Source organism: Ambystoma mexicanum, chromosome 5p (assembly GCF_040938575.1).
Source record: "Ambystoma mexicanum isolate Mex_15411 chromosome 5p, UKY_AmexF1_1, whole genome shotgun sequence".
NCBI classification, from domain to species: Eukaryota; Metazoa; Chordata; class Amphibia; order Caudata; family Ambystomatidae; genus Ambystoma; species Ambystoma mexicanum.
In genome coordinates, this window is record NC_090930.1 from 1,118,717,670 (window position 1) to 1,118,789,758 (window position 72,089).

Genomic DNA, 72,089 nt, shown 5'->3' on the forward strand with positions numbered 1-72,089 from the left:
GACTGTTGCTTTTTTTCTTTACAATATACATTATGTTCTCCTTTTTGTGAAAAGAAACAAAACGTTTGCGGTCTGTGTGGCTGTGTGTGTTTATTTTCCTGGTTCTGTGTTGGGTAACATTATGACGTGGGTGATGACAGGGTACGTTTGGCTATGCTGCTCGCGAACATCATGAGAATAGGTGGACCATATAGTTTTGACCAGTGATGTCAGCTTTCGAGGCGGGTGATCTGAATGACTGCCATGAGGGCACTTGAACTTAGGGCAATGGATCAACGGCTAAGATTAGAACAAGATGGCTATACCCGACCCATCAGTTTCGCATGTGTAAATGTGAGAAAAATGAAGATGAGATACATTGGAATAGTTTTTACGATCGATCAATGTACGCTCAAAAATACATCCCGGATTGATTGGGCCAATAACATTTCTGAGTGTACTTCCCCTTTAAGAAGTATGTTAGCTTGGTGACTGATAGCATAGGTTAGGTGACACCGACCTAGCCTCCACTAAACAGCTACATATATATGTGATGTCGACCACAATTTTCAAATTTGAACTTAAAACCAAAATACAAACACATGAAAAAAATGGGACACATAAACAGAAAAAACATGAAAATTTACGATGGCCATTGTGTCCGTTCCTTATTAACACTCTTTTCAAAGAAATAAAGAGGCCAAAGATAAGACACTTCTAAACCTAAGGAGACTGTAGAAATAAGTACTAAAACTAGTACTGGAAAAGCATGGCAGCTTAGCTGCATTCATGACAAAGTCATTGATTGGCTTCCATATTAAGAAATATATTGGCTTAGTGACCGGTATCACAGGTAAGGCGACGCCACCCTAGCCTCCACTAAATGGCACCATATATTATCTGATGTCGACCACAATTTTCAGATTAAATAGCACATTTTCCAGGCTATTACAGATGGCCCGAAAATGGGGATGATTGGTTTTGCCACATCCCACAACTATGCAGTCTGTGTTGCTAGAGGAACACCATTCATCAATCTGTAACCTATAAAGAACTTCCAAGTCATGTGTTCTTATGCACACAGACTCCACTTTCTGGTGTAACTGTTGGGAGGCAGATGAATATGTCATCCATTGCTTCTGCCCCTCGCCGCACCCATACCGCAAGTGTTAGAGACGTTACTCACTGAGAACTGTTCTACCCTTATCCCCTGCAGGTACAGCAGGACTTGGGGACAGTGTGAACTGGAGATGGCAAAAGCATTAAAACAAACGTTGCAACAGTAACAGTGCATGCTTTAGACATGAAGCAAACATGCACTCCAGATGAAGAACACGTACAATAGGTAATTGATGCATTTAGACATGAAGAATATTAACATATAATCCACATGAAGAACACTAACATGACCAATGTATAAGGTGAATGCAACATGAGCGACACACGTATATAGCTCGCTAACAAAGAAACAAGAGTGTAATTGGGCCACCATCTTCTTTAATATTGAAGCCACAGCATGTTTTTGAATGAGCAAACGCTTCATGACCTCAGGAAAACTCAAAAGGCTGAATCCACAGAAATAAATATCCATACAAAGCTGGCAACTAGTGCCAATGTCAGAGTGAAATAAGGGAGGATTGGAACGGCAGACCGAAGGCACAAGATATCATTTCCCAAGATGCAAGCAGTACACTCCCAGATTAATTAAGGTTTTAGAAGAGTACAACCAGTCTTTGCTAGCTAGGTGCAGTAACACACTAAGCCAAAAGACTCCATGAAGAATAAATAACTCAAGAGTGTCCCTGGTGGGAACAGAAAAAATGACCAACGCATTCATATTAGTTAAAAGCTCAATAAATAGGAGGTAATAAAATGTTATACACAGTCTCTTAGCACATGAACCATAATTGGAGAACACTGACTATTCATGAAAAGCAAAAATAGATAAAACACCTGCAGAACTCCATAAAACACACACATAGTTGAGAGGTTCCATATAAGGCCAAGTACAAAGGGATGACCTGACAATGAGGGATGGTAACTTTTTAATTGAAGAAAGAACAGTCGATATGCATCTCTCCCCCTACTCTACATCTGGCTAATATATTGACGACTTGTCAAGTGTCAAGGTTGGTTAGCAGAGAGCCAACCTATCCAAATCCCTAGTGTCTCGTGAGCAGTCATGTGACCTGAAGATGAACGTCTGACATATAAGACATAGAATTAAGATGGTACCAATCCACCACACGGGGACGTCAAAATATATGAGCGAAGAGATTTAGCAAAATAATGGGCAAAGGTAAGAATGTATATATTTGTCGCACCATTGTTTGGATAGAAGGACATCTGCTTTGAATCAATCCACTTCCATGACTAGGTAGAGTGATGGGTACTACTTTTCTGTAAGGAACAGCTTCACCCTCACAGTGAACTGTCATCCCAGATCTGAAAGCAGTGTGCCAGACACTATCCTTTTGGTGTGGATTACAAATAGTGGGCAAGTCTACCTTCCCTGGTGAAGATGATTTGGAGCAAAGAAGCAGCTGGGCACTATATCCCTGTGACTGAGTTTGATTAGAGATCCTGGGGGAAACAATAGCCTCACAATAGGAAGAATACTCACAGTCTGATTTGTCCCATTGTGACACTCCTTATTTAGTGTATGCACAAGAGGGACATTCCCCTTACACTTTACTTGGGTTACAAAGGAAATACAAAGAAGTAAAATTTATTCAGTGAGTCACAGGCACAGAAAAAATGCATTTTGGTATGTGTGCTTATGCATGTGAGGGGTTGTGTCTTTGTAAGAGTGCATATCAAAGAGTGCAGTGTACATGTTCTGTGAGTGTGTCTGTGAGTGAGAGAGAAGTGTTTATTTTGTGATGTGTGTCTGCTTGGGCACGAATGTGTGTGCATGCTTGGGAGCGAGGCTGGAGGGGGTGGGGGAGTGCAATGGAGCAGCCAGTATGGATGTTTTCTACTGGCATTCTGAGTAAAGCCCACATGCTGTGCTGTTATGTGGGCATATTGCCCTATATTGGTGCAGCCAGTATGCACATGTTTTCTTACAGTGGCCTGGGATTAGTTTACTGCCATTATGGGCAAAGCCAACAGGATTATGTTCTTATGTGGGATACTGGCCCATATTTGCAGGGCTAGCATGGACATGTTTTCTCAAAGTATCATTATGGGCAAATCAAACACAAATATTTCTTTTGTGAGTCTGCTGGCATATATTCATGTGTCCAACATTGACATGTATGGGCACAGATAGCATGAAAAGGGGTTTTATACCGGCATATATTGTGGGAAAATGTATTAGAAAAGTATCCTCTGGACTGTTGGTGACTAGGCATCTATTGGATCTTTTAATGTGTTACCCTACAAAACCGATTACAAACTGTGTGACATTTTACCCACTTTTTTCACAGAAAGTGTGCTGTAAAATGCACCATTTCAAACCATTATTGAAAGAGATTTCTCACTGGAGCACAGCCCACCCTACACCCATTGGTTGGTTGGTTGGTTGGTTGGGGCTTCCTTGCTACTTTCGGTCAGGCCCGCATATTCATCTGAAATGTATATGCCCCTCCAATTAAAAAATTAATCGGCCGCCACTGGCAATTTTAGGCGAGAAGATTGAGCAGTGGTTTCCCCACATTAGTAGCTTTGGTGGGATTTAGACTTCTCATATTGAGCAGATACTTTGCATGTAGATAACTTTTCTGTTGTTGAAGTGTAACATTTACCTCCCCTAACCAAGCGGGTTCATGCCTTGGGGCTTAGTACATATATGTAGATCTCCAGGGAGCCTGTGCAACCTGTATGTAAATGTTGTAATTCTGGTGATAGTAGCACCTGCTGTGCTCCAAAAAATGTACTATTATGCTCCCTTGGCCACCTTAACAATGAATCACATGCTTACTACTTTAAAGTTGTTTACAACTTGTTATTGCAAATCGTCACACTTTTATTACAGCATTAGGGTTAAGTATTGAGTATGTACACAAAAAAAACTTCATCCTCCTCACTGCTGGCTACACCCCTTCCCTCTAACCGACGTACCAAAATTCAAAAGTCAGCAACCATGACTGGAAGGTGAGGCAACATCGCCTTCACTTTACCTAGGTATAATGTGGGTATAGCGTGGTAACACCAACGACAGCCAGTAGGCCAAGGGAATATGGGGCTGGATAGGCAGCTAGCTGATATGGGCTATTCTGGGTTCCAAAGATACAAAACAGGAACAATTTAGGATTTCCAATAAGGACCTCCCTCTGTTCCACCCAATAGTTTTTATGATCAGATGGCTGACATAATGCACTGTGTATGGGAGCCCCGTGGCACTATTTTACAAGAGGGTCCAGAGGAAACACCGAGTCCAGAGCCTAACCAAGGCTGGGGCCACAGTGACCAGTATCACAGTCTATGAGAGCAGCAGATACAGGGAGCGGGAGATGAGACTTCCAAATCCTGCATTGATCTCACTCAGGGCGCTGGGCTCTTCACTTCGGGACTTGAAAGGAAACTGTTTTTAGGGCACGTATGGTAGCAACATTTGGGATGAGGAAAGAGGAATATCACTGCTGCAGGGAGGAGAGTGGGTCTTTTGGTTGTAAAGCCATGATAACTGAAGCACTGGGAAGTCTGCAGCAGGAGAGTCCACGTAACGAGACCCAGACGCCATACAACCCCATAATTTGAGAAGCCACTAATGGGAAGGGGCAGACCCAGCAAATCAGGTTAGCAGGCAATACTTCTTTCTCATCTTTTTTAATGTAGCTTTGACCCAGAAGAACGTATTAATGATCTCTTGCTCATAGTCTCTATAATCTATAGGATCTGCCATCTTGGAAGAGTCGTTATGTGATGTTTTTTCCCTATTTTGCCTCAGTTCAACCAGAGTCCTTTTCTGATGCCATTATCTTCTAACCCTTGCTGCTATTCTATTTTCTCTCTTTTTTAGGCCCGGTATTAGTCAGGAAGAGCGGGCATCCTCCAGAGATCCCAATAAAGTGAGACATACTTCAGGAGCCTCGAGGTTTTGGTAAAGACTCACTCAGCTGCATATGTCAATCAGAAGGTTGCTGCCAGGTAAATTCCATCGCACTCTGAAAAAGTCTACCTGGATTTACACCCTTTGCCTCAAATTTCGATGTAATATTGCAGCTTCGAGGTTCTCCAAATCCATCAATGGGCAATCTGAACAAATAAGAAAAGTACTGTATTCGGAAAATGTGGCGAAACCGGTGTACCAAAGCACCTTTGCCAAGCGAATGCTCATGACCTTCTGGCAGAGTGCAACAAGAAGCTCAGTAAGGAGCTGAAAGATTGCATCCAATATTGGCCGGAGGAGAAGCAGAGCTAGCTTGTTTCGAGACTGAATAATGCCGAGCAGCTGGGGAGGCACCTGCTCGAATTGACCCTCAGGCATACATGCATAAGCCATCTTCAAAAAGATTGCAATGCCCATTGAAGTCTTTTAAAGTCAACAGGTCTAAATCGTGAATGCCTATATTTTGCAAACCTGAAAATTGACATCTCGACATAAAAAGTAGGCCAAAAAGTTGTCATGAAAAGAAATATTATTCTATAATAATAATAAACATTAGTGCAATGGTGTGGGATAGGGGTATGGTTGATGTTAAGGGATATGGATAGAGATTGCAAATGCTTAACTCCAGTAATAAAGTTATAGAGTAGCATTCATCATTTCCATAATATACATTTTAGAGTAACAATCATAAATCAGATAGTAAACCATCCATAACGAGAATGCTTTTAGGATAGTTGTCCAAACCTTTCACCACTAGACAGCAGCAGGTTGACCAGACAGATGACAGCACAGTTGAAATTAGAAATACCTGTAATAATTTGTTTATAATAATCAAAAAGATCTACCAAGAATGAGAAAGCTTGTTGTATTGTTTAAAATGATACATTTGATTTTGCATAACAGCAACAAGCAGTTTGAATATAGTAGCACAAAGGAATGCATGTACTCAATATTTGCATTATTATTCATGTTATTTCAAATAATACTACTATTGTTAATAATAATAATAATAATAATAATAATAATAATATAGTTAGCCTAGTTTTGTAATTAGGAGCTACTAAACAGCAAAGAATGTGGAATAGCTAAAGGATGTGGACGGTATGGAGGGTTGTAAAAGTGGAAAAGAGGAATGCCCCATTTAAAGTAAAATTCAAACAGTTGTATGTGGGGAGATTAAAAGGTGAAGGGATTCCATACATTGGAACATGGTAACATCAACTTCTATGGGTCAATATTAAAGGAATATCAACTCATGACCTATAAAGATGACATTTAGGCAGACAAAAAGTAATTCTCGATTTGGGTTTCCCCAATTCAGGATTCAAAATCTGGACATGGAACTTATCCTTTGCATTCATCAATAGATAAGAAGTTCACTGAAACGAAAGCTAGCACCCTACCAATGAAGACATTGGCCCTGTATATGAATCAAAATTGCAAGGGGGTTCAGTCTCTCAACCAACCCAAATAAGAAAGGAGAAAATGCCACATGTCCTCCCACAACCTTCTTCCCCCAGATCTCCAAGTTGAAACAGTGACAGCTTGTTCTTGGCTCACCAAACAACTGTTCTTATTTTTTTTACCTCTGCGAGGACCGGTCCTTCATTTCATCCAATCTATTAGTCCTGATACTAGTAGATAAAGGGTAGAGTATAACCCTCACAGCCAACCCTGCCTCCTCCTTCCTCACTATATCACAGGAGATAGCGGGAGAAGTACAGGAAGTCTTTCAACTTAGAGCAACGGAGGTCCCAGGGTTTCTTCCCAAGGTCCTTAACGGGGGCGGAAAAAGAACCTGGCGGATGCCCAAGTCTATCGCCAGCCCTGTTCCTCGTTTATGTCTTACCTTTTACCACGTAGCAACTGATAAAACCTCAATACCACTTGACGGCTTCCCGAAAAGACACCAGCGCTCAGTGACCGGTTTCGCCGAACTGTACCAACAGCACATCAAAGCTATCTTGTTCTTCTCCCTCTCAAACCCACGAACAAACCCTCCAGCCCCCTCCCATTGCAGACCCGCCAGAGAACCAAGAGACCATGCAAGTGGCGAAAATGCGCTGTACAAGAACCTTTAACATAACACTCGTCACTCTTTCAACATCGTACCATATGAATGGCAGCTGGTATTAGGAGTGCCCTATCTATTGTATGTATCTTATGCATGTTTTATCTTCCAGTCAATAAATATGCACAGCCCTTCACACAAATCTGATCTGCTCTACCTTTTGCTCCCCTACGAAAAGTTCTAGATCAAGGTCACTGTTGCAGATCCAATATTCATTACAACAAGCGGACTGGCTCTGCACAGCAGATTTGAAGGTGGCGTGTCATCAAATGTGCTAGCTGAGATTGTCGTTGGGACACAGTCAGGTACAGTAAAGGCTCCTACCATTTGGTCTCAGTAGAGCCCCCTGGTTCTTCACAAAGCTGATGCCAGTCAAAGCAACACATTTACATCAGACGGGGTACATATTTACACCCACTTGTTTGATTGTCTATTTAAGGCCACCTCTCCGACAGAGGCTGCCTCAGTGGTGAGCTGTGTTTTGGGCCTCTTTTGACATGTGGGCCTGTTGGACAACAAGAAGATGTTAATGCTTTCTGCTTCTCAGCCAGCTCCAAGCGTTCATTGGTATAGCAGGGACATGGTTCGGCTTGGTTTGTTCTAACTGCTGAGAGTGTTCAGGACATATAGGCAAGGTAACCCATTTCCTGTCCTGTCCTGGTTGGGTGCAACTGCTTCTTGGTCTGGGAGATACTTGAGCTCATAACGTATGTAATGTTTGGACAAATATATTTTGAAATGTATGTGCCAGTCCACTGGAACTTGTCCTCTCAACCACAGTCCTCTGGGATTCCAATTCCTGCCTTTCTACACGAGGCCAGAGTGTTGACCTTCACTGATCAAACCACTGATGTGTCTTCTATCAATCAGTGACACTGTACCAGATGGTAGGCGATTCATCTCCAAGCTTCGTGTAGCCAGGGTGGTGAACAGAAGGGCAGACTTGCTAAGCATGTATTCCCAATCGAACAAAGCATGAGTAGGAGTTGCATCAGATGATCTTTGCAAGACTGTGATGGCCTTAACTGGACCGATTTATGACAAATAGTCCTGTGTATGCTGTATCAATGGTGCTGAATCCTCAGTCTCTGGGAGATGCCCTGCTGTGTTTATCTCTTTAGAGAGGCTCAGCTTCACCTCACTGAGGAGGCCAAACAAGGTCGAAACACGTGTCTAGGGTTGCTGATGGTACTCTTGTTCAGTGGAGAATTGCCTAGCCTTTTGGTGCTAGACTGCCTTGTGGGCGGGACAAAGACTGATATGAAAATGCATATTTCTCCACTTGAAGGGTCCAGTGAGCTAAAACATGGTTGTAGACCTTCCAAAGTGGAAGAAATTCCATAGAACCAAGCATTTGACCCATGTTCGTTCTCAGTAGAGTGGCTCACACACTCTTTTTCTCTTTAGAGAACATGCAAGTGTACGCCTTTCCAGAGCATCTCTACTTCAGAAAGTCACCTTGACCTTTCTGAAGGCTCAAGATTCTGACAATTTCGATCTCCCCATTCTTGAGGGTCCATGTTCCGGCTCTGGGACAAGCCTCCTCTAGTGTTCCACCCCTCCCACAGCCCCCCTGCCCACCCTTCCTGAGATTTACAGGGATATTGGGCCCCTTAAACCAGCAAGAGGGGGATCAATTCATACTTGCCACCAATCTCTGAATTTGGTAGTCTGGGTCCTGATGGCCTAGGCCATCTGGGGTTGTCCCAAGGTAATGTAGACCTCTTTCAGGCAGCCAGGTTATCCACCACAAGAGCCGACAGTAAACGACTCTGTTTTTTTCCATTGAGCTTTATTTCCCCCAAAACAAAGTGTCAGCGGCCAAATATGTTCTAGCATGCCCATGCCACACCCGCTGCCGCTAACTAGAGTGCCAACATATTTGGGGTTTCAGTTACAACTCCGAAGAGCGTCTTATGGATGACGCATGCACTACCCATGGCAGGGTTGTGATTTGCAAATGCCAATCAAAATAACTAATTGTCACAAAATACTGGTGCGATCTTGAAATGAGACATCAACTGTTTAACTGCTTCTTTAAACCCACATCCTGTATAGGCGGGAAGCCAACCATTTTAAATGTCTATCCACAGAAATTAGTGTGGGGTCTTAATTTAAAGTGATGGACAAAAGGCAGACACAATCTTTACTGAACTGATGAACTTTCCTGTTACAAGAAAGCATCAACATCCTCTTTTGTATGTTGGCATGGGGTGGTGATACCGACTGAGGAGTGACTGTCCTGTTCTCTTCTCTGTGCCAGACACGCCCGGACCCACGAATGGCACTGACAACTATGCATCTCTGATCGCACTCATGTGCCAACATGTGTTTAAGACTCATCGTCTGGAACAAGCATGTGTATCAGCGCACCCCTTGCTAGCTGCGTACCCCACCTGCATTGGCATAGCAGCGCTAGAGCCGTGCGTGAAACGCACCAGAATTAATACCATATCTTTCAAGTTTACTCAATCCATGTGTGTGTAGGTTATCCGGTCTGTTTTTTCTTTGCCTTCTGGGATTTGTGGTCCTAAATTTTATATGGTGAAAGCACTACAAGTTACAATAGACAAGGAATAAAATCAGGACTGGATAACCTATACAAACATTAAATGGGGTAGCTTAAAAGAGGTTATTCGATTCGTTTTTTCTGTGCATTCTGGGACTTGTTGTCCTGAATTGTATATGATGAAAGCACAACTACAAGTTCCAGTGTACAATGAATACAATCAGGACTGGATGACATACTCATGCATGGGATGGGAAAACTGAATGCTCTATACCACTCACGCTGTTATGCAAGCACACACGTATGTGGTACATTCTAATACACTTAACTAGTTAGGTGCTGTGAGGGGTCAGAAATGCGAGGCAGACAACTTGTGTATGATTGTTCAAAATATGCCATTTTATTAAATTGTAAATGTTATCAAATGCCTCCCTACTCTGATGAGGATTTCCCTGCCTATCAAAACTAAAGGGGAACACTAACACAGGATGTCTGGCCCTCACACTTAAACATCAGATACACAAAGAAAATATATGACAATTCAATTAACATCTAGAATGATATTCACAGTATCTTTTGATAACCTCTTAGTAACCTGGATGAGCTCCCCTTCCTCAGGGTCCAAGGTAAATTCAGCTTCAATGTTCAGCAAAAACAAACAAGGAAATCCATATATGTAATACAGTCTCAATTCAGTCCTTGATGTCTTCAATGTCAAAGTAAGGTTTTGTTAGCCGAAGTTCCAATAACAGAAAAGCTTCTCCTCTTGCCGATATGACTTTCTACTTTACCAAAATAGCATCAATGTCATTCCCAGCCACAATACCTTGCCACAACTTCCAGTTGTCCAAGAAGAATTACCACAGTTCAAAGGAAAGACAACTTCTGTAAATGTTAATGAAACATAGTTGTTGGTGAATAGTTGCTATGTCTCTCTTTACAAGATTAGGAGTCACAGTAGGTATCTTTGTCAGGATGATTTCACAGCACTTCTACTTCCACTTCTATACGTGTTTACCATAAGGGCATACTCCCTTTGCCTCATAGTCTTTCACATTCATTGGTGCTACTGAAGTCTCAAATGTACTGACAAAAAAAAAAATACACCACCACGGCTTCATTACTTTGAGAATACAAACAGTTCTCCAGCATGGGGTCTGGCATGGATTCACATGCTCATGAATATTCCCCGTCTTCAGGCCGGGAATCCTCGGTATAGAAAAAGTCAGTATCAGTTTCGTTTCTGATCTGTCTTTCTCAGTAGTAACCAATCACTGGTCTCTGGGTCATACTGCCCCCAGCCAATGACTGCCCTCTCCCTAAGCCCCGCCCCTGGCAGCTATCCTCCGAGTTTTACCACACGTTCAAGTGTTGGGAGTCCTCGTGCTTAGCTCTCGAGCTTTTGCTGCGTTTTCGCGCTTTTTTCAGGAGATTTTCTCATTTTTTTGGTTAAATAGAGCCTGAAGCTCCACCGTTTCTACTTCTGATCAACGGGGATCAGTTTTGGAGTTTCTACACCCCTCAAGGGTGAAGATTTCGTCGAGTTACGCTTTTGGAGGATTCCAGAAGTTCCGAGGCCTACCCCGGACATGGCCCAGGAGAAAGGGAGCTCGACGCCCGGGAAGCTGTTCAGGACCTGCACTGGATGCCAGCTTCAGAACATTTTCAAGGAGGACGAGCATTCATTATGCCTCTACTGTCTCCATGAGGACAAGACGCACAAGGAAAAGGACTGCGCATTTTGTGGGAACATGTCGGAGCGGACCATGAAGGATCCCCACCTCCATCTCGCCAACTGGCTGGAAGGTAAGAGCCCGCCAGGCGAGAAGAAAAAAAAGAAGTCTGAGCAGTCTTCTAAGTCCTGTGAGGGTGCTCCGGCGACAGGAGCCCAACAAAAGGCTAAGCACCGCGAGTCCGCGGGCACCGGGAGCGCCAAACGGTTGGGCTCCTTGGCTGCCAGGCAGGGCGCATCCTCCCCGGCGCCATCGACCACGAGCCAACGCTCTGGCTCGGGTAAGAGGAAGTCCGAGAACCCGGCAAAGCTTCTGGAGAGGCCCCGGTCGATCTCGAAGATTCCGGCAGAGGGGGAGCGAGGCTCGGACCCTCCCCCCAAGGTGAAGGCCCCAGGCCTACAGAAGGTGACGTTGGCCTTAATTCACCCTGCTAAGAACTCGATTGAGGATGTCGCCGCGGCCCTGGCTCAGCCTGTGGAGGCTACACCAGTGGAGGCGCCCTCAGGTACCAGAGTCTCCCTGCCACCGCAGAGGGAGTCGTCTTTCAGGCCCATCGAGAAGACCCCCACGAAGTCCTCGTTGGACAGGGTGGGGGAGGGGTTGGTGGCCGTCGTGGATACGGACATGACCTCTGAAGAGGAGCTCATCCAAGTCGTGGAGGAGGCCCAGCCCATCGGGAGGGATCCCGACGAGGCCGACGACGAGGGCAACGGTAACGCAGATGAGGCTCCTCAAGAGCCCTCGCTCCTGTCGTTTCCCGCGCCGCAGGACACCTCGGCGGCCATTTTGTCAGCCATCCAGTCCTTATGCTCGGAGATAAGGACTAGGTTGCCCCTTCCCCCGACGGAGGTGCCTGAGCCAGACCCGACGGAGGAACGGGAGCCAGGACCTTCGGAGAGCCCACCACTTAAGAGGAGGAGGACGCATCCTAGGCCTCCTCTCCTGCCTCTGCGGCCTTCTCTGCCTTCCCCCCGGTCCACTACCCATGGGGATGATACAGGCATGGACACGACTACGACGGGTACGGATGACGACGGAGGCGATGACGGGACGTCTCCCCCCTCAACCCCTGCCCGGGCGTCCCCGCCCGACGAGATTGGATCCTTCCATGCAATGATTTCCAGGGCATCCGAGCTCTTCCAGCTCTGCCCCGAGGAAAAGAAGAAGGAGGGGTTCCTTTACCAACGGCGCGAGGCTAAAAGGAAGACGGTCCTCGCCGTACCGCTTCTTGATGACATCTGGGATGAGGGGCTCGCCCTCCTCAAGAACCCTGCCACGGCTCCTGCGAAGAGGGACCGGTACGAGAAGAAGTACCGGGTCCCAGACGCTGCCGCCTTGTGCCTTAGGGCCAACCTACCCCGGACTCGGTCGTTTCGGCGGCAGCCAAGAAGAAAGCGGGGGGGGGCATCGGCCTCGACTTCAACCTCCCCTCCGGACGACGGGGTAGGAAGCTGGATGCGATGGGACGATGGGTCATCTCATCTGCGGCGACGGATTTCCGCCAGGACGTTCAGACCAAGGTTTTGGACATGCCTTTCGATGGGAACAACCTTTTTGGCAAGGCGGTTGATGAATCCCTTCAGGCGATCAAGACGGACATGGAGACGGCCCGTGTACTGGGTGTGCTCCAACAGCGACGGCCATCCTTTCGGAGCTCCGGAGGCAGACAGGGTGCCTCCAAGGGAGCCGGCGGCAGCTCCTCTACGTACCGTCAAGCGACAAGGCCTTCATCGCAGGAGGCCTACAGGGGTCGCGGCAAGTCAGGTGGATCCCGCCGTCGTCGCCAAGGTGGTCAAGGAGGCAAAGCGGCCTCCAAGCAAGATTGAACCGACCGTCGGGTCGGGCCCCCGCTGAAGCACCCCGGTGGGAGGCCGGCTGACGAAGTTCGTCGGCGTGTGGAGTCCATCTCCGCCGACCGTTGGGTGATGGACGCCCTGGCCCTGGGGCACGCCCTCGAGTTCCAGAAGAGGTGCCCCCGCATTCCTCCCGTGGCCAGGAAGGAAAATCACGTCCCTCAACTGCTGTTGGAAGTAAGGGTGATGCTCAGGAAAGGTGCCATCGAGCTCGTCCCCAAGAGGCTTCGGGGCTCCGGAGTTTACTCAAGATACTTCCTCGTGAAGAAGAAGACAGGAGGATGGCGTCCCATCCTGGACCTGCGACGACTAAACAAATACATCAAGGCACAGAAGGTCCGGATGGTCACCCTCCAGCACGTGCTGGGACAGCTGGAGGAGGGTGATTTCCTGTCGTCGTTGGACTTGGAGGATGCTTACTTCCACAACCCTATTCTAAAGAGACACCGAAAGTTCCTCAGGTTCGTGGTCAAAGGGCGGCACTACCAGTTCAAGGCCCTCCTGTTCGGATTAAAATCGGCGCCCAGGGTGTTCACCAAGTGCCTAGCACCAGTGGCGGCGCGGCTGCGCCTGCAGGGGATCCACATCTACCCCTACCTGGACGACTGGCTCATACGGGCAAGGACAAGGGAGCTCGCCGTGGAACACACTGCGAAGACCGTCCAGCTGCTCACGGACCTGGGGTTCTCCATCAACTTTCAAAAATCCCACCTGGTCCCGTCGCAAGTCGCCCTGTTTCTGGGAGCACAGCTCGACACAGTGGCGCGGCGGGCCTCACCTTCGGAGGAAAGGATAAGGACCATCCTAGGAAAGGTGCAACGTCTGCTGGCCACGGACGTGGCCAGAGTGAGGTCTATCAAGTCCCTCCTCGGAATGATGTTCTCCTGCATTTATCTGGTGCCCCACTGCAGACTTCGGATGTGGCCCTTGCAAGAATTCCTCGACGCCCACTGGATCCAGACGACGGGCAGCTTCGAGGACAGGATCTCGCTCAACGAAGCGTTCCGTCAGGCGATACGATGGTGGGGTGTCCGCGCTCATCTGACAGCGGGAACAGGTTTTCTAACCCCGGCCCACCAGGTGACGGTGACGATGGATGCCTCCCTGGAAGGTTGGGGAGCGCACACCGGGGGTCCCCACGCGAGAGGCCTTTGGCTCCCGGAGGAGAAGACTCTCCACATCAACATCTTGGAGCGCCGCGCAGTGTTCTGGGCCCTCAGGTCCTTCCTTCCATCCCTCAAGGGCAAGGTGGTGAGGATCTTCACCGACAACACCACCACGATGTTTTACATTCAGAAGCAGGGCAGAACCAGATCCCCTGCCCTATCCAAGGAAGCCCAGGATCTGTGGCATTGGGCCGTCGCCCAAGGGATGTTTCTGGTACCCTTTCATCTGGCAGGGATAAAAAACACCATCGCCGACTCACTCAGCAGAGAGCTGCGCTCGTGCCACGAGTGGGAACTGCGCCATCAAGTGGACCGACTCTTCCGACGATGGGGCAAACCCCAGATCGATCTCTTCGCGACAGCGGCGAACTCCAAGTGCCGGAGGTTCGCCAGCAGGTTTCCCCAACCGAGGAGCATAGGCGATGCTTTCTCGTTCCCCTGGGATGGCCTGTTCCTTTATGCATTCCCGCCGTTGCCGTTGCTACTCCAGCTCGTCAACCAGCTCAAGAGGTCCCGGTGCAGGATGATCCTCGTCGCACTGGCGTGGCCGAGGCAGATCTGGTTCCCGGACCTTCTGGACTTGTCAGCGTCCACACCAGTCAAGCTGGCGATGGACGTGGATCTTCTCTCCAGAGAAGGAGGCGCCATTCTTCATCACGAACCAGAGTCGCTGAACTTGCAGGCCTGGCTCCTGCAGCACTAGAGTTTGGAGGATACGACATCCCGGCCGACTGCAGAGAGGTTCTTGCAAAGGCCAGGGCATCCTCAACTCTCAAGTGCTACGGACATAAATGGAAGAGGTTTTCTGTCTGGTGCCGTGCACAGAAGATCAACCCTCTGCGGATTACGGCCCCTCAAGTATTGCCGTACCTACTGTCTTTGGCCAAGGCTGGCCTATCTCACGCTTCCAACAAGGTACATCTGGCTGCCGTCTCACGTTACACCAGAACTAGGGGACGGGCGTCCTTGTGGTCTCATCGTCTGGTGAAGGAATTTATGAAAGGACTGTTCCGATCATTCCCGCCGGTGAAGGCCCCTGCCCCGGCGTGGGAGCTCAACGTGGTGCTAACTAGACTCATGGGGGCCCCATTCGAGCCTATGCATTCAGTGCCGTTGAAGTTTCTGTCGTGGAAAACAGCATTCCTCGTGGCCATCACCTCTGCACGACAAGTGGGAGAGATCCAGGCCCTGTCTTGCAAGCCTCCATACTTGACTTTTCACGACACGAGGGTGGTGCTGAGGACGCACCCCTCCTTCATGCCCAAGGTGCCATCGGACTTCCACCTCAACGAGCCCTTGGTGTTGCCAGTTTTCTTCCCGTCGCCTTCGTCGCCGGCTGAGAGAACTTTGCACTCGCTGGATGTAGCTAGAGCGCTGAAGTTCTACGTGGACCGCACAAAGAGTTTTCGGAAGACGTCACAGCTGTTTGTGAACTTTGGACCTGTGAATCAAGGGAAGGCTCTCTCGAAGACTTCCATTTCCAGATGGCTCTCCGGCTGCATCATGCACCGTCACCCGTTGGCAATCCGAACGTTACCAGGCCGTGCGAGGGCCCATTCGACCAGAGCGATCGCTGCTACTATGGCGTTCCTGTCTGGTGTGCCCCTGCTCGACATCTGCAGGGCTGCTACGTTGAGGTCGACGCACACCTTCACGAGATTCTACTGCATCGACCGGGATTCCAGGGAGGAGTCCAGAATTGGCCAGGCAGTGCAGCGCAACCTGTTCGCCTAAGGTGAGCCTGGTGAAGAGGTAAGAGTTGCTTAATGTTGAGTTGTTGTATTGCTTGATATTGAGCCTTTTGTCACCTCCCGTGGTTGTGCATGTGTATACTGCTATGTATTCTTATATTCATGAGCATGTGAATCCATGCCAGACCCCATACTGGAGAAGGAACAAGTTACTTACCTGTAACTGTTGTTCTCCAACGTGGGTCTGGCATGGATTCACATGCGAACCCTCCCGCCTACCCCTGTGCGGCTCTTCACTTGGTCATACTACCACTTCACGTGCTACTAAATCTGAGGATGGCTGCCAGGGGCGGGGCGTAGGGAGAGGGCAGTCATTGGCTGGGGGCAGTATGACCCAGAGACCAGTGGTTGGTTACTACTGAGAAAGACAGATCAGAAACGAAACTGATACTGATTTTTTCTATACCGAGGATTCCCGGCCTGACGACGGGGAATATTCATGAGCATGTGAATCCATGCCAGACCCACGCTGGAGAACAACAGTTACAGGTAAGTAACTTGTTCCATCTTGGTTATGACCAGATTCCCTTTTGGGTACTTCAACACCTTCAAGTAGACTAGGCACTCTTCCTCTGAATAGAGGGGCAGCCTCTTTGCCTTTCTTATCTGTCTGCAACCAACAATCTAGAATTGCCTTTTGGACACAGTTCTCTCTTCCTTTTATAGTCTTTGGCAATGTATGTTGTATCAACTTCAAAGAATGTATATAATTAGCAAGCTTCCATTACCCAACCTTGCCTTTATCCCTCTGCAGGGACATCATTTGGGGTCACCAGGGGTCACAACTAGTGCATTCCCCTGGGACTCTCTTGCGACCTCAACATGCAAAAAAGAAAACGGGAGCTCCTGGTGTGGCGGCCCACCCGTGCCGCGGGAGGCCCCGCCACACCAGGTCTGGTGGGTCCCCGGCCCAGTCCTCACCCATCAAGGTTAGGGCTGGGCCGGGGACACACTCACTAGGGGTTGGAGCTGAACGTAACATGTGGCACATGTCACATACTACGTTCAGCTCCAACCCCTTCGCCCTCTGCTTCCTTGCACCTCACATTCAGGAACCAGGAAGCTCTCACAAGCTTCCTGGTTCCTGTTTGTGAGCAGCACGGAGGAGCTGGGGGGGCCCGAAGGATGGACAGAAGCTGCAAGAAAAAGGTAAGAATGCTTTTTTGTTGTTGTAATATGATATGTATTTTGCATGTGTGAAGTGTGTGTCAGATGTATATATGTGAATGGTGGGTGAATGAGGTGTGATGTGATGTGTGTTTTGAATGTTTTGGGTGGGTGGGTGTGTGTCTGTGTAGAGAATTCAATGAGTGGATGTAATAGAAGGTGTGAGTGACTGGTGGGTGAATGACAAGGCATGTGATGTGTGTATTTTAATGTTCTGGGTGGGTGGGTGGGTGGATGGGTGTGTGCCTGAGTAGGGAATGCAATGAGTGGATGTAAGAGGTCTGAGTGAGTCACTGATGGGTGAGTATGAATGTGATGGTGTGTTTTTGAATGTTCTGCGTGGGTGGGTGTGTGCCTGTGTAGAAAAAGCAATGGGTGGAGGTAAGAAAAGGTGTATGAGTGAGTGACTTGTGGGTGAATGAGTATGAATGTGATGGTGTGTTTCTGAATGTGACCGGTGGGTGAAAGGGGATGCATATGCATGTAAGGCCCTGGGAGACTAGTGATCGCAGGAGCATTTTTGCCACATCCTTTATTGACTTTGCATGTTTCACTGCGCAGAGCCAAGTTAATGTGTGTCATTGCCTGGCTAGACTGTCATTTTTGTGCAGTCTATCTATTGCTTACTGTGGCATGACATTTATTACTCGGCATCTTTAAAAAAGCAAGCATGATAAGTAGTGTTACCTCGCTAGACTGATGTTTTGGTGAAGCGGCCTGTATATTTTTAACTGTAGCACAACCTTTTATTAACTGAGCATCTGTGATGAATCAAGCATGATACGTGTTCTAGACTGGCTTACATTGGAACCAGTTTGCACAGGTTTTCATATTGTGACATGTCACTTTTTTTTTTTTAAATTTGACTTTTATTATTTTAACATGGAATGTGAACGTACAGGTGGGTACACATTATGCATTGCGAGCTGCTTCATTAGAATATCCAAGTCCACCTTAACAACAGTTATCAACATTAATGCTCATTATTCCAGGAGAAAGCAAAAAGAAGAAAAAAAGAAACCAACAAGGGAATAAAGAAGGGGAAAGAAAAGCCCCACCCCCCACACCCCTCCCTACCCCCATCTCTCATGTCCACTTCCTTCGGGGCATTGACATTCTGAATCGTAGTGAGCTGCGTGACGCGCATCTTGAATCGTCCTAAGATCATTGATCTCCTGTGTGGTCTGTGACACGCAAGGGTTGTCTCCAAGGGGTCTTTCAGTTTTCCAGTGATCGGTAGCATGGGTCAGGAGCAGTTTCCTTGCTGCGTCGAGCTTTCCATGGTTGAACGCGAGATGTATTTCGTAGTGAAATCGAACCAGACTTCCTCTTGTCGCGCAGCTTTGTCATGTAATATTGCTGTTACTTTCTCCATAGTGTAAATATTTGTAGCGATCTGTATCCAGTCCCTCTTGTTAGGTAGGCGAGGGGCTTTCCATTTTATCACAAGGGCAGCTCTTGCCGCAAGTAAGAGGGGAGATATCAGACCTTTCACTCTTGTCATTTCGTCCTCTTCTTCTTCGAGGCCAAACAGGATCAGGAGGGGTGACAATTCCCTATCTATGCCTTCCAGCTGTTTGATCCATCCCAGGACCTCCTGCCAGTAAATGCGGACCTTGGGGCAGGCCCACCACATGTGCCAGTAATCGGCGTTCATCCCACAATGTCGCCAGCATCTCGGGCTGGAGGTCTGGAACATTTTGGACAGTCTTTGTGGGTCGTATTGCCATCTATGTAGTAATTTTATGGCATGCAATTTATACTGGGCCGCGATTGATATTTTGGATGGTGTCTCACATATTTTATTCCAGGCTTGCTGGTCAAACTCTCTGGCAAAGTCTCGTTCCCATCTTGCTTTGAGACGATGGTTGGGTGCGTCGTCTTTGGTAATTAAGGCTCTGTACATTCTCGCTATGAGGCATTTAGAGGTAGTAGTTGTGTCTAGGATCGTCTCAAAGGGCATTAGTTCTCTCTGCGTGGTATCCTTCCATTCCTTTCTGGATATGACATGACGCCTTTCAGACGTAGGTACAGGAAGACTGGTATCGGGTGGATTTGGAGGGCCTCCTCGAGTTCCGTTATCGAAATGAATTTCCCCTTTCTCCAAAGCTGACCGACCCTCTCGAGGCCGGCATCAAACCAGGATTGGTATCTGGCATGTTTTTCTTCTCTGATTCCAGGGGACCAAAGATGGCTCAGTGGCGAAGGCCACGTAGTGACTCCTGACAATCCTCTTCCCTTCCTCCATATGTTCCACAACGTGCCTAGTATCGGGTGATTGCGCAGCTTCTTCGATAGCTTCGATCTGGGGACCCATAACCACTCTGCCAGAGTCACATTGTATAGAACGATGTTGTCTAGGTGGACCCATTGGAGGTCTTTCTTATCCCGCAGATGTGGGATTAAAATTCTGAGCTGTGTGGCCTGATAATAGCGTTCTATGTCCGGTAGGCCAACCCCTCCTAGCTCTTTTAGTAGTATTAAGACATCATAGGGGATTCTGGGTTTCTTCCCACTCCACAAAAAGTGTAGGATGGCCTTTCTGACTTGCTTGAAGAATTGATCCGGAATTGTGATAGGCAGGACCTGAAAGGGGTAGAGAAACCGTGGGAGGGACACCATTTTGATCGCATTCAAGCGTCCCATCCAGGATATTGTTAGCGGTTTCCATTTCTTGAGATCTGTCTTGAAGGCCTCGAGGAGGTGGGGAAAGTTGGCTTCATAGAGGCCGTCGAGATGTCGCGTTAAGTTAATTCCCAGGTATCTCAGTGTCGGGCCTCCGATGATCAGCCCGAGATGCTCAAGGGCGCTCTGGTGTTCCGACGATGGTTCATGGAGTGGAAAAAGAGTAGATTTGGATTTGTTGATTTTAAATCCCGACAGTGCGCCGTACTCCTCTATCAGCTGGATCGCTCTCGGAACGGAAGACGTTGGGTTTGACAGGTGGAGCAGAATGTCGTCCGCATATAAGGCTAGCTTATATTCTTTACCATTCACCTGGATTCCCTCCACTGCAGGATCAGCTAGCAGCATCACGGCGAGAGGTTCTAGGGACAGTGCGAACAGTATCGCCGACAGGGGGCAACCTTGTCTTGTACCTCTGCTGAGGGGGAACCACCGGGAGAATTGGGCGTTCGCTGAGACCGATGCTCTTGGAGACTTGTAGATTGCTTTGATCCCTCGTCGGAGTGTGGGGCCTAGGCCTATCTTTTGCACTGTGGCCTCGAGGAAGTGCCATTCGACTCTATCGAATGCCTTCTCGGCATCAATTGAGAGTAGCGCTGGGTTGCTCAGCGAAGTTTGGGCCTCGTGGATTAAGTGAAGAGTTTTCCGGGTGGAATCCGCTCCTTGTCTGCCTAAAACGAAGCCTACTTGATCGTTGTGGATTATTGCAGGCATGTGTGACTCCAGTCTTGCAGCCAGGATTCTCGTATAAATTTTGGCGTCGATGTTTAATAGAGATATTGGGCGGTAGGAGGCACACAACTTTGGGTCCCTGCCCTCCTTGGGGATGACCGTTATCAGCGCCTCAGAGAAGGAGTCGGGTGCCACGCCGGAATATAGGATATTGTTAAATAGGGCAACCATGAATGGGAGAAGGGCATCTTTAAAAGTTTTATAGAACCCTGCCGTGTATCCATCGTTTCCGGGGGCTTTCCCCGTTGGGAGCCTTTTGATAGCTTCTTCAATTTCCTCTCCTGTTATGGGGGCTTCTAATGTGAGTGCAATATCAGTTGGGAGGGTGGGCAAGGGTGCCCGATCCAGATATTCATTTATGGCTTCCGTGTGCAAGGGGGCGCGCGCTGAATATAATTTTTCGTAAAAGTCGGCAAAAGCTTCAGGGACACTGGGAGAAAGTGGTTCACAGAGTTCTCTTCTGTTTGAATCGTGGGCACCCACCTCTCTTGGCGTTGGCCTTGTAGTCTTGCGGCAAGCAGGGCGCCCGCTTTGTCCCCATGTTCATAGTGTTTCTGCTTCAGATGCTGTAGCTTGCGCGCTATGTTTCCCGCCTCTAGTTGTCTTAATTCCTCTCTCTTATCGTTGGCCTCTTTAATCTTTTGTGGTCTATCTTGATCCGCCGTTTGTGCCATGAGGTCCAGTTGTGTGATTTCGTTCCGGATCCTATTTTCTATTAGTTGTCTTTCTCTTTTTTTGGCTGCTCCCTCTCTAATAAGTAGTCCTCTCCAGGTCGCCTTGCCTGCCTCCCAAACTGTGTTCATAGAAGTTTCCCCTGTGTTATTGATCTCAAAATATCGGGTAATGTCCTGCTCTAGTTGTTCTCGAAAGATGGGGTCCTTAAAGAGGGTTTCATTACAGCGCCATTTGGAACATCTTCGAGGCAGGGCCATTTGGTCGAGGGTGACCATGTCATGGTCCGACCAAGAGACAGGGTTTATGAAGGCTTCAGTCATCGCCGTGATGAGGTCTGCGGTTAGGTATACATAGTCTATTCTGGAGAAGGTTGCATGTGGCGCCGAGAAAAAGGTAAAGCCAGTTCGGTTGGGATTGGCATGTCTCCATGCGTCGGTGAGGTTGTAGGCGGTCATCATGTCTGCGGCTAGTGGGCGTCTAGCACCGGCGAGCGGGGGCGTAGAGGGACGGCCCGATTGTCTATCCTGTTCCGGGTCCATCCACATGTTCAGATCACCTCCGATAATTACGTCGCCTTCTGCTTCGCACATGATTTTAGGTATTATCCTCTGTAGGAATCTGTCTTGTCCTGTATTGGGGGCATATATTGCCACGAGGGTAACAACCGTGCCCTGTATGCTGCCCACCAGGGCTAGTGCTCTACCACTGACGTCCATCCATGACTTTAAGAGTTCAAATTGGATCTTTCTGTTGATTAATATGCCAACTCCTGCCTTCTTCAGCGGGCCGGAGCCCCAGTATTCCGATCCCAGCTTGGCATAGAGAACCTTCCTCTCTTCTCCCTTGCTATATCGAGTTTCTTGTAAGAAACGTATGTCCAATTCAGCCCTCCTGAACTCTCTCGTCACCAGCGATCTTTTGGTGGGGGAATTGAGACCCTTAACATTCAGCGTGCCAATTTTAAGCTTACCCTGCGCGTCATTTGATTCATCATGTCTGTATGACATCAGTGCGTCTGTGGAGTTCCTTCGCAGCGTCTTGGAGCCCATTGTAAGAACTTGCCGTATTGGAAGTAGTATTGTAGGTGCCTCTATCTAACAGAGGCTTTGTCTGAGGCTGTGCCATTCCCCATTTCCCTCCCCCCACCCGTCCCCGTTGGGTATTGAACTTCCTACCCATCACCCTCTGCTCTATCGCGTCGATCTTTAATTCTACGATGAGGGTTTGTGACTGTCCGTGGTGGCGTCCGAGTTGGACTGGATGTGAACAACCGGTCTACTGTCGGACCACCAGTGAGGGTCGTAACCTTACGACCCCATTAACTAATAGCATCAAGGTAACATTTTTGAGCCCCCACCCCCCTTCTCATGAGATTGTGTAACAAACAATGGTGTGTCAAACAACAGGAATTTTAACTTTGTGCTAATATGTTCTATGATACATGCGATTTCTGGAGTCATCCTTCCTCGGCATCTTCCTTTTGCTGAACTGGCAGTTCACCCCTCGTGTGGCGGAACCGCAGACTAAGGGGTGCCAAGATCCGTGATGTAAGTGGGTTCCATGCCAGGACCTTGAAAGCCTGATTCGCCAGGATTTGGAGCTTGAAGCCACTATGTCATTTGTTGTGTTCAGGTGTGTCATTGGGCCGCCTGTACTTTCTGGAGCCCTTTACTCGTTTCCTTCTCGGGCCCTGAAGTTCCCATCGTGCTCTGTCCTGCGCTGGTGTTCCCTGAGTCCCCTCGTCCGGGGCCTGTCCGAGGAGGTCGGCAATGCATTCTCGAATTTCTTCTTCAGAGTGGAGTAGGAACTTTCTGGTTCCATGTTCAAACGCGAGGGAGAAGGGGTATCCCCACCTGTACCTCGTGCCTTGTTCTTTTAGCCATCTCGTGAGAGGACCGCATGAGCGACGCAATGCCAGCGTCAGTGATGAAAGGTCCTGGAAAATAGTAATCTGGGCTCCCCCAAGGGTAAGAGTGCCTCCAGACCTGGCCTTAGCTAGTATCTTCGTTCTGTCCTGATATCTATGGAATCTGACAAGGACTGATCTCGGGCCTCCTGGGGGGCCGCCGGCTCTGTGGATTCTCTCGGTCTTGAGTTCATCAATGTCCTCGTCCGCGGTCAGGATTTTGACGATATCGTGTATAGTCTGCTTGAGGTCTTCTTCTGTCTCCCCTTCTCTCTCCGGGATTCCGAAAAACCGTAGGTTATTTCTTCTCTCTCTATTTTCTAAATCGTCTATCTTCAGGCGAATCTCACCCTCCTTCCTTTCTATGTTTCGTATTCTGAGCTCCATTTGGGCTTATAGAGTGTCAATAGAGGCTTGGTTATTCTCGACCCCTTCTAGTCTCTCCTCGATGTTATCTATCCTTTGGGTCATCTTATCCATTTTGCCGCCGAGGTTGGCGCCCATGTTTCGGATTTCGGCTAGGAGGGCGGCAATATCTCCCTTAGTGGCAGCTGCACCCGTTTCGATGGCTTCTACCGACATTGTTGATCCAGGGTCGGGAGCCTGAGATGGTGGGCTGTAGGCGTATTTGGCAAGCTTGCTTGTTATGTTCATGGAGCACTAGCCAACGAGGAGGCACACGCCCCTGGATCGGGGGCCTTACCCTCGGGACCAATGTGTTGAAAGGCACGTAGGGAGTGTCGGAGAGTACCGGGGTGGTTGTCCTCATGTCGGAGGTTCCTTTGGCGGGAGTGGGAGGAGGCACACGCCCTGTCTCCAGGGGCTCTACCCTCCGCACTGATCTATGTCCTTCGTCGGATCCAGCGTCTTTTCGGGGGGTGTTAGGTGTCGGTATCGGCCTGTAGCGGGGCACTGGTGGAGGTATGTGGGCCCGGGTCTCAGGGCGAGGATTTGAGGTGCGGATGCAGAGGGGGGTGAGCGCCACCATGTGTTGCACTGTTTCTCAATTGTAGGGCCTCTTGTCCTTGTTCCGTTCTGCTTGTAAATTGGGGCCTTGTCAGAAGAGGGCACACGCCCCAGGAGTGGGGGCCCAACCTTCCACCCCCCCTTTCGTGTGCTGGCGAGTTCGCTGCGTGGGGAGAGAACCCCAGCAACGGGGTCCTCCGTAGGTGTGTGTTATGGTCCTCCAAGAGCACTAGAGGTCGAGATGCTCACTTTCTTCTCCTCTCCCCTGCTGATGTGCGGGTCCCCTGCAGCTAGGCGGGGAGCGCGACCTCGTGGGAACCCGTGTTGCGGCCGGTGCGTAAGATGCTGGGACCGCGGCACCGTCACCAACTTAGGGCCCCTTCTGGTTGGCCTTTGTGCTCCGATTAGAGGGGGCGCCACGGGGGGCAGGCTCTTGGCAGGTCTCCCTTGGTTGTGGGAGGTTCGGATCTCCTGCTGGTGCGGGGGGGGGGTCCTGGCCGTGGGGTTGTTCTAATCTGGGGGGGCGGAGCGGGCCCCCACCGGGGCGATGCACTCCGAAGCCCCAAGACTGGGCGGGCACTCACCTCCGCGGGGCCGATCCCTTGCAATGTGGGGTCGGCCGTTCGAGGAGTCCGTTCCCTGGAAGCCCGGGGGGGGCCGGCTCTCCAAGTGTTCCGAGCGGTCGGCGGCCCACTGCTTTCCCCTCTGGAGCCCCGGTGCCGCGCTGTTCTTCCGCGATGAGAGCCGGGGGCGGAGTCCGGCGCCGTAGGCCGCGGCCTTCTCCCACGTCTGCGTCCCCACCGGTGGGGGGAGGTCGATTCCGCTGGGGTTTTCTCACGGACCGAAGGTCCGATTTCGGCCGGGTTTTCGCTCGAGGGGTGGGGGGGCGCTTCCAGTGGCTCAGGCTGTCGTTGTTGGGCACGGGGGGGCCAAAGTGGGGGCTCAACTCACTTATGGGGCCCGTGGGTTAGGAGCTCACACGGAAGCTGGCATCGTCCGTGCGCCCCCTGGTGGCCACCGACATGTCACTTTTAATGACCATACCAACGGGAGTATGCTCTTACATAGGAGTACTGGCATATATTGGCAGAGCCAGTTTTGTGCCCAGCAGCAGTAATGATACTATAAAAAACATCTTAAAGCAAACATGAGTATGGTTTTATATGGGATTACCAGCATATGTTGGTGGACCCAACATGGAAATGTATGGGCTCTGCCAGTTTACAAAATGTTTTTTATACTGGCATACATTGCAGGGACTGGCAGGCTAATGCACTGGGAAATGCCCTGTGCACTTTTGGTGACATGCACCTATTGTACTTCTTTTCATGATTTACCCTACTCCCTACAAAACCGATTGTTGACCTTTTACCCAAATTGTTGGCCTTTTACCCACATTTTCCCAGAAAGTGTGCTGTGTAATGCACCATTTTAACCCAATATTTAAAAACATTTTCTCTGGGGAGGGAGAAGAATCCCCCTCCCCCAAACCCATTTTCGTTAGTTCGGGCTCACTCACCACGCTCGGCCGAAATCAAATACTTGTGGCAAAATGTACACCCTCCAAAAACACAACTCACTAGCCACCACTGGTGGTGGGTATATTTGTGGACCAGGCACCGCTCCTTTCGGGGTGTGGCGTGCCCTGTGATTTGTTAAGGAGCTTGTGGGTGGGGGGCCCAGAGCATAGGTCGTAGGGGAACTGCCAAATTTTGTGCAACTCAAATGGGCACCACTTGGTCTGACAACGGGGTAGTGTGCAGTGTGCGCCTTGAAGTCTGCCAGTGAATCCCTGTGTGAGATGAAACTCGTGGGTGTTTTCAATTTAAAATAACTGCTGGTGCGGGGGGGGTCCTGGCCGTGGGGTTGTTCTAATCTGGGGGGGCGGAGCGGGCCCCCACCGGGGCGATGCACTCCGAAGCCCCAAGACTGGGCGGGCACTCACCTCCGCGGGGCCGATCCCTTGCAATGTGGGGTCGGCCGTTCGAGGAGTCCGCTCCCTGGAAGCCCGGGGGGGGCCGGCTCTCCAAGTGTTCCGAGCGGTCGGCGGCCCACTGCTTTCCCCTCTGGAGCCCCGGTGCCGCGCTGTTCTTCCGCGATGAGAGCCGGGGGCGGAGTCCGGCGCCGTAGGCCGCGGCCTTCTCCCACGTCTGCGTCCCCACCGGTGGGGCGAGGTCGATTCCGCTGGGGTTTTCTCACGGACCGAAGGTCCGATTTCGGCCGGGTTTTCGCTCGAGGGGTGGGAGGGCGCTTCCAGTGGCTCAGGCTGTCGTTGTTGGGCACGGGGGGGGCCAAAGTGGGGGCTCAACTCACTTATGGGGCCCGTGGGTTAGGAGCTCACACGGAAGCTGGCATTGTCCGTGCGCCCCCTGGTGGCCACCGACATGTCACTTTTAATGACCATACCAACGGGAGTATGCTCTTACATAGGAGTACTGGCATATATTGGCAGAGCCAGTTTTGTGCCCAGCAGCAGTAATGATACTATAAAAAACATCTTAAAGCAAACATGAGTATGGTTTTATATGGGATTACCAGCATATGTTGGTGGACCCAGCATGGAAATGTATGGGCTCTGCCAGTTTACAAAATGTTTTTTATACTGGCATACATTGCAGGGACTGGCAGGCTAATGCACTGGGAAATGCCCTGTGCACTTTTGGTGACATGCACCTATTGTACTTCTTTTCATGATTTACCCTACTCCCTACAAAACCGATTGTTGACCTTTTACCCAAATTGTTGGCCTTTTACCCACATTTTCCCAGAAAGTGTGCTGTGTAATGCACCATTTTAACCCAATATTTAAAAACATTTTCTCTGGGGAGGGAGAAGAATCCCCCTCCCCCAAACCCATTTTCGTTAGTTCGGGCTCACTCACCACGCTCGGCCGAAATCAAATACTTGTGGCAAAATGTACACCCTCCAAAAACACAACTCACTAGCCACCACTGGTGGTGGGTATATTTGTGGACCAGGCACCGCTCCTTTCGGGGTGTGGCGTGCCCTGTGATTTGTTAAGGAGCTTGTGGGTGGGGGGCCCAGAGCATAGGTCGTAGGGGAACTGCCAAATTTTGTGCAACTCAAATGGGCACCACTTGGTCTGACAACGGGGTAGTGTGCAGTGTGCGCCTTGAAGTCTGCCAGTGAATCCCTGGGTGAGATGAAACTCGTGGGTGTTTTCAATTTAAAATAACTGTGTGGAGCCATTGGTTTCTGTTTGCAGCAATGATATTACATTAAATTGTGTTTTTTTTTAAGTCCTCTGGCACCCAGTATTACGCTTCAATAATAAAAACTATTGGGGGGTCCTGGGTATTGAAAGAAAAGTTAAATGCAGAACTTGGCCACTGGGTAAAACGGCTGTCACCCTGCACCACCAAAGACATATAAGTAAGGTGGTACCACCTGCCAATCAGCTAAATCTGTCAAAAAAAGTTGTGTCGCAACTCATTCGAGTACCTAGGGTACCCCGACACCCTAACAAGGTTTAGGCAAAAGAAAGAGAATTACTCAATTAGTGCGCCAAAGTTTGTGATATTTGCATTGTTGGTTAGAAGTTTATTATCAATTTAGTGCCCGTCTTGTTTGACACGTGTTTCGGCCCACTGAGGCTTTTTTCAGGCCTGTGCTTCAGACCCACATGCACTAAACAACCTAACAGGGCGATCACACGAGCCAGCTTGAAGACTCCCAACATCAGGAACAAGTGAATAATTTAGTGATAAATTTATCATCAAAAGAAATAACAATGGATGAAATATCGGTACTAAATAAAGGCCTATGTTTTGCACCTTCCTCTTATTATGATCCAATTGATCTTCAAATAGACCTTTTTAGATTTACTCGTAAATTAAAACTAAACAAAAAATTTTGCGCACCTGACGCCCAGACCCGCCAGGTTGATGACATACCACCAAAGTCACCTTTAGGATTTGTGATATTGAGAACACGTTTCTTCTAAAATCATTAGAAGAAAATGAGGAATTTGACATAAGAAACATCTTTCAGGAACATTACATCAGACCACGCAATCTTGATACAGAGGAACTCAGACCTAAGTCTAGGTACATTCCTCCAATGCCAACAGACAATGTAATTGATACTTTACAAAGAGCAGTAGCTCATGATATCAATAGAACCAACAATAAGCGTAAAATAAGGTAATACAAATTGAACAATAACCTTTCAAATAAGGGACTGAAAGCACTCAAAACACTAACTCAAGATAGATCGATAGTAATCAAAGAGGCAGATAAAGGAGGGAATAATGTGATTATGAATCAATGTGATTATATGACAATGGCATTATCACACCTCAACACCCTGGGGTGTTACAAGGTTCTATCATCAGATCCTAGGAAGGAAGTAATAGAACCTTTACACAAACTAACCCTCAAATGGCACAGACAAGGTCTAATAACGGTCCAGGAGAGAACATTTTTGACCATTAAGGAACTTATTTTGCCTACAATGTATTTTTTTCCCAAAATACACAAACAGTACCTAAATAGCCCAGAGGCAAGACCTTTTTTGAGTGGAATAGGTTGGGCAATGGAGCCAATTTCACAATATCTGGATAAGAGCCTATGTCCTCTGGTATATAAACTGCCTTCTTACCTAAAAGACACTACAAGTGTCCTTAATTGTCACGACCCTCAGCCCTGATCCCCACTGGCAAGCCCAAAGGCTAGGTGGAATCAGGGCTCGGATCTTTAATAAGGCCAGACTTCCACTTTTCAAGCCCTCTTGGGGCCAGTCCTGGCGCCTTTGGCGCCAGGCTCATCAGTTGGGAGAGGCATCTGCTTAAGGGACTACTTTATTTAGGCTTTCAGCCAACATGAAGGCATCCACATAGCTGGGTTCCTAGAACCAAGCTATGCGGTCTAGTGTTTTGGATGTGGTGACCTAGGGACTACTTTACCTGGACTACTTTACAGTGGCTATTTAAACCACACCCGAACAAGACCACACGCTTCGCGTTACTTTGCTTCTAGCAACGTGACGCTCACCGTGTCCAGCTTTCTCGCGAACCTGACGAATTCCGGACCTGCAGAAAAACAAAGAAAACATTGTTAGCAGCAGAATCTTACCTGCAATCTTCATCCATCTCTGCTCACAGCTCCTGGGCATCTCTGTTGGAGGAGTTCGCCGCCCGGATTGAGGGGCTTGAGAAAAGGAGAAAGACATCATTAACGGAGGTCGTAGAGACATTACAACCATAAAAGCGCTTGAAGGCATACCTGGCTGGTTGCTTCTCGACCGGCACTGCTCTGGAAACCCCATCTACGCTGGGTACTCTCCGCAACCTACGAAAAGGGAAAAACACAGGTCAGTGAGGACAAGGCATCGCTGCGCTACGCAAAGCGCCTCCTCACCGCATCATAGCGCTATAGCGCGCCATCATCTCCCAGTGAGAACCAGCACATCCCGTTCTCCGAGTGGATACTCCACGCTCCTAGAGGAGATAAAAAGAGACATTAGAACAGACAAAGGCATGCAAGAATTACGACACCATTAATTGCAATAAGACCTACCTGAAAGTCACTGCAAGGGCTGCAGTCAGTGAAGTAACTGGACCGCCAGCGCCCATAAAAACCAAACGCGTCCCTGCCCAGAGAGCAGGACGGAGAGCCCACTGATTCCGGCAACCAGGTGAGAAGAGAACCTGGAGGGGCATGAAACACAAGGAGGTGGGGGATTAAACTGCTTACCTTGGTTGCCCAGTCCTGACATAGTCTACATTTTCCAGGCAGAATTCCCTTGACACCGAGACCACAGGGGAACCATCAGGAAGGGCATCAGCAACCAGCTGGCTGGGTGGCGTCCCCGTGGATACCAGGTGAGCATAACAGAACACGAAGCCTCACATAAATAATCCACCTGGGCGCCATGGAAACATCAGAAATTGACCAATTGGCCCAATTGTTGGGGGATCTTCGTGCTGAGGTTCATTCAGCCCGACAAGAGACTAATGCACTCCGGAGAGACTTAATAGTGACCAGGGAGCACACCATTGAAATCAGCAGACAATTCTTGCAATCGCAGGCAGGGCAGACTCCTCTGCCTGGGGGAAATCCACTGATGCAAACTCCTGTTCCACCATCTCATGCCCCCACACCCGTACAGATCACGGTGCCTGGAACAGTTCCCCTGGCACCACCAGAAAGGTTTTCAGGCGACCCACGGACGTATGCAGCATTTATAAATCAGTGTCGCCTTCATTTCCTTTGTTACCCAGGTGTATTTCCAAATGACCAAGCTCGGATAGCTTTCATCCTATCATACTTGAGTGGAAGTGCAGCGGATTGGTTGGTGCCGTTGGTGACCCATAATGATCCGTTGTTACAGGTCTATGGGGGGTTCCAGAGAGAAATGGAAAAACTGTTTGCTCGCCATACCCAGGAACAAGCAGTGGATAACAAACTTTTATCCCTCCGGCAGGGAAACCAAGACTTGTTAACATATATTGCAACCTTCAATAGACTGGTTGCTGAAGCCAGGTGCCCAGAGAACAAAAGAACCACGTTATTCCTTTGAGGCTTACGAGGCGAATTAAAGGACGTCTTGGCCCAGGTAGTTGATCCTCCCAGAGACTGTGCTGAATTCATAAATCTAGTCGTGGTGCTAGATCGCTTGCAGGACAGAAAAGCAGACCGGTCCAAAGCAGACTCACGAATAGTTTATGTTCGGCCTAAAGACAATGCACCACGGGGGTGGAGACAACGCCGTAGAGCCTATGCAGATCGGAGGATTACTACCCCCATTAAAAAAACAAGAGCGGGAAAAAAGAAGACAACCGCAACTTTGTATTGTGGAAAACCAGGACATTTCCTGAAAGACTGCCCAATTAAACAGAACAGTCGGGCCACAGAAAAGGATGAAGGTAAGGAATCGGAAAACTACCAAGCTCGGCAACCGAAGAGGTCAGTTTGTCGAGTGATGAGAAAGAGCCACTGACCTCACACTTTGCGATACCCGTGATCTTAATAAATCACCAACAATCGTCAAAGATGCATGCCGCAGAAGCGTACATCGACAGCGGAGCAGTTGGGAACTATATAGATCAAGAGTTGGCAGCAGAGATGGGGCTCCCTTTGTGTTCTAAATCTACCAGGGACAAGGTGACGACCGTGGATGGGACGGAAACCACCTCCGGGCCAGTAACCCAGTGCACAGCAGTAGTAACCTTGCGGTGCCAGGATGGGCATCGGGAGTGTATTTTGTTCGATCTAATAAAGGCACCTCAATTCCGGTTAATACTAGGGATGCCATGGTTGGTTGCTCACAACCCTTTGATAGACTGGCAGGCACGAAAATTAACCTTCTCCAGCAACTGCTCCATGACCTGCTACTCTCCTGACCCGAAACCCGACTCCTGTGTCTCCAAAACTTCCAGTATTAAAGCCTCTACTCTGGGAGTAACTAATACTTTGCCAGATGAATATCGTGACTTTCAGGATGTATTCCAAAAAGACCAGGCTAACACGTTTCCGCCTCATAGACCTTATGATTGTCAAATTGACTTAGTTCCTGGGGCACAAATCCCATGCGGCAGGATTCAAGCACTCACCGAGCCAGAAAACCTTCATGTGAAAACCTATTTGGACCAGTACCTCGCAAACGGATTCATCTGCCCATCTAAGTCCCCAGCAGCCAGTCCTTTGTTCTTCGTACCAAAAAAGGAAGGGGACTTGAGGACCTGTATTGATTACCGCGCAATAAACCAGATAACTGTGAAGAAACACTACCCCTTGCCTCTTATCCCGGAAATGCTAGACCAAGTCAAAGATGCCCAGATCTATACCAAATTAGACCTTCAGGGAGCATACCACCTGGTTCGGGTCAGAAGCGGAGATGAGTGGAAAACCGTTTTCCGTACCAAATATGGCTTGTTTGAATATCAAGCCATGCCTTTTGGCTTGTGTAACGCTCCTGCAGCGTTTCAATATTTCATGAATGATGTCCTGAGAGAACTGATTGACGTTTGTGCCTTAGTATACATAGATGACATCTTGATCTACTCAGCCTCAAAACAAGCTCATACCAGGCATGTTCGTTTAGTCCTCACCAAGCTCCGCCAACATTGTTTGTACGCAAAGCTGGAAAAATGATTTTTTCACGTCACCGAAGTAGAATTCCTTGGTTTCATCCTTTCTCCGAAAGGCATCACAATGGACGTGCATAAAGTGGACGCAATTTTAAAATGGCCATCACCAACATCTATGAAGGGAATACAGAGCATGCTAGGCTTTGCAAACTTTTACCGCTGGTTTGTTCCAGACTTCTCTCAGGTTGTGCACCCGATCACGGTATTGCTACGAAAAAGCAATAAAAAGTTTGCTTGAAATGAGGAAGCAGAAAGAGCCTTTCAGGAACTAAAACAAAGGTTCACCTCTGCTCCAATCCTGCGGCACCCGCATCCAGACCTCCCTTATGTCGTAGAGACTGATGCTTCCAGTATGGCGATGGGAGCGGTCCTGTCACAGAGGGACCCAGAAACCAGCCAGCTGCATCCTGTGGCCTTCTGGTCGAAAAGGTTTTCACCTCCGGAACTAAATTACGCTATCACGGACAAAGAATCCTAGCCATCAAGTCTGCTTTTAAGGCGTGGTGGCACTATCTTCTGGGAGCTAGACACACCATTACAGTGATCACTGACCACCGGAACCTGCAATATCTCAAAACAGCCAAAGCCCAGTCTTCACACCAGTTACGGTGGGCCCTCTTCTTCGCCGAATATGACTACGTAATCACCTTTCAACCTGGGGTCAAGAATGGGAAAGCTGACGCCTTATCTCTAATGGGCATCGGTGAAACAGTGTATACAACTCCAGACCCGGTACCCATCATACCTGAAGACAAACTCTTGGGCATCACAACAGCCTTATCACAAGCCGAATTACGGGACAAACTTTGTCAGTCAATGAACCCGGATGCTTTTCTTGCATGGAAAACTCAGGGCGAACAGTATTGCATCAAGGATCAGTTACCTTACTTTAGAGATTGGCTATATGCACCCGAGAAGGATTTGCAACAGCATATCATTTCAGGTTATCATGACTCCCTGATCGAAGGACACCCTGGAATCGCTAAAACTTTAGCCAAGGTAAAGAAGAACTTTTGGTGGCCTACCTGGCGTAAGGATATTGTCCAGTATGTTCAATCCTGCGGCGTCTGCGCACAAAATAAATCACAGAAACAGAAACCATCAGGTCTCCTACAACCACTGGACATCCCTCCCGCTCCATGGCACACTCTTTCCCTCGACTTCATCACGGATCTGCCACCAAGTCAAAGCTTTACCACCATTCTTGTAATCGTGGATTTGTTCTCAAAGATGGCACATTTTATTCCTCTTAAAGGCCTCCCGGAAGCATCCACTCTAGCAGGAGTATTTCTGGAAAACATTGTCAAGCTGCATGGCTTTCCATCAGTTCTGGTCTCCGATCGAGGCAGCCAATTTATATCCAATTTTTGGAGAAAATGTTGTGCGATGGCTCAGATTGACGTCCGGCTATCCACCAGTCACCACCCCCAGACAGATGGCCAAACTGAGAGGACCAACCAGACCCTCGAGCAGCATTTGCGGTGCATACTGCACCATGAATTAAGAGATTGGAAGGATTTACTGTGGATAGCCGAGTATGCATATAACAACTCCGTACATTCTAGCACAGGACAAACTCCCTTTTACACCTTGTATGGCAGACATCCACGTACGTCAGAACTGGACCTTCCTGCCAGCTTGGAAATGCCCGCAGTAAAGACTCTTCATACAACCATCACTCAAGCGTTCAGAAAGGCAAAGGAACATCTTATTCATGCTAAAGAAAAACAAAAGCACTTCGCCGATCAGCATCAGAAAAAGACTCCAGACTATCAAGTAGGAGACCAGGTTTGGTTAGCCGCCAAATACGTACCCATCAAAGGGACCTTCCAACCTCGATATTTGGGACCCTATACCATCAAGGCAATTATCAACCCAGCAGCTGTCAAGTTACATTTATCACCTAATCTACAAATCCATCCGGTATTCCATGTATCCCTCTTAAAGCCAACACAACCCGGTACACAAATCAAAACACCACCTCAACCTATGCTAATAGATGGAGAACCAGAATTCGAAGTCAAAGGCATCCTGGACTCTAAGTACCCTAGAGCCAAATTGTACTATCTCGTCGACTGGAAAGGATTTGGGCCTCAAGATAGGTCCTGGGAACCCAGTGAAAACATTCATGCACCATGTCTGATCAAGAAGTTTCATCAAAACTTTCCAACCAAACCTGGACCAGGCAGAAGACACCCCTTGGGAGGGGCCTTGGGGGGAGTGCTGTCACGACCCTCAGCCCTGATCCCCACTGGCAAGCCCACAGGCCAGGTGGAATCAGGGCTCAGATCTTTAATAAGGCCAGACTTCCACTTTTCAAGCCCTCTTGGGGCCAGTCTGGCACCTTTGGCACCAGGCTCATCAGTTGGGAGAGACATCTGCTTAAGGGACCACTTTATTTAGGCTTTCAGCCAACATGGAGGCATCCACATAGCTGGGTCCCTAGAACCAAGCTATGCGGTCTAGTGCTTTGGGTGTGGTGACCTGGGGACTACTTTACCTGGACTACTTTACAGTGGCTATTTAAACCACACCCGAACAAGACCACACGCTTTGCGTTACTTTGCTTCTAGCAACGTGACGCTCCCCGTGTCCAGCTTTCTCGCGAAACTGACGAATTCCGGACCTGCAGAAAAACAAAGAAAACATCGTTAGCAGCAGAATCTTGCCTGCAATCTTCATCCATCTCTGCTCACAGCTCCTGGGCATCTCTGTTGGAGGAGTTCGCCGCCCGGATCGAGGGACCTGAGAAAAGGAGAAAGACATCATTAACGGAGGTAGTAGAGACATTACATCCATAAAAGCGCTTAAAGACTTACCTGGCTGGTTGCTTCTCGACCGGCACTGCTCCGGAAAACCCCATCTGTGCTGGGTACTCTCCGTGACCTACGAAAAAGGTAAAACACAGGTCAGCAAAGCACCTCCTCACCGCATCATAGCATAGCGCTATAGCGCGCCATCATCTCCCGGTGAGAACCAGCACATCCCGTTCTCCGAGTGGACACTCCACGCTCCTAGAGGAGATAAAAAGAGACATTAGAACAGACAAAAGGCATGCAAGAATTACAACGCCATTAATTGCAATAAGACCTACCTGAAAGACAATACAAGGGCCGCAGTCAGTGAAGTAACTGGACTGCCAGCGCCCACAAAAACCAATGCGCCCCTGCCCAGAGAGCAGGACGGAGAGCCCACCGATTCCAGCAACCAGATGAGAAGAGAACCTGGAGGGGCTGGAAACATAAAGAGGTGGATTAAACTGCTTACCTTGGTCGCCCAGTCCTGACATAGTCTTCATTTTCCAGGCAGAATTCCCTTGACACCGAGACCACAGGGGAACCATCAGGAAGGGCATCAGTGACCAGCTGGCTGGGTGGCGTCGCTGTGGATACCAGGTGAGCATAACATTAATAGGATCAAATCAATAAACTGGGAACCACATTGCCCTTTGGCCACACTTGATGTCTGTGCATTATATACCTCTATCAAACACCCTCTGGCAATTAAGACATTGGAATACACGTTCAGAGAATGTTCAGCATCTTACTATCAGCATGTAGAAATGCTCAAAGAAATGTTGCAAGCTATACTGGATCATAACAAGTTTATCTTCAACGATACTTATTACAAACAAACTCAAGGGGTTGCCATGGGCAACAAATATGCACCAGCACTTGTTAACTTGTTTATGGGCCTTTTTGAGGACTTCATCATCTATACCGATTCAATCTATATGGAGAAAGCTGTTTTATGGTCAAGATATATAGATGACGTATTATTGATTTGGAATGGATCAACGATTGAATTAGAAGCATTTATTCAAAGGTTGACCACAATGATTTTGGAATCCGGTTTACTAGTAATTTGAGTAACCAAGAGATAGATTTTCTTGATCTAAAGATTTATGTATCTGGTGATCCTCTATCCACAAGAACATATTTTGTAAGCCCACAGAAGTAAACTCCACTATTTTAGCTACCAGTTGTCATAAAACATCAATGATATAAAACATACCAACAGGGGAGTTTATCAGAGCCAGACCCAATTGCACTGAATCAGCGAGCTTTGAAGAGGAATGCAACCTACTGGCAGACAGATTTCTAGTAAGGGGTATCTACCAACTACCATCCAGAAAGCGACTAATCGGGCAAGAAACACGCCTACAAGTGTAACTTTGGAACAGAGCTCCAAGCGAAAAAATATGGACACACATGGTTAGAGTCATAAGACAATATTGTGAGAATCATAATGAAAAAAGATACTCAGCAAGAACTGGCACTTAATACAATTTGACAGGGATATATTGAGGACAAGCCCAGAGTGATACTCACTAAAGATGCGACTTTGGAGAATAGATTGAGTCCATCTCATCTACCGAGTACAAGCAAGCAACTGTCATGGCTTCAATCATCATGCGGCACATGTACCATGTATTAATATGCTCATACGAACACAGATCAATTTGTAATTTTAAGAGGGAACAAAGTACAAATACACACATTTATAAACTGCAAATCTATATTTGTAGTATACACGATAATATGTGTCTGCAGCAAATACTACATAGGGAGCACCATTCAGGAGCTAAGGGTAAGGATTAGAGAACACTTCTCTACCATTGGAAGCCGGGATCCGAAATTACTACTGGCCCAACACATCGTAGCAGCTACACTAAGTGGGCTGTAAGAAAGACTTATGATTTATAGGACTACAGAAAGTGTCCCTGAACAAAAGGGGAGGTGATAAAGAATTAATGTTACATCGTATGGAAGCAAGGTTGATTTGCCAATTAAGAGCAACAGAATTTGGATCACACGATGGTTTCATTTTTTATAAAGTGTCTGTATTTAGATAATGTATTCCTTATGTTAAGTCAGGTCTTTAAATATGTGTAACGGTTATGGATATACAAGAATCAGTGTTATGTATGCACAAGTACAAGTAACATTTGTTATGTTTGTCTGATATCTGTGAACTCTGGAGCATCAATGTTTAAGATATGATTCTTAGTTAGATTTTGTGGGATGTATTGACCCACTTAGCTATGCTATGCGGCATCACCCTGCCAGATATGGGGAAAGAAACAGCAACAATGGCAGCAAAACCCTTGTGCGCGCCAAAAACCTACAAATACCTACAAAAACCGTGTGCTTCAGCACACAAAAAGAGGGATACACAACCTGCCACCCATGGTGCATGTGCAGTGGAATAAAGCACACCCTGCAGAAATGTGCCAGTGGGTCCCATGACCAGCAGAGTGCAGAGAGAGAAGCAGCACTTTGCAAGCGAAACCCAACAATGTGCCTACAAATGACATTTGCTTTGTTGCCAAAAACTCCAAAATGCCTATAACACAACACTTTTCAACATTCACAATCTTGCCTGGTGCTAAAATCCCTGTATCAAATGAAACATTGAGAAACATACAAAGTCTGAACACTGACAGCCTATGCCAAAATCTGGGTGCAGTACCCGGGGCTGCCTGAATGACAGCTGTCAGAGGAGTACTGAGGGAGCTTTAAAATGACCTAAAACTAAAAGGTATGTTGAATTAGCAAACAAACAGTATTGATGCCAAAAAGTAATACAGATTTTAGTTGTGTTTTCGATTCCACAGATTTTAAGGCCAAGAAAGAAATGTATTTGTATGTGATGCAACAAATGTGGGTTTTGCTGGGTTTAAAAGTTAATTAGCTTGGCTGAAGCTGCAAAAAATTGGAAAAGCAGGTTTTCTCCCAGAAGGAGGGCCTTCCTCTCAGCAGAAACTCACTGGGAGGTATTAATTGCAGTTTAGGACAAAATCTGGTCTACAGAGAGCAAAGGAACAATGACAAAGCTGCAGCCCAGGAAACTAGAAGTGTGAAAGGGGTCGTAAATGGCCTCTGGAAGGAACAGGCAAGGAGGGGGATGCCCTGGACTGGAGGGAGACTGTTACGCTCACCTGGTATGCACGGGGATGCCACCCAGCCCTGGTTGAATGGTTTGCACTCTCGAACCCTCTCCCGGTCCCTTGGTAAGGCCTCTGGTTAAAGATGGGTCTTAATATTGGAAAAGGTGGATTCTCCGTCCTGCTCCTCGTGGCAGGGGCACGTAGATGTGGAGGGTGAGCAGCGACCAAGTTACTTCACTGGTGCAAGCCCCCCTGGGGGAATCCAGGCCTGCTGCGACTCTGTAGGTTTGCTGCTTTACAGTCTTTATATGCAGTTCTTCTGTTCCTCTTAGTTCGAATAATAATGTCTTGATTCTTTCCTTTTAGGTATGGAAAGGCATTTTGGTGTTGTCATGCAGTTTGAAGATGAGCATGGGCCGGTAGGCGAAAGCGCGGTGTGCGCGATGCTGTCCGGTGAGTAATGCGTGGCACTGTTTCGCCTTTGATATTGCTAACCTGTGTCTTTTCTCTCCAAGCAGGTTCCGATGTTCCTCGCTGAGCGCGTAATGTTCCAGCAATGATACTGACCAGGAGATGACTACCCAGGTAAGAATTGTGTGGCTTTCTTCATTCGGGAGGAAACGTGAGTAAACGCTTACTAATTGCTGTCTTTCTTTCTCCTCTTTCCAGGTTATGATATTCCAGGATGCATGCAGTGCCGGATGATGGAGTTCGTACCTTCAGGTGAGTGGAACTGAACTCAGCGATGGATTGAAGACAGGATACTGTTCCAGGTAAGTTTCGTAGTGTTCTTTCTCTCTCTGCAGGTCCTTGGTTTCAGGTAAGCTGGCATCAAAGAACTGGACACAGTGAGTGTTACGCTGCTCACAGCAGAATAACGCAAAGCATGTTCTGCTGTTTGGGTGCGTTTTAAATAGTCTCAGGTGAAGTAGTCCAGGTAAAATAGTCCCAGGCCTGCCACACCCAAAGTAGTCCAGGTAAAGTAGCCCCAGGCCTGCCACGCCCAAAATACTAGACTGCATAGCTCAGTTCCTTGTAACTGAGCTATGTATGTGCCTCCATGTTGTCTGCCCCCCCCCGCAAGTTAAACAGTCCCAAGTAAATAGTCCCATTCTAATGTTGGTCTTCATGATGGTTATGAGCCTGGTGCCAAAGGCGCCAGGACTGACTCCAAGAGAGTCTTGGATGAGGTTTTAAGGCCTTTGACCTGGCCCTAACTGGAAGGCTGACTTGCCAGTGAGGGCCAGGGGCAAGGGTCAGACAGCACTTCCCCCTCCCCCAGGCCCCTCTCACGTTGCACTTCTGCCTGGTCCTGGTTTGGCTGGGTAATTCTGATGGAACTTTTTAATTAAGCAAGGTGAATGGATGTATTCACTAGGTTCCCATGATCTGTCTTGAGGGCCGCATCCCTTCCAATCAACTAAGTAGTATAGTTTGGATCTGGTGTATTTTGAGTCTAGGATATCCTTTACTTCAAACTCTGGTTCTCCGTCAACTAATACTGGTTTTGGTGGTGGTATAACCCGAGTACCGGGTTGTACCGGTTTCAGGAGTGATACGTGAAACACAGGATGAATCTGCATAGTGGGTGGTAGGGATAATTTAACTGCCACTGGATTTATTATGGATTCAATAGAATAAGGTCCCAGATATCGGGGACGAAAGGTCAGAGTCCCTTTTATGGGCACATATTTTGATGCGAACCAGGTCAGCAAATTTCTTTTGTCTGTTGTTGGCTTGGAGTAAATGTTCTGCTGCTTCTTTGAAGGCCTGGGAAATAGTCGTATGTAGGGTTTTAACCGCTGGCATTTCCAAAGGGCTTGGGAGATCCAAATCTGAAGTTTGTGGATGTCTACTATATATAGTGTAGAAAGGGGTTTGTCCAGTGCTGGTGTATAATGAATTATTATCGGCATATTCAGCTATCCATAACAAGTCCTTCCAATTTCTCTCCACTTGATGTAACATGCAACGTAAGTATTGCTCGAGGGTTTGGTTTGTTCTTTCTGTTTGGCTATCTGTTTGAGGATGGTGACTTGTGGATAGTTGAATGTCAATTTGGGCCATTGAACAGCATTTCCTCCAGAAGTTGGATACAAACCGACTACCTCGATCTGAGATCAAGACCGATGGAAAGCTATGTAGCCGTACGATTTCCTCCAGGAATACGTTTGCTAAATTGGATGCATTTGGAAGACTTTTAAAAGGAATAAAGTGTGCCATTTTAGAGAACAAGTCTACAACTACTAAGATGGTGTTGAATCCTTGAGGTAGATCTGTAATGAAATCAAGGGACAGCGTGTGCCATGGTGCGGGAGGAATTTCCAATGGTTGCAGAAGACCAGCTGGTTTCTGCTTTTGGGACTTGTTTTGTGCAAACGCACCGCAAGATTGGATACATTGTATGATGTCTTTATGCCATGTGGGCCACCAATAGTTTCGTTTTACTTTAGCTAGAGTTTTGGCAATTCCAGGATGACCTTCAATCAGGGAGTTGTGATAACCCGAAATAACCTGCTCTTGTAAATCTTTACTTGGCAAGTATAGACTGTTCCTAAAATATGGTAACTGGTCTTTAATGGTGTAATGTTCTCCTTGAGTACACCACTCTTGTGAGAAAGTGGGATCCATTAAGAGTTGGATCTTGTTTTGGAGTTCACCCTGTGTCAATGTTGTCGTAAGACCCAGGAGTTTGTCTTCTGGAATGATGGCTACTGGACCTGGAGTTAAGTATACCTTTTCATCAACACCCATGCGGGACAAGGCGTCAGCCTCTCCGTTTCGGACTCCTGGCTGGTAGCGAAGAAAAAGAGCCCGCCACAGTTGATGGGATGATTGAGCCTTTGCTGTTTTTAGGTATTGCAGGTTTCGATGATCAGTTATGACGGTGACAGTATTTGTATTTGTATTTTTATTTTATTTATTTATATAGCGCACCAGGCCCAAGGGCAACCGGGCGCATCACTTGGTTACAGGCATAATAATAGCAAGTAGAGACGTTATATATACAGACAAAATACATAAACATATGACAAAACTATACAGATATATACAAGTGATGCAGTGAGTATACAGGTGTGGGATAGGGAAGTTTAAGGCAGTGGGCAGTAGGTACTGACTCTAAGGTAGGGTCAGAGGTAGGTCGTGGGTGGACAGCCAGGCTTTGGCTTTGCGTTTGAAGAGTGTGAATGACGGTTCAGCTCTAAGGGGGTTAGGTAGCGAGTTCCATAGCTTGGCTGCTAAGACTGGGAAGCTACGCCCACCGGATCTTTGTAGATTGAAACATGGGATATCAAGGCAGTTAGCTTGGGCACTTCTGAGTGATCTGGAAGTGGTGTGTCGAGAAAATCTGCAGGCTAGGTAGCTGGGGGCCTGGTTGGCAAGGCTTTTGTGTGTAAGCTCCAATGCTTTAAGAGAAACTCTTTGGGAAACTGAAAGCCAATGGAGGTTCCATCTGGAGTCTGAAATGTGCATGTTCCTGGGGAGGTTGAGGGCAGCTCTGATTGCATTATTTTGGATGATTTGTAATTTTTTTTTAAAACAGTATGTCTAGCACCAAGGAGATAGGGCCTCATTACATGGACGGCGGTAAGGGTTTACCGGTACCGGTAAGGGCACCGGTACCGGTAAACCCTTACTGCCTTACTACGAGGTCCCTTTGCGGGTACGCACTTTAACGCCTGCTGTTTAGCAGACGTTAAAAACCAACCCGCAAAAGGGCAAGGGTGCTAATTACGGTACCGCAATTTGCGGCACCGTAATTACCGCCTTCCCCATTCCCATAGAGCCCTATGGGGCAAAAATGGGAATGGGGAAGGGCAATGGAGGAAGGGGGAATTACCGCCCCGCCAACCTTGGAATAGGGCGGTAACTCCCCTTTCCACCAAGGCGGTACCGGTATTTTACCGGCATGGACCAAGGTGCTAACAGCACCTTGGTCCTCCGCCTACCGTGTAATGAGGCCCATAGTGTTGTCATGTCTTGAAAGCTGATTTTATAGCCAAGAGTTCTTTGTCTGTGATAGCATAGTTGAGTTGGGGAGGTGAGAATTTTCGTGACCAGAAGGCCACGGGGTGTAACTGACCACTTCCTGGGTCCCTTTGTGAGAGAACAGCTCCCATAGCCATGCTAGAGGCATCTGTTTCAACTATATAAGGGAGCTCTGGGCAAGGATGCTGTAGAACTGGAGCAGAAGTGATTTTTTTCTTAAGTTCTTGAAAGGCCTTCTCTGATTCTTTGGTCCAATGGAACTTTTTATTGTTTTTTCTCAATAGTGATGTAATTGGATGCACTATTTGGGAAAAATCTGGGATGAATCGGCGGTAAAAGTTTGCAAAGCCCAACATACTCTGGATTCCTTTAAATGAAGTTGGTGACGGCCAGTTAAGAATGGAATCTACCTTGTGCCTATCCATTCTGATACCTTTTGGTGTGAGGATAAAACCGAGGAACTTCACTTCAGTGACATGAAAAGAGCATTTTTCAAGTTTAGCATACAGTTTATGTTGGCGGAGTTTATTAACGACGGACCGGACATGCCTGACATGTTCTTCTTTTGTAGCAGAATACACTAAGATTTAATCAATGTAAACCAGGGCGCAAACGTCGATTAACTCCCGCAAAACATCATTTATAAAGTACTGGAATGCAGCAGGAGTGTTGCAAAGTCCAAAAGGCATTACCTGGTATTCAGACAAGCTGTATTTGGTACGAAAGGCGGTTTTCCATTCGTCTCCTTTCTTCACTCGAACAAGATGGTACGCCCCCTTAAGGTCCAGTTTGGTATAGATTTGGGCATCTTTCACTTGATCCAATAATTCGGGAATAAGGGGCAGTGGAAAACGTTTTTTTACTGTGATCTGGTTTAATGTGCGATAGTCGATGCAAGTCCTCAAATCTCCTTCCTTCTTTGGTACGAAGAATAAGGGACTGGCTGCCGGTGATTTAGATGGGCAGATAAATCCATTTGCCAGGTACTGATCAAGATAAGATTTCAAATGGAGGTTTTCTGGTTCAGTAAGTGCATAGATTCAACCACAAGGAATTTGCGCACCAGGTATGAGGTCGATCTGACAATCGTAGGGCCTGTGCGGTGGTATTGGCTTGTTCTTTCTGGACCACGTCTTGAAAATCTTGGTATTCATTTGGTAGTGTACTAGTCACACCTAGTACAATCGCCGGCATACTGGGAGTAGCAGATGTACATAAGTCTGTTTTCCCCTTTTCTTGGTAATAACAGGTGCGAGCACAATCATCGGAAAAGGCCAAATTCTTGGCACGCCAATCTATTAGAGGGTTGTGAGCTACCAACTATGGCATCCCTAAGATTAGTCGAAACTGAGGAGCTTTGATGAGATTGAATGCAATAGATTCTCGGTGTCCATCCTGGCACAGTAGGGTTAGTGCTGCTGTACATCGGGTTACTGGTCCGGAAGCTATTTCTGTCCCATCAACAGGAGTAACTTTTTCAGTAGTCGACTTAAAGCATAAAGGAAGCCCCATCTCTGCTGCCAGATTTTGTTCTACATAATTCCCGACTGCTCCGCTGTCTATGTATGCTTCGACAGCATGCATCAGAGACGGTTGTTGGTGATTGATCAAAATTACTGGTAATGCAAAGTGTGAGGTCTGTGGCTCGTCCTTCTCGCTCGACAAGCGGACCTTTACGCTTCCCGGGCTTGGTAGTTTTCCAATGTACGTGGAACATTATCCTTTGACCGGACATACACAGCTCGAGTGTCTAACCTTATCCGGTCCACTTTTCAGTCTTGTAATATGTGATCTAATTGCACCACAAGGTTGATGAATTCTCTGCAGTCTTTAGGTGGGTTAACCACTTGAGCAAGCACATCCTTTAGTTCCCCTCGTAGACCCCGATGAAATAGTGTGGTCCATTTTTCCTCAGGCCACCCACCTTCAACGACTAGTCTGTTAAATGTTGCTATATATGTAAGCAAGTCTTCACTTCCTTGATGGAGTGACAAAAGTTTGTTGTCTAATGCTTGGCCTTGGGTATGACGAGCAAAGAGTTTTTCCATTTCCATCTGGAAACCCCCAAAGTCATGTAACAACGGGTTATCCTGACTTACCAATGGTACCGACCAATCCGCAGCACTGCCACTCAGATATGACAAGACAAAAGCAACCCGCGCTTGGTCGTTAGGAAAAGCCCTAGGTCTGCAAAGGAAATGAAGACGACACTGGTTCATGAATGTTGCGTACTCCTTGGGGTCCCCTGTAAATCGTTCAGGTGGAGCTAAAGGAACTGCCCCAGGAAGGGTTATTTGTACTGGATTGGTGGAAGAAGTTGGTACAGGTGCTGGCGGAATGTTACCAGGCAACGGGGGAGTTGCTAGGTCTGGAAAAGACCCGGGGCTAAGCTGATGTTGGAACTGTTGGGACTGGGGGCTAGCTAGTCTTTTGGCTGTAGCTCCTGAGATTCTATCAGGGGCTACAACCAAAAGATCCGGGGCTATAGCCCCCTGAGCCCCCCCCCCCCCAGCAACGCCCCTGTCAGGCAATGTGGTCTGTCCTGCCTGTGATTGGAGCAATTGTCTACTTATTTCGTCGGTACGATCCTTAGTAACAATCAAATCCCTCCTAAGAGCGTTCATTTTTTGCCTGGCTGAATGTACTTCAGCGCGTAATAGTCCCAACAACTGAACTAACTGGTCAGTCTCTGAAGTCTACATGAAGCCCAGGTGGATAATATTATTGAGGGTTTGCATTTTGTTACGCTCACCTGGTATCCACGGGGATGCCACCCAGCCCTGGTTGGGATGATTTGCACTCTCAAACCCTCTCCCAGTCCCTTGGTAAGGCCTCCGGTTAAAGATGGGTCTGCAATATAGGAGAGCTGGATTCAATACCAGATTGTCTTTATGTTTTCCCACCTCCCTTCGCCTCAACTCCTTCCTCCCCCTTGGGCCCTCTCCTCACCTTAATATTGTAAAAGGTGGATTCTCCGTCCTGCTCCTCGTGGCAGGGGCATGGTGATGTGGGGGGCGAGCAGTGACCAAGTTACTTCACTAGTGCAAGCCCCCCCTGTGGGAATCCAGGCCTGCTGCGACTCCGTAGGTTTGCTGCTTTACAGTCTTTATATGCAGTTCTTATGTTCCTCTTAGTTCGAATAATAATGTCTTGCTTCTTTCCTTTTAGTTATGGAAAGGTATTTTGGTGTTGTCCTGCAGTTTGAAGATGAGCATGGGCCGGTAGGCGAAAGTGCAGTGTGTGCGATGCTGTCCGGTGAGTAATGCGCCGTGCTGTTTCGCCTTTGATATTGCTAACCTGTGTCTTTTCTCTCCTTGCAGGTTGCGATGTTCCTCGCCGAGCAGCATAATGTTCCAGCAATGATACTGACCAGGAGATGACTACCCAGGCAAGATTTGTGTGGCTTTCTTCATTCGGGAGGAAACGTGAGTAAACGCTTACCAATGCTGTCTTTCTTTCTCTTCTTTCCAGGTTATGGTATTCCAGGATGCATGCGGTGCCGGATGATGGAGTTCGTACTTTCAGGTGAGTGGAAATGAAGTCAGCGATGGATTGAAGACAGGATACTGTTCCAGGTAAGTTTCGTAAGGTCCTTGGTTTCAGGTAAAAACAAAGAGGTGATGGCTGGAAGGTTTAGAATGAATCTTAACCACTGGCAATGCTCTGGGCAACCCCCCAGACCACCGTTCTTCGCCTGCCAAGCCATTACAGAAGGGGAAAGACCATATGCAAATCAGGCTTGGCCCCACCCCAAAAGGGGCAGTCCAGCCCGAACTGCTAGGCCACATCCTTTCTGCACGAGACCACAAGCATCCCCAAACATGTTTCGCCCCTGGTTGGGGCTCATCAGTGAGGAGTAGCTTGGGTCTCTAGGCCAAGCAGGCACGGGACCCACGTCTGGGCATACCCGTCCCACTAGGTGTGACAAAGCAAAAACAAAGAGGTAATGGCTGGAAGGTTTAGAATGAATCTTAACCACTGGCAATGCTCTGGGCAACCCTCCAGACCACTGTTCCTTGCCTGCCAAGCCATTACAGAAGGGGAAAGACCATATGCAAATCAGGCTTGGCACCACCCCAAAAGGGGCAGTCCAGCCCGAACTGCTAAGCCACATCCCTTCTGCACAAGACCACAAGCATCCCCAAACATGTTTCGCCCTTGTTGGGGCTCATCAGTGAGGAGTAGCTTGGATCTCTAGGCCCAGCAGGCATCAAAGAACTGGACACGGTGAGCGTTACGCTGCCCACAGCAGAATAACGTAAAGCATGTTCTGCTGTTTGGGTGCTGTTTAAATAGTCTCAGGTAAAGTAGTCCAGGTAAAATAGTCCCAGGCCTGCCACACCCAAAAGTCTAGACCGCATAGCTCAGTTCCTTGTAACTGAGCTATGTGTGTGCCTCCATGTTGGCTGAACCACCCCAAATTAAATAGTCCCAAGTAAATAGCCCCATTCTAATGTTGGTCTTCATGATGGTTATGAGCCTGGCGCCTAAGGCGCCAGGACTGACTCCAAGAGAGTCTTGAATGAGGTTTTAAGGCCTTTGACCTGGCCCTAACTGGAATGCTGACTTGCCAGTGAGGGCCAGGGGCAAGGTTCATGACAGCTGCATTTGTTTTGCTCATTACTTACTCCTTGTGTATTAAAGATATTATTCAGTATTCTGTCACCCCATTGGTGATAATTGTTTATCTATTAAAACATATTGTGATTACATTTTAAATACATAAATAAATATTTACCTTTGCAAACCAACCTGATTCCTGGTTCAGTGTGACCTGGGGGGTTGGGGAGGCGTTCCAGGAGAAGGGTGTGATATGAGTGGTATATCATTCAGATTATTGAATTTATAGACAAACAAAATAAGGATTTCAGTTGTGCACTACATGTTGGGCTTTGACTTGGGTGTGTGCCAGATTGAAATCACTTACAATTTGAAAATGGATTTCATTATAAATTGTACTTCACCAAAAGGAAGGAACACAAACAACGATCTGTATCAAACAGTTGGTGTACCCTCAGATAGCGGAATCTCAAAACAGCCACTTAGCAAATATGGGCTGCATTCTGTGTTCTATGTATTCAATAACAAACAGTGTTACAAAAAATATCATTTTTAATATATTATTCTCTTTCAAGCACATGTAATATAAACATTTAAAAAAAACATATACACATCACATAGTCATATACATGTTAAAATCATTCCACCTAACAGTATCGAAAGTTGCCAAATACTCAATCAACAAAAACAACAAAGGCAACTTAATTATTCTTATTCTCCATTGTGTAAACAAGCCCAACTTATATAAGTTTCTGTCCTCTGTGTTACAGGTAACTGGACATTCATCAGGGGCAGAAGTAGTCCTGTGCTTCAGGCAGATCTCTCCTATTCATACACCAGATTCCTATGTCTGAGGGTACAAAACAAGAACGTATTACTACACGGGCATTATGGGTCTGATTAATCAACGTAGCCAATCCCTAATCACCAATAGGGTGGAAGGTATACAGTATCTCATATACCTGAACCAGTAGTCAGAAGACGTAAGTGTCTTCGACCTTGATAGCAAAACCAATTCTTGCTCTTCACTAATTCAGCTGATAGGATTCAAATAGAGTACCTAGAACCAATTACAAAGACTGTCCTTTAGTCAATAAAATTCAGGAGTCATGCCATTTCATCTCGACAAAGGGCTTTAGCGTGCCCATAAGGAAACACACACCATATCGTGAAAACAGCTCACCCTAGGATGTAAAATGCTGTTCTTCTCCTCAACGTGACTCTATCACATTAGAAGCTTCAAAAATGCGTCCCTTTCAAATTACAATCTTTGTAATTGGTTCTAGGTACTCTATTTGAATCCTATCCGCTGAATTAGTGAAGAGCAAGAATTGGTTTTGCTATCAAGGTCGAAGATACTTACCTCTTCTGACTACTGGTTCAGGTATATGAGATACTGTATAGCTTCAACCCTATTGGTGATTAGGGATTGGCTAGGTTGATTAATCAGACCCATAATGCCCGTGTAGTAATACGTTCTTGTTTTGTACCCTCAGACATAGGAATCTGGTGTATGAATAGGAGAGATCTGCCTGAAGCACAGGACTACTTCTGCCCCTGATGAATGTCCAGTTACCAGTAGCACAGAGGACAGAAACCTATATGAATTGGGCTTGTTTACACAATGGAGAATAAGAATAATTAAGTTGCCATTGTTGTTTTTGTTGAACGAGTATTTAGCAACTTTCGATATTGTTAGGTGGAATGATTTTAACATGTATATGACTATGTGATGTGTATATGTTTTTTTAAAATGTTTGTATTACTTGTGCTTGAAAGAGAATAATATATTAAAAATGATATTTTTTTTGTAACACTGTTATTGAATACACAGAACACAGAATGCACCCCATATTTGCTAAGTGGTTGTTTTGAGATTGCGCTATCTGAGGGTACACCAACTGTTTGATACAGATCGTTGTTTGTGTTCCTTCCTTTTGTTGAAGTACATATTATATATCCTCACTTAGTAGGAGGGAATATCACCTGAGTGTGGGGCCATCCCTGTAGAATATTATCCTTCATTATAAATTGAGCAGGTTATTACCAACTTGGCTAGTGCTATTTAGCATGTATGAAAGAAACAGTAAAAACAGTAGAAAATAACCAGTCTCTAACCAATAGACTATTTATAAACCTCACTGGCATAGTGGAAGCCCTCATTTTATCTTTGATATAGGAGTTGTAGGTAACATTTCTGTTATATTGCTCACTGCAGTAACAATCAGTCAGGCAGTTTCTAAACAAAGTAAGTATGGGGCAGGTGCTTCACGTGAGAGGCCGTCCAGTTATTTGTGGATGAGTGCATTTTGCAAACTAAAACACCATATGATACATAAACAAGCCCATTAGCCCTCAATCATGGCTCAGGCATACAACCATAATGTGGGCACTCTAAAACAAGCGTTATTAGATTAAAATATGGCCACCGCATATACTAAGTATAATGCAGTTTAACATGGGACAGACGTGATTAGCCCAAAATATGGCTGCAACATTTACAAATAATAACGTGGTTACGTGAGACATCACAGCACGTATGCGTAATGACATCACATGTGTCCTCATGAGAATTGTAAAAGCTGGCGTTTTGGGATCAGAATAATTGGAGGAACAGCGTTTTTGCAACCTGAAGCTGGGAAACCACGCAGGTAAATCACAATTTAAGTCTAGAGCTGTAGATTAAATACATAATTGCTGGGGGTTCAGCGAAAATTGAAGGGGAAGTATACATTCTTCTTTTGTTCTGATGGATTTCTTGTAGGTGCCTGGGATCTATCCCTTATATAACAAAATATGTAGAGTGCTAACTTTAGCAGCGAGTTGATGAATGTTTTAGAATTTCAATCAATTGGTGAGTAACTGCAGACTATCACTTAACGTCTGGCCACATAAATGTAAGCACATCAATCACTACAGTGTGTAAGGGTAAACTATTGGGGCACAATTGATGACTATAAGCTACAAAAAGTAGCGGTCACACTGAGCATGGTGTGCATATACATATACAGGGAAACTGAGAGCAATTGTCCAGAATGCACTATTTTTGAGCATGCAAACCATTTTAGTATTTAAGGGTGATTCACTGGGAGAAACTAGGGAATCTAGATACAGCCTGAGGGGCGATCACATCATCAAGTTTGTTTAGCATGAGAAAATGGCAAAGTATGTGCGATCTCTGGTAGGTGTTATGTAACACAAATCACACTTTATAATATAAGAGGCACAGTTTTGGGACTTTTGCATTTGGATGTAGAAAGCACATATTCTTGCAAAGTAATTAATTTAACTGTTGATGCCATTTCTCTCCCTCCCTAACCAATCCGACCCAATACCACTCCATGATTTTCTGCCTTTATGTATGACTTATATATTTTGTTGTAATTGCTCAAATGCAATTTTGATTATGTGATCTTTCTACTATTTAATTTGACTGGTGACTTAAATAGTGATTTTTTTGACAAACCAGGTTTTTAAAAAAAAGGCCTCAGTGGGACGAATCACGTGTCAAACAAGACATGAACTCAATTGATAATAAACTACAAACCAACAATGCAAATATCAAAAACTGTGGCACAATAATTGAGTACTTCTTTTTCTTTATATTGAAAGAACCTTTCCCAGGTATTATACTCCAGCAAAGATACAATTATCAGGTGCAGTCCCCTGTGTGCAAGCAGACCAGTCTAACAGGTTTCTTCTACCATAGTGGTAGCTGACTCATAGATACATTTATAACCAGGGAATTTTGTTGATACTAAATCCTGGTCAATGATTTAATCTTCAGGCCTTGCTTGTGCAGCATTTTCATCCTGGGTAAACAGCAGCACACACCTCCATAGGCCAGTGCTTTTTTGGCTTTGACACATCAACACCATAGATAACACATACTTCTGTGTCCATTGATCTATAGATGTTTCATACATTAGCTGTTGCCTGCGTTACAGATTTCGGTTACCCTATTACCAATACTGCATTATGTATCTTTTGCATACAGACCCCACATCGAATCTGGAAAATTACATCCCCAAATGTATTATTGTGGACAAATCATGCCTCCATCTGTGTCTCAGTTCTTTTATCTGGCTGGAATGAGAGCAGCTGGAAACACAGGTGCTAGTCGCATCTGAAAAATCTCAAGGTCATTTGTCATCACTTCCTGTGATGCCACTTGGAGGCGGGGTCACATTAAATCACTTCCTGTGATCTCATCAGGGGTCAAGGGTCATGTGGTGTCACTTCTGCTAGCCCTGGCATTTTGGTGAAATGGCATCCCTGTCCCTCTGCCCACTGTTAGACAGAATTATCACCCAGAAGCATTGTTGCCCCTCTCTTGGCTTCAGGTAATGCCTACAGACTTGTATCTAAGGCAATGTGGAACTTCTATTGGGCTCACAATATTGATTAAACCGTTTTCTGGATATGGGAAAGGCTGGTTTTAGTCTCATTTGGGGAATACCAGGTTCACTCTTGGCTTGGGCAATGTTTGCTCTCTCCAACTTCAAATAACAAGGTTTCAACACTTGATTTCTCTTTATGGGTAATTGTTGTCTGCGTTAATAGAGATTCACAGGTCCCTCTTCTGCTGAGAATCGTAATCAGGCACACGCAACCACTTCTTCATGGGTTTTGCAAAGTATAAAGTTTAACCATTTCTTTCCGTAGCATTTGCTCTTTATTCAAGTGAAAGAGCGAATATCTGATCACAAACGAGTACTACCTTTGAAGTGTCCCATTGTTAAAGACTCAACAAACATCTTTGCCTCACTTCTGTTCTTCACCAAGTGATTATTAAGCTGGATACTGTTGCCGGCAGTGCTTGTGCAAGGAATCAAAAGGCCTGGTTTAACTCACTGGCTTCTGTGTTCCTTTTTCCACATGTTGCACAACTTCCACGACTTCTGGCTTCACTTCGGACCAACACCCTTCCTCTCTGAAGATTTCTGTGGCCCAGCCACTCTATTAAGGAGCCCCTCTCGCTCCTGAGACCCATGGATTCCCACCAGCTCCTAACCACGGTCTCCGACATGCTTCCTGCTGTGCAATCTCTGCAATTAGGCTCACATGGGGAAAGACAGCCTTCTTGCACGCCTTCATCTGCACACCTGAGTTTGGGGGAACAGGACTCTCACAGGACAAGCCGGTGAAATCTGCTGCATCATAGTCCTGGCATCCAACTTCTGCCTGGATTGCCAACACTGTGTCTTCTTACTTATGCTACTGCTGCATACACTCTAGCTCCTTCCAATTGTCTGCACCTCAGGTGGTCTTTTAAGCATCTCAGCTTCTCTCAGGTGTGGGCCATCAGGCTAAATTGTCTGACTACTAATACAGCATGACTCTTCAGCCCTCTCCCTCATCCCAGTACTTTTGGGACTATGGGACTTGTAGTTCTCAACAACACAGTTAGTTCTTTTTAGTAATTTATAGGTTTTAATGATAGATTTATTTCCCTTAAAGCTATTTAAGGATAAACCATTAGATTACATTGTTACAGAGGAAGAAAGTTTATTTAAGGCAATATTTCTAAATTCCTCATCTTTGACCAGTGCCTGCTAGCCCTCATTTACTTCCTTCTCCCATCTGATTCTTTCCCGCCCACTCTCTCTGCCACCCACAGCTCCGCCTGGTGTACCACGGTCCTGTATTCCTCATCGAAAAACCTTCATAAGGTGGAGACCTTCTTCATCTAGCCAAATTTAACGCTTGCTCAGCAAACAAACACTCAGCCGACATCTGCCTCCTTCTTGAAGACATTGACTTCGACATCCTCATTCTCACTGAGACATGTTCAATGCCAACTCAGTCACTCCCTTTGACTCCCTTTGCTTCAATGGCTGCAAGATAATTTCCAAGCCCCACCCTAACGGTGCTGGTGGTGGGGTTGCCTTGATTTTCCCTGAGTGGGTCCCTTCCTCCCTCATACCCATCCACCCTTACTCTTCCTTTGAGAGCCAGGTTTCCAAGTTGGTCATCTATCCCTCCTCTCACTGACCATTGCCACTATCTACAGGCCACCTGGCTCTACCACCCTATTACTCTCTGAATGAGCCAATTTCTGCTCCTCTCTTCTCTCGACCACCTCTAAACTCTTTCTCTTGGGTGATTTAAACATCCATCTTGACTCCTCGGTCACGGCATCCACTCTCTACCATGACCTCTGCACTTCGCTATCCCTCTCCATTCACCCTTCTGGTCCAACCCACTCAGCTGGACACACTCTTGAGGCCTTCATCCACTTTGATCTGTCACTGTCCTCTCCACTGATCACCCCTCTCTCCTGGTCAGACCATTCTCTCCTCTCCTCTCACCTGGGTCCCCTCGGCCACCTGACCACATCTCCTCCAGCCCTGCCAAACATGTTCACGAACATCGGTCTGATGAAATGAGTGTCCGCTGCTGGCTTCGCATCCACCTTCACCCCTCTCCCCCCACTGCAGACTCTACCGCTGACTCTACTATTAGCAACCTCCATTTGGCCATTACTAACACTCTGGACATTCTTGCCCCAGTCATGAGAATCCGCCTGAAACCTGCCTCTGAGCATAACACCTGGTACGACTCTCAACTTGCAGCCCTGAAACGCAAGTGCTGAGCTGCGGAATGAAGTGCCAGTGCTTTGGCTCACCCTCTGACAAACAGGCCTGTCGCCTGCTCCAAAGGCAATACAGACTTTCCATATGCGCCAAGAAAAGAGCCCACATCCAGACACGGGTCTCTGGTGTATCCAACAACACAGCTAAAATCTTCAGGGAACTAGCCAACCATTCCACAGTCTCCTCCTCACCCCACCCCTCCCAGGCTGTCTGCAATGCATTAGCCACACACTTTACCAGTAAAACTCAGGACATACTTGCCTCCCCCCTCTACTCCCTTGCCCCCTATCGCCTCCCACCCTCCTTTTTCCTCTCTCTCCTCCTCCCTGTCACACCTGACAAGGTCACCAGAGTTGTCCGCTCCATGAAGGTCTCCTCCAAACAGGGTCCCCTTGCTTCTCCAGAACCATTAAGGACAACATTGGCTCTCTTGCCCCTGTTGATTTATGCAACCATTCTTTTGCCACTTGATCTTCCCCTCCTCCATCAAGCACTCCCTGGTTCGCCCCCTCCTGAAGATACCTTCAGCAGACCCCACGTGTTCAAGCAACTACCACCCTATTTCTATCACCCCCTTCCTCAGAAAACTGGCCGTCCCCCAACTTACTTCACCCACTGAACTTGTTGGCGGTCTCCACTATGATCAATCTGGATTCTGAGCTTCCAGACACATGAAAACTGCTCCTCTGGACACCTGTGAAGTACTGCTTGCATCTCTGGATTCTAACTTTCCAGCTGTCCCCATTGTACTTGATCTCTCTGGCTTTGATATGGTTAACCACTCCATCCTCATAAAATGGCTACATGATACCCTGGTTATCTCAGAGCAGGCACTGGACTGGCTGCCATCCTTCCTAAATGACTGTCCATCGCAGGTTATTCTGTACACCTTCTCCTCCCGTCCCTCTTTCTCCACCTGTAGTGTCTCCCAGTGCTCCAGCCTCTCCCCAGCTTGTTACCTTGCTCTCCACTGGCACTACTCATTTCCACCTTCTCCTCTAACTTCCAGTGCTACTCAGATGACACACAACTCTTCTTCAAACCTCCCGCTGAACCTCTTACTTCTTCCATCACCCTGGACTGCCTACCTGCCATCCAGTCCTGGTGCACTTCCAACGATCACACTTCCAACTATCTCTGCCTCAATGCCAGCAAAACTGAGATTCTTCCTATTGGGACCCCTGCTGACTTTTTCTTCCCCTCACTCTGGCCATCTTCTATGAGCTCTCCCCCTTCTCCTTCATCTGAAGCCAGAAACCTTGGAGTCATCTGCATCCCCTCTCTCTCCTTCCTCCCTCCCTCACATTCAGGACATTGCCAAGAAGTCCCACTTTCAATGCTTCCTTCTCAAAGGAATTCTCCTTTTCTCACTTTTCACCTGAAACTCAATGTTACCAGAGCCCTGGTTCTCTCTAGGCTAGACTACTGCAATAGCCTTCTCTTGAATCTACCCTCTTACTCCCTCCGACCCCTTTAGCTAATCCAGAATAGGGCAGCAAGGTTTATCCTTGGCCTCAGGGCCAGGCACAGTATCTCTCCTGCCATAAAAACTCTTTGTTGGCTCCCGGTTGCTGCAAGGATCAAATTCAAATCCCTCTGCATCATCCATAAGGCGATCTGCAACTTGCTCTTACTGAATACTCTCCCTCTGGACCTCTACGTTCCTCTGGTACAAACTCTCTGTGTGTCAAGCACTTCGCTAGACAGAAGGCAGGAGGCCGATCTCTTTCCTCAGCTGGCTCCCTCTTATGGAACAGCCCCCCCCCTTCCTCTTGAGCTGGATCTCCTCAAATTCTGGAAAGCTCAAGACTTTCCTTTTCACCTACTCCTTCCCTTCCTCCCTCCTGTGCTAACCCCACAGTTGCTTAGATTGGTGACCAGGGCCCTAATGTGTCCTTCGGGGCCCTGGCCTCCCACACCCAATCGCCTTCAGCCTCTGCCCACCCACAGCACTTGCCTGACACCCACGGGCTTATACCACTGTAGGCCTGCACTTATCTATTTATTGCAGCTAATCGCTCCCTAGCACTTCCCTCACTGAACACTTCCATTTGCTGCTCACTTAGGTGCACGGACACTCCAGCACTTACCCCCCAACTCACTCTTCCCCCTCTCCTCCTTGCACTTGTACGCTCTGAATGCTCACAAGGCCTAGTAGGTCTGTTTCGATCCTCCAGTGTGTTCATTGTTTTCAATCCCATGTTCAATCCCTGTTGCCCTGTGGGCGCTTTGAAGCACAATTTAATTGAATAAGCACCTAACAAATGCACAATAAATAAATACCTCTGGGAGTAAGGAAGATTTTTATCCTGAAATAGCTTGAATGGTCTTTCTGTTGTTAAGGCTTTATTACACAAACAATATGGTCAAGCCTAACTTACTTTTAACAATATGGGGATCCAGGCTTATCAACAAACACATACACAAAAGATTCCCCAGCCTTGTAGTCTCATGATTTCACCAACAGCCCACAAACAGCCAGGACAATTAAGAACATCTATTTGTAGTTAATGTATTCATTTATTCATGTAAGGGTAGAAAGCACCATTCCCAAAAAAGACACAAGCATTGTGAAATCACAAATTCAACCTACACAACATAATCTAACAAAGACTTCTCGTCGTAAGAACATGTGTCCCTTTACCAGGACAACAGACCAAAACACAAACCTCACCAGTATCAATCTCACCTGCAACAATCATGTCACATACACTCCTTTCATACCCATACATCTAAAAGTAACTGTAAACCAAACATCCAATAAGACTCATGGGTTCATGAAATCCCCATGTGTGCAATTATATGCAAAGCATCATTAGTTTTGTTCCAGCAACCTGTGCTTACTGACAATAATAAGGTAATGTGCAGGTCTTGCTGGTTTGGTGATTAGATCTCTTTAATACATAAAAAGTCTGAAGTTTGAAAGCGTTGACTGTCTGTCGACTCGAGTTTCAGGCTGTGAGCGGATTCCAACAAAAAAGAGGACCAGCCATCTTCAGGGCAATGCAGATGGAGTGGATAGGGTTCATGTCTCCATGAATTCAACATAACTTCCTACTGTACAAAACTGCCGAAATCTATTTTACGAGGCAATACGCTGTCCATTCTTTAGCAGTGTAAATTTGTTTTCACATTTTTCCTGTACATCGACTGTGGCGAAAATAGGCGTGGGTACTCCAGGGAGCAGAGATGTTAGTGGAATGCTGGTGCTACTGCTTCCGTGGCTGTACCTTTTTAATCCAGCTAGGCCAAACCTGTGAATCCTGTTCCACTCGCGTACTCTTTGCATGCCAGCTGCAGCTATCAGCGCAATACAGCTCAACCTCAGAATTTATGGCATGTGCGACCAGAGCCACGGATCTTCTATGTGGTTCAGATACATCATAATGACAATAAGCCATTACCTGCTTTTGCATTTCTAAAAGGTTCTCTCTTTTAAAGGACAAATACTGTGTCTCATCCCACGGGATCTCTTCACCACTGTGGGCCCTGTACCCTCCCAAGTGATCCTCCCGCAGTATACCACCCCCAATGTCAGGATTAGGAAGCATCTGCCTTTCCTTGGCCACCTGGGAGGAGACTTTAGGCAGGTGTTTAGTGAGGGATCTGCAGGATTCGTCACAGTGCCCTCTGTACAACAACTGCCTAGCTGCTACCCACACCACATGCCCAGGCCTCCTTGCTGCTGCAGTGCAGACGATTATTACAGTAACAGAGCAGCGCCCAAGGCATGCAGACTGACTGAAGAAGTGTGCAGCACTCCTCACCTTGCAGCTCATTGTTATTCTTGAAAACAGACAACTAGCAGTGTGATGCTGGCATGCCTCACGAAGTTAATGAATGCAGTGAGCTGTGCCAGGATTCTGAGGCATGTGGCCTGTACATACTATCATTCCTTGTTGTGCGACAACTGGCTGAGTGTGAAAACAATACAGTTTCCAAAAACACCACATCATAATCAAACTGAGTCTGACAAAATATGTCCTGTGGCTCAGATAGAAGTCACAGGGATCAGCCCTGGCAAACACCTCCACAAATCGACTGCATTTACCCCCCCCCCTTTTCTTCTCAATGGGTGACATATTGTTTTTCATATCTGCCCTGGCTAATTCAGGGGTGCAGAGAAAGTCATCTGGTTCACACTTAGCAGCTTTGGGGGCTTACTAGCACTTGAAATGCAAATTATTTTCTCAATCTGCTACTGGGATGAAAAGGCTTTTTAAAGGTTATTCCATTTTTCTCCACCAGTTAGGAATCCTCAAGCCTCTTGGTATTTAAATATTGTTCTCTCTGTTCTGGCTCATAAGCCTTTTATTACGCCACTGGCATACATTGAAAAGGGGTTCTTTCTATAAAGTATGGCCTTGTTGGTGGCTCATGCTTAGGACTGTAGGGTTATTGAAATCTAAGCCTGTTTGGCTGTCAAACCAATCATTCTTATTCGTAAAGATAAGGATGTGCTTAGAGAGTACTTAGATCACATTCTGCCCTTTTGACCAAAGCTCTTTAACATTTTCAAGTGAATCTTGAAATACATCTTTCACTTTCTTTCCAAGTCTGTCCTCTGAAGCAGAGAGAACTCTTTTGTTTAGAACCTAAAATCTCATCAGCTCTGCAAAGGGCCAAAGAAATGTGCTCTTCTGGCAGACGTATTGTCACCAAAAGAGGGGACACTTGGGGTGTGGGGGGCAGGAGGGGGATATGCGGCTAAGACATTTACCACTACTTGGATAGTCATGTGCATCTCAGAGTGATGCTTGCTTCTGGCTCTGCCAGCCTCCAAAGGCATCGACCCACATGCAGTCAAAGTCAAAAGACCCTCAGCGGCTCTTCAGATGCAGGATGCGCCAGATGGGACCCGTAAGGCGGATTACATGGAACACTCCAATGACTGTTTGTAGACATTCATTTGAGCATACTAGTTCCAGGGCTGATGCCAAATGTGGCCAAGCAGTTGTCAAAATATTTTTTGGGCTCAAATCGGTGTAGTTACCATAACCCAGGTTTTGTATGCCTAATAATTCCCTATGAATATGAAGAACATGTGATGGAATGTAGGATGATGATCAAACCACACCATAGCGACCACCGTACTCCTAGTGCATAGTCCACTTTCCTTCGTGCGATCTTTCCCACCGTCCCTGCTGCACTTATCTGTCTGTCAGGTCTGGCATAGGTGTAGGTGTAGGAAAAGGGCTGGTGGTCGATGCCGGAGGGATGAGTCCATGGGGACAAAGCAGGGTATGGATGCTTGGGCCAAACACTCAGATGATGTTAAGCATTTCCCCAAGGACCAAATACTTAGATCACTTAGAAGTAGTCTGTTTTGTTTCTTTGTACATCTTAGTGTCCTTTCTATTGTGGATGGGTAACACACAACCAGCCCTACAGTTAAAGGGTGTGCCAGCCACTTATATTCCATAAAAATTGGCAAATACTCCCCAAAAATAAAAATAGGCAGTAGAAATACTCCCAACAAAAAATGGGGAACTGGCACATAAGGTGTATGTCCCCCTGCTTTTACCCACACAGCTCCATGGATATGTTTGGACCAGTTGTACACGTAGAGCCGCAGGAAGAAACTGTTATCACTGCCTGATCTGAATAGGTAAAAATGCATCTTTCAATGTGCATAAATAACTAGACGCAAAGAAGTATTTATTAAGAACGCATTCTGCTTTACAGTTAACATCTCTTTTACTCAAATATAAAATACTCCCATTAGAAATGCGACTTGGTTTTTTTCCTCCCTACAAAATCATTTTACTCCCAACTTTAAAAAATAGAGAGTAAAATACTACCACTGCAAAATCTTATCTGGAAACAACTCATGTCAAGTGAGAGACAACATGTTTCCCTTCAAAGGGAGCTTCTTCAGGGCATGTGCATCACATTAGGTGAACAAATTATCAATTGACTTACTGTTATACATGTTGCTTAATATTTCATAAAAAAAAAGAAGTCAAACTCCAAACCTTGTAGTCGGGGCACTGCGATGTCAATAATCGCCACAGCACAGCTCAACATTAGGTGTCGTCAGTAGGATCTGAGAAAGGCATGTAAATGTTCAACATGAACTGCAATGACTTGTAGCTCATATGCAGAGTAAGGGCTTTGACATTGCATAAAGGACATGTCTAATTCTGCTTGTTGTTAACAGTTCAGAGTGTTGGCGCTTCCATTCTATGCATCCTCTGCTAAATAAATTCCACTCATCTAGAGTCTACAAATGATCCACAGGGAGAATGGGTTTAGGCGCGGAAATCTGGGCAGGCCCGATTTCTCATGATTAATCTGACTGGTTCTTCAGTCCTACTGGGCATGTACCCATAGGAGAGATCATCACGTTGGCCGACATGAAGAAGCGATGCAGCCATTACAGTGGATGACTATGGATTCCGCTTGCTCTTTGCACATGCAGACGAACAGCTATACTTTACTGGTCCTTACAGGCCCTGGAAAAATAGCACCAACCTCGAGCAGTCTATTGTTTATGCCCAGGCCCGAGTAATTGTGTAAATGGTTTCTGTAGACCGCAGGATGCTGGTTAGTAACAACTGGTTCTTTCCTCCAATCGCTGCGGAAAGAAAGACAAGCACTGGTTTGGTGTTTTTAGAGCAAACAATATGAATGGACAGAAAATGAAATGAACAGGAAATTGAGAACTCAGCCCCGACATTTTAAAAGAGATGGTTACTAGTGACATTGTGACAAACATTTCTTGTTATGGTTATGGATCGTCGTTTGAAGGTGCCCAACATCCAAAATGATAATCTGGACGTTTGTGAAGAGGAATGCCTCCCTTTCGTCAACAGGTGGCAGCAGACACTGTGTTTTGCAATCCCCGTTTTCAGTTCTTCATAATATCAGAAGTAAAACCATCCTCCATCATACTTACAAGTTTAAATACAGGAGCTTTTGGCCCGCATATTTGGGCTGTTTCAGAAAAGTACCAGAATAAACAAAACATTTGCAATATGCATACTTTATACTTACACCTATGCGTAAATTAATCAAAACGACACCTGCTCAGATTGTGTGCATCTATTAAACAAATCGAAATTTGTTCAAGGAAATGCATGTGAAACACAGGGAACAGGTGCATATTGGCCCCATGGAAAGTTCTGAGGCTGGGTATGTGCCCTTTAAAACGTGCAAAAGTGAAAAAAATAACGACATGCACAATTAGACTCCCCAAAGAAGGTGGGCTCTGCTCTGCACAAGAGAAGTAAAGATTTGCACTTATTTTTATACACGTATAACCCGATAAAACTCTACGCGTTTCCCTAATGCAAACGAGAGCATTTTACTCCTGGAGAAAACAGGAGTAATTCTCGTGCTTTCCTTGTGTGAATTACTAAACCTGATGTAGTATTTATTTTTGTTGATGGGGTTGTGCCATAATTCAGAGAAACAAACCCCCCTGCACTCCTCATGGGACACTGCCCAGAGTTACCCTGCAAGGCATGGAAGATACGATTATTGCACGGTAACAACATTTCAAAATAATTTAAAGCATTCAGCATATAATTGAGAAATCATTCTCTATCTAGTAATCAACCAATGTTCGACCTCAATTAAATACAACAGGCAGAGGCGTTGCTGGGGGGGGAGGGGCTAAGAGGGCGATAGCCCCTGGTCTTTTGGTTGTAGCCCCGGGTAAATTCTCAGGAGCTACAACCAAAAGGCTAGCAAGCCCCTAGTCCCAACAGTTCCGACATTAGCGTAGCCCGGGGTCTTTTCCAGACCTAGCAACACCCCTGAAAACGGGTATTTCTAATGACAGTTCAAAGATAAGAAGGTCAAATAAAGCTTTTATGGGGTTTCCCCGCCATTCCGTATGCTGTGGAATCCCAAATACAAATCAAGTAATAAGCCACTGGCTCATACTGACAAAGTTGACCCAGTCAGAAAAATATGAGGACAGTTCAACTATTAAAACATAGGATAACAACTTTTTGATACATTTCCACCCCAGTTGTGTAAATGTTCTGTTGTAAATATTCAAACACAATTGACAATCAAATTTTACAATGGATTGTAAATCCCAATTTGTCCACATCAACTCAAAATGTTGTAGAAACAACTAATGCCAACGCGTTTCGAACACAATGTTCATCATCAGGGCGTTTGAGTGAAGTGTTCCATATTCAATTGTTCGTCCTGTGAATGCAACCAGCGAGTGTTTTAGTAAGTGTGTTTAGTGTCATAACCGTACTCTGATTAAATGAGAACAGAGAGGTGTATTAACCTTCATCCTTCAATAGTTGCTGAAAAGTTGGGCAAATACCCAATAAAACAATAAATGTGTCCATGTCATGCAAATGAGCTAACTAATTTTGATTGCAGCAAACATAGCCATGCAAGTTGTAGGGTCTTCAGAGGGTTCGGTAATAAATGGAACGCGGTACTCACCCAGACCGTGGGTGAGTCTCAAGCGTACGGCTGTACGTGCTCCGGTTTTCAAAAGGGCTCGCACAGTGTTAAAAGTTGTGACAAGCAGTGTTTCAGCTATACAGGGATGCATTCAATGTCGTAAGTGATCAAATATATATCTGCTGTGTCAAATTGTTACATGCAAAAGTAATTCTAGCTATAATTGCCATAATTTGTATTGGCCGGATTACTTACTGGTAATCTTTGTTACTCCTAGTCCTACTCTTCCTCATCCAAGTACTAACGTAGGAGGTGACCCACCTCACACTGGAACCCCTCTTCTATTTTTACTTCCCCTTAGCCACGCCCCCTCATCTGCCTCCATGCATAATAGCCCGCCTCCCCCAAGCCACAAGAGTAAATAGCACTGTCTGAAAGGCCCATTTGACAACGGGGGACGGGGAGGTGGGAAACTCAGACTGGGACGAGGAAGAGTAGGACAAGGAGTAATGAAGATTACCAGTAAGTAATCCAGGCGTTACCTCCACGTCAACTCTTCCTCGTCCCAGTACGTAAAGTATGAGGCAAGCCAACTCTAGAAAGGGCTGAGAGCAAAAACACCACAGACCAGACTGGGATATGCAACCCGACCAACAACAATTTATTGACGCTCTCAGTCCAAGACAGTAGCAACAAAAAGCAAGTCACGAAAATGCCATACTGAAGACCCCAGTCTCGAAAACCCTAGCTTCCTTACGGTGGATGTTTAAACAGTAGTGATGAATAAATATGTTGGGGTCACACCAGGTGGCGACACTAAAAAATATCCTGCATATGAACTCCACGTGCCTCAGCCCAAGAAGAAGCCACCCTGCCCCCCCCGCCCCCGTGTGGACCTACCCTGCACCCCAGACGGGAGGGTGAACCCACAGAAGAATACACAGAGGAGATGACATCCCGCAGCCATCGACTAAACATGGGTACAGATGCTTTCCTCCCAGGTTCAGCGCCACCAAACCAAACAGGCTAGAAGAGGAACAAAAGACGTTGCTGTGCCCCAAATAAACCAGGACATACCTCCTGATATCCAGGCTAGACCAGCGGACCTCCTCCTGGAAGGAGGGAGGGTGAAAACAGGCAGGAAGGACAATCTCCTGTGAGACATGAAACTTGGAAGCCACCTTAGGAAGGAAGGTAGGGTGACACTTAAGAACAAGGCATCAGGGAGACAAGCAGATAGGGTGCCTCGCAGGAAAGGGTGTCAATCTTACCCAGCCTACGCGCCAAAGTGATGGCCACCAGGAAAACATCCTTAAGAATCAGAATCTTAAGATGGTCCTCCTCCAATGGCTTGAAAGGAGGGAACTGTAGTACCCGCAGAACCAAGGGGAGATCCCATGGTGGCAACTCAGAAGCAGAGATAGGTCTGGCCAACGAGAAACTCTTGAGAAGCCACCCCACCAAAGATGGGCCACCCACATCAGGACTCCCAAAGGAGCGGATTGAAGCCCACTGAGTGTGCAGTGTGGAGACAGAGAGACCCATGTTGAAACACTTCTGGAGAAACTGCAGAACAGGAGCCCCAGAACTCAAGGCAGAGGAACAGCCCTGAGCCAGGCACCAGAACATGAAGTGCCCCCAGCGATGCTCGTAGGCCTTCAAGGTGGAAGGTTGCCGTTCTGGTTGAATGGAGGACACCACCTCCTCATAGAGGCCCACAGACACTAGGCGAGCCCTCTCAGTTTCCAAGCCCCCCAGACCAGGTTCTTAGGGCCCACAACCACCATCGGGCAGAGCACCGGATCTAGACCCCCCAAGATAGGAAGCATGCGGGACACCGCTTGGTCCAGAAGCAGGGGGAACCAACACCTGCAGGGCCAAAGAGGAGCAACCAAGATTATCTCTGATTGCGAATTCCAAATTCGGAGCAGTACCTTCTGGCGGAGGGCAAGGGGCAATGCATACAGAAGCCCTGCTTGCCATGGGGAGTTCAGGGCATCCACCCCCTGTGCCCCCGGGGAAGGGAACCTGGAGAAAAAACTAAACGAGAAACTTTGGTGGTCAGGGGAGAGGCAAATTGATCGAGAATAGGAGACCCCAAGCCCCTGCACAACCTCCGAAAAGGCCATAGCCCCCAATCCTCTGAAGGAAATACTCTGCTGAGGTGGCCTGCCACCGCATTGTCCCGATCCCTGATATGACTTGCTGACAAGGACCGAAAGGGAGACTCCGCCCAGGTGAACAGACGGAAAGCCAGAGTCCCCAAAACCTTGAGCGGGAGCTCCCTTGACGGATGACACAGGCTACTGTGGCAGTATTGTGTGATCTTAAGAGGACTGGCTTCCCCCGCAACACTGGGGCAACGGCCCTTAGAGCCCCGAAAGCCACCGCTAGCTCCCTCCAGTTTGAAGATTTGGACGCCTCCCTGTTGGACCACAGTCCTTGGTGTATCTGTCGCAAAGAAACTGCCCTCCACCCCAACAGGCTGGCGACAGTGGTAAGGATGATGGGAGAGGGCAGTGTCATGATGCCTACCCCCAGGCATCCGGACCAAACCCATCAGCCCCGGGAGCAAGCATCTAGACATTTAGTAAAACCTCAGCAGCCCCGGCTAGGGGCTATCTGGGTTCAGTCCTGGCACCTTAGGCGCCAGGCTCATAGTAGAACTAAGGCGCCAGGCTCATAGTCATTACTTACCTCAGGCAGACCATGCTGCAAATGACTCCAATCCAACATGAAGCCTGAAAGGGACTATTTTTCTCCAGGGACTATTTTTTACTTGGGTGTGGTTCTAGGGACTTCTTACCTGGGACTACTTTTGAGGCTATTTAAACCACGCCCGACCAGCAACACACGCTTCGCGTTATTCTGCATTCAGCACCGTAACACTCACCGTGCCTGCAGCCTGCATCCAGTCTTCTGCCACACCCGCCTCGAATCCGGAGCTCCTAAAACAAAGAGGAAAGAAAGGGACAAGGTTAGAAAACAAACTTATTTCTATTCCACATCTGATTCTGGATCCATCTCGTCTCCGGACCTGTAAAGAACATCATTTCTGCACACGCCGCACCTCCAGCTGCAGCGCCCCGCCATACTCACCAGTCTTCACAGCATCCTTCGGGTCGGCACTGCCTCCATCATTTCTTCGCCGAACTTTGGCACCTAGGAGACAAAAGAAAACCACAAGGTGAGCCGAGGAAACCAACAAATATAATTCTTACCACCATAGACTTACCTGATTTACCACCAGAGGCGTCCTTTTGTGACTCTCCATATTTTCACGTGCCGCATCTGTAAAGAGAGACAAAACAACAAGTTTTCTACGTGCAACATTTACCGGACAGCGCCGGGTAATACAGACTCTTACCTGAGCGCCACCAGCTGCCACAAGAGCATCTTTTCACGAGCCAGCTGCAAGACAATAAAGGAAGGGGGGAACAAGAGTGAACATCGGACATATTGAACTCTATGAACTTAATACTTACTGGTCCTCACCAGGAACCTCAGAGTCAATACTTTCCGGAACTCTCCCAAGCTTTCAAACCAGTGAAGTAACTGAAATCAACGCGCCCCTGCAAATCCACGCAGGATGGAGAGCTCATCTTTCAAGAAAATAAGGTGAGATTGCTGTGAGGGCATTTCGGAGGTGATTAGTTGGGGAGGACTGTGGGGTGCCATCACTTGAATCCACAAGTGGCTAAATCCATCTCTCCACTTGCAGGAGAATATTTCTACGGGTTAAGCAGACAAGATTAGGAGGGCAGATCCAGTCAGTCATCGCTGCACTATGCATCACGTGGGTGGAGACCGCAGCTGTCCGGGTCCGACGACGCCCCTGTGGGAGCCAGGTGAGCGTAACAGGCAGACAGAGAGGAAATCCCTTTAACAGATTGGGCAGATGGAGCCACCACTGGAGTTGGTCGCTGAGGGAAGAAACCACTGGAGGTGGGGAATCGAAGTCCAGAGAGGCTTCCTTCCAGAACCTGTGGATGTGGAGAAGCAGTGGACGCAGATGAAGTCTGGTCCAAGGGAAATGGAACACACAGGCTCCCATGAACCCCTGTGCTTGAAGGAAGTTCCGGGCCGGAGCCACCTCCTGAGAAAGAAGAAGAACCAGGCAGGCCCGTAACTGCTGAGCCCTGGTGAGAGGAAGGATCACCAGGCCCCTTGCCGTCCAGAATCTGGCCCGATAAACTGAAGGTCCTGAGAGGGTTGCAGGTGAGACTTTGACTAGTTGACAAGGAAACCCAGGGAACTCAGGAAGGCACAGGTGAACTTCACCTGTTGAAGCAGGTGGTCCAATGATCGGGCCTTCAGGAGCCAGTCGTCGAGATATGGAAAGACCTGTGCACGCTGTCCTCAAGGTTATCCCCTAACAGCATGCAGCCTTCAAAGGGAATTTTCATTACTGTAGATTTCTGCTGAGAGTCCGTCCTCCAATTCCTGGTGTGAAGGTGCCTAAGACCTGCAAGGATGGAACCCACAGACATGTCAGCAGTCTTCACACCATCATATGCTAGGTCTGACAAAAACTCCACCTGAGGCCTGATCGTCTGTAGAATCAGAGTTGGGTCAGAGCCATCCTCTGCTGCCTTGATGGTGGACTTCAAGCCCCTAAGTGCAGCTTCGGCTGTGTAGGAGTGGTATGTGGCAGAACGCAAGACCAGATGGGGATCCCCCAATGAGCCGTCTTCAAGGCGGAGTCCACCTTCCTAGCAGTTGGGTCCTTGATGGCATCCTCCGCAGACATAGAAGACCTCCCCACAAGGCTAAGGGTGATGTCATTGACCTGAACGACCTGCGGAATGGCAGCCTCTTCCCCCTGTAAGGGATATAACTTAGCCAAAAATTGGGGGTCCACAGTCTTGTTTGGTTCAGTCCATTACTGCAGGACTTCAGTCTTCATCTCAGCCAGGAGGGGAAGGCCTCTCTTGAGCGTGTGCTTGAACTGGGGTGGAAGGGGTCTAGTACCCCCCCCCAACGGATTCAGCAGGGGCTCAGAGTCTGGGAACCCCAAATAGTGGGACACTTTGTTACGAGTGGCTGCCCCTTTAAGGCAGCCCTCGTTAGGTGGTGAGACGTCACCACAGGAAATGACGGAGGGAGAGGAAGAGGGTGCCGGGGAACGGGACCTGGGATTTGTATGGGTAATAAAGGAGACGTACTTCCACCCGCTGGTGTCTGTGTATTCATTGGGGCCCTCCAACCCCCAACACACTTGCAGCAGAACATCAGCTGTTGCCTGTTTGCCCTTAAACTCCACCGACCTGGTGCAGGGAGAGTCGCCCAAGCTGGAGGATGAAGCGTCACAGGTGAAATCGGAAGAAGGGGACACCCCCCTACTGTGGTGACCCTGTATACTTTCCTCCTGCAGGGCCTTCCTGAACATCTGAAGGAGCTTATCCTCTGACACTCTGCTCCCTTGTCTTCTCTTGGGAGAGGAAGAGGATGGAGAGGAAGTGTGACGTGCCACATGCCTCATCATGGCAGTGTGTTTACCCATGATAAGCACAACACTGAAGCAACAGACAGAGACACTCCTGGCTCGTCAAGTTAAATATGGCACCAGAACACAAAGAATGCGGGAACCAGCATTGCCTAGCAACAACAGTTCCACACGTCACCACCGATAAGTGGAAAAAAAGAGACACAACCCTGTGATACCCTGGGACTAATCTCTAACATGCAGAAGGAAAATTAGAAGCCAAACGGAGGCACCACGCAATGCTGGCACCCCTCCTTACCTCTGCCCGGGCTGTGATCACCCCGGTCCAGCAACTCAGTAAACTCTATCTGCTCTGCAGTCGGAAAACAGCTGTGCCTGCCCCCAACCGGGGCGTGTACCCTCAAATGCCAAATTATTATTATCAACCACCACCCGGGCTATGCCGGCGAAGGTGAGAGGGTCCGGGCACCTGCCAGACCTCAACAGAGGGTCCCCCTGGAAGTAAACGCTGCTGTGGCAGGGACCGGTCGACGTCACTGGTGTCAGGAACGCCCCATGCTCCCAGGCGATGGCATGGAGGGGGACAACTAAGCTATATACATGTAAAGAGAAGAGAAAGGCAAAACACTATGAAAAATTCAAAACAGTGACTGATTCTTCATCAAACCCTTATAGTAAGGTCTTGAAAAAATAGACCCACTATCAAGTATATAAAAATACAAATATAATTATATTGCACATAGTAATACATTATTAGACATATATCGAAAACAGTTATATAAAAAACCACCTACAAGGAATAAGTAATATAATACCCAAAATTCACCTCACATATGATGATTTTACACAAGCACAACTACACATACCTAAAATCATTCCAATTACCACAACAGGACATGTGATAAATCCCTATTTGTCCAATTAGTTTGCTCACAATTTGCCGTCCCAACATGTTTCTGTCTCTATCACCACATTGGATAGACAGTCATCAGGGGCTGTTCACTGAAGAACTTTAATAAAGCATCTGATTGTAGTATTAACAGGTGGTTGTTACTCACATTTGTTGAATACGGGAGAAGAAACCTTCTATTAATGTTTCCCAAACATCAAACGCGACCATAAAAAGGAATGAAAAGAAACAGTCACTACTAATCCACATCAAAACCAAATTCATTTGTATTATTCAGAGAAAAACATTGTTGAATCTCATCTGGTCGTTCTTAGTGTGCCAAAACACACCAAAACGAATTCAAAACAGGTACCTGCTAATTGTGCATGTTAGCACCCAATCACTGGAATAATTCATTTTCACTCCTATTTAATAGGACTTCTTATTTGAAAAAAAGGCCTCACATTGGCCTCTGCATCACGCTGCAAACACAAAAGACACATGATAGCATACCTATTACCAAAAAATGATATTGCCACATGTATCTCCTTTTAAAAAATGTATTCCGTAGTCAATAAAATATGGAATACACTTTAATACAACCTCCTTATTACTATGGTCATGTACCTTAACACAATTAAAGCCACTCCTAGATTTAGATTCATGTCTCTTTCGTAGGGGCGGATATCTTCACCAACAATACCAGCATCGGTAGAGAATGTCCCAATGGTCATTGAAAAATAGTCATCCAACTCGAACCAGGAAAAAAAACACAAAAGGTACAAACACCTTGTGGTTACTAAAACATAGATGGACGGTATTGCCCATCCACCGGCACCAGTAAATGCGATTCAAACACAAGGCATGACTCTGGTGATAAATATTAATGTTCACATTTGAGCCATACTGCAATAATTTCAATTTTCTCATTCTGCAAGATGGCCCTAGGAACTTGCCCTTATTCGACCTGCCTCAAGCAAAACGGCACACCAACCCCGAATCTTTCCGGGTCCGGAGATCTCATTTCCTCCGTCCAGTGCCGGGTACCAGTATACCGCTATCAACAACCGCATAAACAAAAGTTTAAGTGCTGCGGCATCCACACATATAAACATTGTCAGACACAAACAAAGGACCACAACTAGAAAGTGTATTTAGAGCGTCGATAAAGGAGGCAGACATCTTAGCCCAGCTAAACAGCCAGGGGAAAAATAATGCCTCTATGTGTGACTATCTATAGGACCCAAAGTCTTTATAAATGCCACATTTTGTTTAAAACATGGAGAAGGTTATTTCCATTGGCGCTAGACATAGAAAGTATTTCCATTGGTTCTAGAATAGATTGCACACTTAGCATTTCACCCATATTGAGCAAAGCGCTTGCCAGTGGAACATGAGCAGCCCATACTGTGATATGGCAGGAACCATGCTGCACAGACAAAACTATCGCATATTATACCCAAAGTTGTACAAGGCTCACTGCAACCGCTCTGTTCACAATCCAAAGAGGACATACAGTCGCGTAAATGTTTGAGATAATCCTAAAGGTGTGTGCCCTGAAAGGGCACTGTATGTACATTAAGTAATTAACAATGGATAGGGCGCCAGCTCTGTGCACAATCACACTTCCAAAACACAGATGGCAATCAAATTGTAAGATGGCAAAAATGACATCCTTCGATAGTTACAGGTGGTTTGCATTCTAACGGTGACCATAAAACACATTTAGCACCTCAGCTGGTGGCCATTGTCTAAGAAGTGTGGACTTTATGCCACTCCACACCTTCATTGAGTCCAATTAAATGGCTATTGGTTTTAACAATCATTTGCTGTTCAAAAGTTAGGAGTTTCTGATTAATTTCTTCACTGTTTCCTCCTTGTATTTTCTTTAGAATCACCCACTTAATATCTTCTTGACTGTGTCCCATTTCAACGAAATGTTTCACTGGGAGAGCCTGAATGATTTTAATTTTTGTACAGCTTTGGTGCTCGATTTGTCTAGTCTTACATTTTATGTTAGATTTTCCTATGTAATGTAATCCACAAGGGCAGGTGATTATATACTACATGAATACTATTGCAGTTGGTGAAATCTTTAATGTACCATTTGTCCTGAAGTCCAATCTCCACTTTGTTGCTTTTAGTGGTATATTTGCATATGATGCATTGTCCACACAGGAAATGACCCGTTTCAGGGGTCAAACCCCATAAAGTTGTTTGTTTAGGCCTACCTCGTTGTCTGTCAGTTATGCTATTCCTTATCAATATGTTTCTTAAGTTTGACTTTTTTTATAAGCTCCAAGAGGAGTAGTCTTTTGGTTAGTGTGCACCTTCCTCCAATTCTTCAAGATCATATTTTTGATTTTATAAGACAAGTTGGAAAAAGGTTTACAAACACCAACCCTGTCTCCCTTCTAGTTTTAGGTAGCGCCTTTTCCTAAAGTGCTTCTTGGTTGTTATTGTATGTTCTTTTTGCAGAGTCCTTGACCAATTTCCTATGGTAAACTCTCACAAGTAGCTTATCTTGCAAGATCTCAGCACTATTTTCATAGTGTTCTTTAGTACTACTGTTTCGTTTGAGTCTAAAAAATTGGCAAAAAGACACATTTGTTTTAATATGTTTGGCATGATGGCTGGAAAAGTGTAACAAAGCATTTCTGTCACTGGTCTTGCTAAAAGGTTTATTAACAATTTCCCTTCCTGATGTAAAATGGTAATGTCGATGAAATTAATCTCCAGATCTCTAACTTCACTAGTACATTTGAGAAATCAGTTTTATGTATTGAGCCAGACAACAAAGATATTGGCCTCTACATGTGAGCGCCCCCAGACAATACATCTTAGCCATTTTGTTCATATGAGCTTTATGTTGATTGTTATCGGCATACACTACTGACTTCTCAAGCATTTCTACATACAAATTTGCTAGATTCAGTTCCATTGCTATCCCCGTGGCTGTCCCTTCAATTTGTAGAAAGATCTGACCTTGGAACTGGAAAAAGTTTTTGGTCAACGCAAACTCGGTACACGCTCGGTACACCAAACCATAAAGGCATTACTCGTCGGATGGTCATCGGTTCTGCCTAGCAATATTTCTTCAACCACATCTAGAGTCGCCCTCTGAGGTATCACAGTATAAAGTGATTGAATGTCTAGACAGATTAATACATTGGATCCTGGTGTGAAACTCAGTCCTTCAATTTTATTAATGGTTTCTGTAGTGTCCCGTAAGTAGCGAGTCATTTTTAAAACAAAGGGTCTCAAGTAGGGATCTGCAAATCTGGATAGGGGTTCCAGTATGGAATTCACTCCTGACACAATGGGCTGACCAGGCAGTTTCAAAGCATTTTTATGAATCTTAGGTAAAATATAAAACACTGGAACTCTACCTTTCTCTTTAATCAAAAAAACAGCTTCTTGTTTCCCGATCATTGTGTGTTCAAAGGCCGTGTCACTTTTTCCCTAATCATCCTTACCAATCCTTCTGTGGGATCTTTGTCTAGCAACTTATAGCTGTTTTTGTCAATTAGTAACTTATTACATTCAGCAATGAAATCACTCGATTTAACAACACAATAGCACCTCCCTTGTCAGCTTGTCATATGATCACCTCATGAGTTCTATCCAGATTCTGCATTCAATTTCTTTGGCACGTACTAAATGCCCAGCTGCCTCCGGCCTAGGTGCGCTATATGAATATCAAAGTAAATAAATAAATAAAACTGGAATGAGTATCTCTTACGCTATTTTCCAATTTGGTGACCTCTTCTAGAACCTTTTTCTCAGAGACCAGCGATTCAGCAGAATGGCTATTCCCAGGAGGATTGAACGTGGATAGATTGTGGGACAAAGAAGAACAGGAGTCCCTGCCAGAGGCAGGAGGAACAATAACTGTTCTGGCCCAGGGGAGGCGGCTATTACGCTTAGAAGCAGGAGGAGGAGGTGGGCGTGGCTGAGAGAAAGTAAAAATAGAAGTGGGGTTC